General features: G+C 41.1%; 1 pseudogene; it reads right to left on the bottom strand.

Annotated features, from left to right (window-relative positions):
- Positions 1–32,014: 32,014 nt before the first annotated feature.
- LOC100732776 (developmentally-regulated GTP-binding protein 1-like) lies at positions 32,015–33,246 on the bottom strand (annotated as a pseudogene).
- Between the last annotated feature and the right edge of the window lie 38,843 nt (positions 33,247–72,089).

Here is a 72,089-nt window from a genome sequence, read left to right as displayed (position 1 = left end):
GAATTAACAGTAGCTACCACCTTCCAAAGGAGATTCCCAGGGCCAGGGATTTAGTTCAGTGGCATAAGTGCCTGCCTGGCAAGCACAAGGTCATGAGTTTGATCCCCGATATTGAAACAAACAAACAAAAAAAAACTGTACTGTTTGTAAAACAGAAAGAGGAGATTCCACATAGATGCCACACTGCATACCATTATCCTCTGAGTAGATGATCAGACCACTGGCCCTAGACCTACAAAATAAGTAAAACTCCAAACACCAAAAGCATCAAGTTGCATTTCACCTCAATACCCATCATCATAGCCTGTGTTTCTCCAGATCAGCTGGTTACTTATGGGAGTGAAGGGTTGGCTCTTCTTGTTTTGCAGTGCATGTACTGGAAGGAGCTGGGGCTGGCCCGTGCATGGTGCTGATTCACCGGCAGAGTTTGCTTCTTGGTGACTTCTTGTTCTCTTCCCCCATAGTCAGTGAATGGTGCTGATTCATGGGGTCTGGCTGTCCCCACCCGCAGTGGGCTGTATATGGCACTGATTCACAGGGAGGGCTTGCTTCTTGGTAGTTTCTTGTTCTCTTCTCCCACATTCGGTGAGTGGCACTGCCCTATGGGAAAAGGCTGGGGTCTGGCTGTTCCCCTGGTGGTCCAGATAAGGCCCAAATTTGCAGGGAGGCCTTGTTTCTTGGTGATTTCTTAAAACTAAAATTCTTAATAAACAATAAAATCTCTATATTCTAGAGATAAAAATCTTCTTAAGGAAAAACCCCAAAAGTATACATCATCAAAAGAATAAAAATAAATGAAAAGGAAAAAGATTAATTTCACTAAATTCACTAAATAAAATCTGTCAGTGAAGGATTTCTCTTCACTGACAAACACCATAGGCAAAATTAGAGGTAGAAGATGGGGAAAATATTTACAATATATTACTCTGAAAAGGGTCTAATTATTACAAGAAGCTCCTTAAAATTCTACAATAACCACTACAAAACTGGGGAACTCAACATAAAAATATGAGGAAATGATATGAACAGGCAATCACAGAGATAAAACTGATGTAGCTATAGGGTTTAGTGATTACAGAAGTACAAATTAAAATAATAAGAGATTCCTACATTCCTACTAGTAGAAAGTTGAACAATAGAAATATTAACTCAATGTTAGAATTTAGAGACTTCTGTTTGCTGGTGGTGGAGTCTGCAATGATGCACACTTTGGAGGAAGAAATCTAGCAATAGTTAAACTAAGAAAATGTATAACAGATTCAGAAATAGCACTCTTGTGTACATAGTTAAAGAAAATGTCACATAGGCCTATATAGGGGCATGTGTGAGACTATTCATATCATCTCCTTTGAAGGAGAAGGGATGGAAGCAACCTAGGTGGTCTTCGGTAGAGAATGCAGTGCTTTGCAGCAAACAAAGCAATGGGCTGTTGGTGCATCATCTAAGTAGTGCATGTTCACAGAACAAAATGGATAGGTCTTTTAAAACAAGTGCCCAGTGAAAAGCACAAAAAACAAGCTCTGTAACAAAATGTCATGTGTGTAAATTGAAAATACCTTGATAAATTAATACACATAAGAACATGTAGACATTCAGACATATGGAGAAAAGGTAAATTGTTGAGGAAACAAAGAATTAAAAAAAACAAAGAGGATTCATGAATGGGCAATTAATGACAATGTTCATGAACTGAGGAGTTTGATAAACTCAACTCTCTGTACCTGAGGCCTAGAAAAGGAAAAGAAAGAGGGAGGGAAGAGGAGAGAGAGAGAGAGAGAGAGAGAGAGAGAGAGAGAGAGAGAGAGAGAGAGAGGAAACAAAAGAAAGAGAGAAGGAGAGAAGGAGAGAGAAAAAAGAAAGAAAGAAAAAGAAAGAAGAAAGAAATGACAATAATTTATGACAAGAATATATATCAAAATCATTTGAAAGAGTACCATTGGAAAGAGGAGGGATGGAACTGTAGGTTTGCAATAAGAAAGAAAAAATGGTAAAATTAAATGGCAAAAATCATGCAGAAAGCAATGGCATGTTCCTCTATGTTGCTGAATTGAATATGATGACAAACCCTACACTAGAAGTTTGAAAAAACTATAGAAATACTAGAAAAAATTGCCCAAAGTATAAGACTCTAACGTCTTTCAAACCAGGGCTAAGTTAACTCAAAATGAGTGTCAATTAACACAATAATAAATAATAACTTGTACCTCACAGTTTTAAGAATTATTTTTAGTTCTAGACTCTCCCAGAGGAAAAAAAATAGGTAAGCTGTAGAAGAATAAAAACTGTATTAATAGGAGACTTATTATGAGTACTACTTAATTCAAGAAACAATGGATAAATAACTCTGAGTTTTTTAAGTTAATGATATTATTTAAAGTTAAAAATAAATCATGGCTAGGGATGCACGTCAGTGGTAGAATGTTTGTCTAACATACATGAAGCCTCAGGTTCAAATCACCACCAGCAAACTTATAATAACAATAAACAAGATAAAAGTTTCCAACCTAAATTCTACATCCATCCAAACACTCAGTCAGATACGAAAGCAAGTTATAGACATTTTCAGACATTCAATAATGCAAAGTTTTTCTTCTACAAATCTCTAAATAATAGCTGAAGAATGGAATCCAGGTCATAGGAAAATTTCATCCAAAAAGATTTGCTAGTTCTAGATAAATATAGAATATCTTTATAAACTGACAATAAAAATTTACAGGCAATCAAAGATAAAAAGGGAGCTAAATATCAATACAACCAAGAGCATAAGATAAAAACCATTACAAAGACAATGAGAAAATACTGTAATGAAAACTTAGATGGCAGGAATGAGTTGATATATTTCAGAAGTTAAAATTTAATAAATAAAAATGTCTTTTAAAAGTCAACAAGTCTCTGATTAGGTTAAAAAATAGAAAGCTAGCTAAAAATTGAGAAAATAATAACCTCTCCTACCCTCCCAATAGCCTTCCCCTAAAGAAAGAACGTTTCAAGCACAATAAGCATACTCAGCTCCATAGAATTAGAACATTGTCAGTATCATTTTTCTGGTGTTTTTTTTCTCTTTAAAATAAAAAGAAATAAAAAATAAAATAAATGCAAATTAAATCAATAAACATTTTTTAGTTTTCACTTACCATATCTGCAAATGTTAGAAAGTGGTAAAGAAGAGAAAGGTGGTCTCTCAGATGAGATGTGACCAAAAGACAAGATGAATATTTAACTTTTACACTGTACTTTGGTCAAAGATATATTGCAATTAAACTCTCCCAACATATTTCCCCTGATGCAAGCACACTTATCCCACCTTTCTTGCCACTTTCTGAAGCAGTTCTGCAAGTCGTCTTCTGTGAGTGTCTTTAGTTACGCTGCTATGGCCTCAATGTCCTGAACTGACTCAAAATATTTACCTTTCATAGTCACTTTGTCTCTGGGGAAGAGACAGACGTCGCACAGTGTCAGATCCAGCAGATGGAGATGCACTGTCATGCGTTTATGAGCCGGTCTTCCACCGGCTGGCACTGGCAGCAGCATTAACCACATTTTTTAATAACACCTCATGAAGACACTGTCATATGAGACATTCATTTTATGTTGCTAGGAGTGGCATGTAAATGACACATGAGAATAGACAGCCACTGGCAGAATCCAGTAAGGCTGCAAATATCCATGTTCAACAATTTAAGTTTCCACATAGTGATATATGCCCGAGAGAAACTTCTAACTATTATCAGGAATATGGGATGGTACAGCGAATCTGAGAAACATCTGGTAAAACTCAGACTTGTACAGTGATGTACTTTGCAGCATTGCTTGTAATGGTGGGAAATGAGATAGTAGATAAAACACACATCAATAAATAAATACAAACTGGGCACAGTGGCATATGCCTGTAATCCCAGCATTATGGGAGCTAAAGCAGAATGATCCAAAGTTCAAGCCTAACCCGGGAACTTAGCAAGACCCTGTCTCAGGATAAAAATGGCCTGTGGATATAACTCAGTGTGAAGGTGCTGGTTTAAATCTGCAGTACAAGAAAGCGAGAAAGCAAAAAAGAAAGAAAGAAAGAAAGAAAGAAAGAAAGAAAGAAAGAAAGAAAGAGAAGGAAGGAAGGAAGGAAGGAAGGAAGGAAGGAAGGAAGAAAGAAAGAAAGAAAGAAAGAAAGAAAGAAAGAAAGAAAGAAAAAGAGGGGGAGGGAAGGAAGAAAGAAACACCTTTTTACATTCATTGTAAAATAAAAGTTCCTAATAATACACCTTGAGTGCTGATGAAGGATGAGGGAATTAAGTGTTCATTAGCTGTATATACAGTTGCTGGAGAAAAATTGTTTTTGTTTTTTGTTTTTTGTTTTGGTACCATGGATTGAACTCACGACCTAGAATTTGCCAAGCAGGCACTTACACTGCTGAGCTAAACCTCCAGTCCTGCTAGAGAAAAATTGAAAGTATAAAAAATGATATTCACATTCTTTCAAATGTACATAAATAATTATGATATACACTGATTAAAATCTACATAGCAAACGTCACTCAAATAGCAAAATTTAAGACAATTAAGATTTAAAAGTATGAGATATTTCTAAAATAACACATTAAAACTGACAAGTTTAGACTTTTTTACTGATAAATGGACACCTAGAAAATGTAAAATAATTAATCTTTATATACTTACAGAGCTTAGAAGTACATAAAGCAAAAACAGAAACTAAAAGAAATAGATAACTCCATGATCAAAATGGAAGCCAAAATAGCAACTCAAGTAAAAACATAAAAGTAGGGGTATAGATAATTAACAATTATTCACTAATAGCTATAAATGGAATTTAATACTCAAAACCTAATGCTATCTTCCCCAAACATAATTCAAACAATTTGGGAGAACTGATTATACTACAGAAAAATTTTTTCAAAATTCCAAACATTAAAAATAATATAGATCTCATTCACAGGTTTACTAGTGACTAGAAAGGGAAAGTAAAGAAAATAGAAGGTGGACAAGAAGGGAGGAGGAAGAGTTGTGACATCCTGTAACACGGCACTTGCAGATTCCCAGGAGAAGGGCTGATTCTGTGCACAAAGCCATTCTTCCCTCTACAAGTCCTAGATGAACATCTACTTGGTGCACAACTATGGATGTGACAGTTCCTTCTCTCAGGGAGTGCATGATTCTGGAATAGAAGAAGCCAATGCCCATGGGTGTAGGGTACCAAGAAACTAGCCCTCATCCACGGGGCTGAACACAGAGAGACAACCTAGAGACTGTTTTCATCCCCAGATGCAGCACCAAAATAAATACCAGGTGTTTGCCTGAACACTGTCTCCGTGGTTCTTACTGAAAATCCAAATGCTTCTGGAAGGAAGGCAGAACAGTTCTAAAACTCACGATGAAAGCAAGGTTTTCTAATGGAATCAGACTAAAGGTGGGGCCAGGGGTGGCTAAAAGAGGCAAAGCAACAGGACCAGGCTGGAGGAAGAAGAGAAAGATGTGGACCGAGTTCAGTAAGGAGTGGGCAGAGTACTGCAAACCAAAGTCCAAGATGCCATATTTAGCCTGGGTTGATATTGTTTAGAAAGCAAGTTTAGGATAATTCTGGGGGAGAAATCTTAATGTGTCTCTCTTCCATCAGTAATTGTTCCTTTCTTGTAGCACAATAGGGTGGGGAAAAGAGAGAGAGAGAAAAAGAGAGAAGAGAAAGGAAGGAATTGACATTCCAATGTGTATTTTCACATAAGGATTTGTATTGGGCCCCATTCCCACTCCCACATCTTCCTATTAGGGAGAATTTTCTGTGAGAATGTATCTGCAATTAGCAACAAGTTTTGGATCCATTCTGAATTTTCTTAGTGTTTGAAATATGTTCTTGGTACTTTTTGACTAGTTCAATACTCTCCAGCACTTCACTGTGTTTTAAGACTTTGAGGCACATGGAATAGGAAGAACAAGGCTTGATGGCCCTGGGAAGGATACTGGGAAATGTCCTGCATCAAAGAAAGTAGCCTTCCCTCATTTTCATTAGCATCTACTCCATGTTGGAGTATGCAGAGCCCACAGCTTGGTATCTGGCTGCTCACATGGATTTGGTACCAAGAAGAGGCTCATAAGTGTTTGCTGATAAATAAGTGGAGGAAGAAAGAGAGCACAGATGACAGAAATAATATGCCATGGCTTAAGTACTTGATTGCAATCTATACTTCCTCAGTTCCCATGAAGTCTGTGACATTAACATTAGACAAGTTCCCTCTTACTTGAGCCCTGCAAAGGCTCCTGCAAGGGACCAAAGGGTCAAGCTCATCTTGTATGAGAGCTGACACGATGGTCATAGGGCCAGGGTAACTACGGGAGGACTTTTCTTGTGAACACATTCAGGCTCTAGGTTGGTACAGAATTCTCTTGGACACTGAAGTCTCAAAAGAAAGCAATGCGTGAAAGAAAGGGAGAGTTGAACTGAGTTGTGGGTCTTTAAATGTTTCTCCATGCTCACATTTTTTTGATAAGGAATCACATGCTTTGATAAGGAACAGCCCCAGGAGGCACCAGGGCAATGAATTCATCTTGCTCTCCAGCTGCCTTTACAGAAGAACTGCTATTTTCTTCTAGCAAAGCAATGTTACATACATTCAGCTAAGTTTTTTTTCCTAATGGAACTAAAAGCCTTATCATAGACAAGATCCACCCATTTAATTTAAGAGATGGTCAGAAGGTAGAGGATTGCTTAAATGGCAATAAAGTTATTGGAGAAACTGATTAAAGTCACACACATGTGCAGTTACAGACCAAAGTTTATATTAAAAAAAAAAAAACCCTCCTTGGAATAAAACCAAATGATCGCCTGGATCCTAACGTGAAGTGATATTGTTCCAATTTTTCCTTTATCAGACAAAAGTAGAGGTCTTTCCATGTAGCCTTTTGACATAGAGCTAATTTAAAGAAGATTTGGGGATATGATGCAGGATCAGATGCCTTCGCAAATTCCTTGCTGTTTTCATTTGAAATCTCTCATTTATGCTCAGATTTCCAATTGGAAATTTAATGACTTTTTCTTTAAGGGAAGTTGGCAAGCTGGGTTGCTTTAACTATAAATTTCCCAAAGGTAAAAGATCAGACATCATTATAAAAATAGAAAATATTCCCATTGTCCTTGTGAGATGTTTCTCCTACAAGACGTGAGGATGTTTCTGAACAGCAGATGGCTTTTGGTAAAACAAAGTTGAAAAATATGTGAAACTCTTGACATTGGAACTACTTCCTGAGCTGTGTCAAGTTTTGTGGCTGCCCAGAGTAACTGAGACCATTCTATTTGTGGCAACGAGCTCGCTGGAAAGTGCCTCAGCAACAGAAACACTCCTCATCTGCTGCCGGGCGATCCTCACTTCAACTTTGGAAAAATTCTCCATCCTCTGGGCCTCAGAATTCCTGACTGCCAAACAAGGAGGTTGGTGACCTTCAGGGGCTCTTCACACAGGATATTCTCTAATTTAAGGCTCGTTAACATATAAGATGGCTTTTACATTCACTGTTAAGGAACATTTTTTTTTTCCGACTAGCAAAATATCAGATTGCTGAGTAATTCCTCAAATCAGACATGGATCATCCAGTGCAATCAAGTAACCCATTTCTACAAGCAGCCCAAACTGACCTAAAATGATCTGCCTCTGTCCCACCCAGCCTTCCAGGAGCCCGATTCAAAGAACCAATTATATCAGAGAATAAAGAGACGCCCTCCAAAACAAAAACAAGTTCAGAACTGCTTTCTCATACTACTAGGTACACAGCCATATCTTTGCTGAAAAAAGCAACTTGAGTTGTGCCCCACCCGCCTTTTTCAAACTGAGGGAAGATCTGAGCAGTTTAACAGCTCTTGGAAGCCTTTAGGGCCTAGAACCAGACTATCTGTGCCTGTGTATCCAGATCCTACATACTGCCAGAAAAATGCACAGCAATTGTACTGAATATATAGGCTAATTACGATGGCCAGTCTACGGCCCACAGAGCAGAGGCTTGGAGCGAGGAGACCACTTAACAAGGACACTTAGCAAGGAATTTACTGAGGCATAACTTATGTATCATTTTAATTAATTAATTAATTGAGAACGTTCTTAGGGTAGCTTGAAAGGGAAATGCTGAAGGGAATTAGGGAAGCTTTTTCCCCAAGGCTGGTGCCACTTAGGGAGGTGGATGCTGTAAGGACCTCCTCACAGAGCTACGCAGAGGTGTCCATAGGCTTCTTCCTCACAGGCACAGGCCTTCTTTGTCCCAAACCCTGCACTCACTGTGGTCACACAAAGTACCAGTGTGACTGGATGTGACTGTGTGTGCTCCCCATAATTTCCTCAGGGGGTGGTGTGTAGTGGACATACAGGGGGTAGGGAGACAAACAGCTGGGGTTCTATCCTAGGTGCGGCGAGCAATGGCACTGTGGAACCTTATAGCACTGACCGGCCACTCACTCTGATCTAAAAGAAGGAGGAATCCTGCTCCCTCACGGGTGCACACTGAAGCCCCTGTCTATAGTGACTGAGACTTGTACCGTTCATCCACTTCCTGGTTCCACAGGCCTATTTTACACCGGTCTCCGCAGGCCTTGTGGCAGGCTTTGTTTACCCCCTACAAATACAAGGAACATATTTTCTTTGTCAGCCCAAAGAAGCTGAACAAGTCCATGCTAATGACCCCTGACCTGCCCCGGGAATAGAGTCAAGAGTAATCACACACCGAGGCACCGTGCACAGAAGCAATGGAGAGTTAGTGCTGGGCAGAAAAGTCTGGGGCAAATGTTAAGACAGGACAGACAGGACCTTAAATCGGTTTTGCCACTCAGACACCAAGAATCCTTGAGCCCTGACAATCGTGGCCTTGTCAGACCCCACCAGTGACGACTGGGGTTGAGAGAGTCAGGTTAAATTTCCTGACCTCCTTGTCCCAGCCTGACTGGGGTCATTTCTCATTCAAACCACAAGTCCTTGCTAGCCACTGTGTCTGTGCAGGTATGCGTGTGTGCAAACACGCATGTGCAGGCACACACACAATTGTGTATAAACAGACCCAGCAAAACAACAGCTTCTCAGGCCAAAACTGCCTTCAGCTTGTTAACAAAAGGAGGAAACACACCAAAGACAACTGAAATGTGGTCATTATTTGAAACTGGAGATGAAAGACCTGCTTCAAATATTAGAAACACCTTTATGAAATAAGAGCTTAAAAATTCCATTTAGCAAACAAAACAGGAATAGAAAAAGCGATAAAATATAAAAATAGCAAAATGTTGGGCATATATGTTTAGAAGATAACCTTGTATTAGTATCACTCACATGAAGATTTTACTTTTGTTAAATCAATAATCACATGATTTCTTTTCTGTGCCGTACTTTCGCTTTGTAAACCACTTTCTGATCGGGCTGCTGTCCTTCTAAAGGCTCCCAATTGTTAGCTGAACAAAGAAATATGAATATTAAATGGATGCAATATTCTCATAAGCACTCCCACGTAAGGTTTGAACTTGGAAGCCAAAATACTGTCCATTAACTCAGCAAAACTTGGATCCTCATGACCTATTGCAGTCTCACGGCCTTGTGTGGAAACAACACGCTTTCTCAGCAAAACCAGCTTCTTTAGAGCAAGCTTACCTTTTGCCTAGCCTGGGAGAGATATCGGTAACCTACATTCAGCATTTGCTCTGACAAAGATGAAGAACAAGATCCTAATTTGGGGGGCACGCTTGATGTCGAAAAAATATCAGTTAGTGAAGATTATTAGCTATCTCTGAGTTGACAAGAATGCAGGATTAAGTTTCTTTAAGGCAATTACACTTTTGATGACCCCTCTGCATATAAAACATGTTAGCTAATGGGGGTGCAGAGGAGCAGACTTAAGTGTTTGATCAGGAAATCCTGCGTGAGCATATTGGATGGAAATTTGATTAGTAGCCTTAGTGACGGGCGATCAGATCCTTCGGGTCTGCACAATCAGATCTGGCATGACTTGCCTTCTTGTCTCTTTGAAGGAGGCGAACATTTGTGCAGAATCAAGACAGTGCTGGGTCCTTGATTTTTTTTTCTGGGTCCGTTTCTTTAAGTTATTGCAGACTACAGCCTGAGAAGTACCTTTTATTTTCTTTTAACAATATGTTTGCAGTTACCTCAATGTTGAGGAATAAAATAAAATCGGTCTTTCCCTGAAAACTTGAGGGACAGGGATATAGAAAAAGAAAAACAGAGCCAGAAAGGAGCTAGGAGATGACCTTTACAAGACTCATGGCAAAAATTTTGCTAATAATACTGGATGCATCACTGCAGGGGGTTCCAAATGATTCTTCCCAGGACCTCATTTTACAGAGAAGGCAGTTCTTGGTACCTTGAAGTGGCTGAGCAAATGGTTCAGGAGTTGAGCCTGAAAAGCAGGCTCCTGGCCAAGGCTTTTGAGTACCCCATGCTTCTGCCTTCTTCATGTTACAAGTAGGAATACTGAGTCAGAGAGAAGATGCAATTCTCCCAAGGTGAATCAGTTATGCCTACAATCAGAGGCTCCTTCCCTCCTCATCCAAAGTTCTTCTCTTAGGCCTCAAAATTCTACTTTCCTCTATCATACTGGCCAAATCAGCCTGTGCTGGGTGCTTTACATCCATCTTTCCACACAGTTATAAAATAATTTACAGAAATGGAGAGGATTTCTGTTATATGTAGTGATGCTCTAATCACACAGCAAGAAAAAAAAGTGGGGGAGGTGAATGATATCACATCTATTTCATCCTGGAGTCCTTTCTTCTTTTTTTCTAAAAAATAAAATAAAGCTGGGCTAATAAATAAGGATGGATTAATTCCAGCAATATTTTATTTAAAAAAGAATTAAAATATGTTAATGAATTCATATTGTAAAAATGTGTTATTGCATGTGTTTAGCATGAAGATCAGGATTCTATTTCCATAATGTGTATTTAGTTAAACAACAGGTATTTTGCACATGCAAACCAAGGCTCAGCATCAGCAAGCTGTTGTGGCCAGATTCAGGCTTCAAACTCTGCTTTGACGAACAGTCTCACACATGCACAAATGTCTGCACATCTCTCTCTCTCTCTCTCTCTCTTTCTCTCTCTCTATATAATTTCTCTATATCTCATTCTTCTCTATATCTCATTTTTCTCCTTTTCACATAGATTGAAAATTCCCATGTTCCTATTTTCATGTGAACATTAAATCACGGACATGTTTATAAAGGAAATGAAACAAAGCAATTCTGAGATCTCTCACTAGGAAAAGTGATCAATGGAGGTTCTAGCATCAGACTGATCTGAGTCACAGAAAAGTCAATTAATTGTGATGGCCATGATGGATCGATTATCCTGGAAATCCACAATATGACTTCAGTCCTGCAGCCTGACAAGGAGACGTACATCAAATGCACTGGCCCTTTCTGAGGAAGTGATAACAGAGGGAAAGGGATAACAGTTCACCTCGGATGGCATGGCCTCAACAGGCAGAGATGGCATCTGTCCCTTCCTCAGCCATTCTGCCATTTTAAAATGGCTTACTTTTTATAATGGCTTACTTATCATGAGTGAATGCATTTTTCAAATACTGTACAATACGAAAATTAAAACAGCAACTTGTACTTTTTGCCAGGGAAGGGAGGACACATATATACACATGTTAATCTCTGTCCAGATGAACTGTTTGTTTTTTTCAGGTTTAAATGTTTACCCTTTTTTTGAAAAAGTTTAGCCCTTGCAAAAGTAATTCACAAAAGCACAGAAGACAAAAGAATTTCCTAGGTCTATCACCCAGAAAGAACTACCATTAACATTAATAGTACATTTTATTCCAGACATTTTCAATCTAACATACAATTATAATGGTTAAACATAATCAAAATTGCCACACAAATGTTTGAAAAAAAATCACAGATTTTTTTCTGATCATGAAACTAATAGGAACCCTTAGAGAAAGTTTAGGATGAGGAAACAGAATAGTACACAGAAAAATATGAAAATTCCAGCATCCTACCCCTCAGCAAGAAACCCTCTTACTGGGAAGCCCCTGGCTCGGACAGACTCCCTTCTCCAGCGCTGGGTCCTCGGCTCCAAGACCCTGCTGTCCTGTCTCTGTGTCCTGGATGGGAAACAAGGGAGTGTCCTTGCACTAGTGCTGCAACTGTGTCTGGTTAAGGCCAGGCTGTGAGTCCCCCAGGCCCTGGGGCCACACACACTACCCCACAGCCCTTCATCTTCTTGGCTACTTCATGTCAAAATACTCATATTTGTTTTTTACTTATTAGCTAATACCTTTCGCCAGCCACCCCCCACAGCAGCCTGTTTTAAATATTATGGTCCTAATTACACCAGATGATTATTGAATGACCAAACAGGGAGGGCAGACCCTGATCACACTCAGGAGGCCCAGCCTCTCTCTTACCAAACAAACTCTTTTTTTTTTTTTTTTAACACCATCCAATGATGTCACCCGTTTGCGGTTTCTCTGGGACTTTATTAAAATGTTTGTGACGGAGCCAATGTAAACCATCCTAAATCCAACACAGAGCTGAAAGGACTGATTTTAGGGAATGCAAAGATATGGATCATTGGGCCTGTCGAAGCCCCATCTTGAGCCAATTATTGGTGTCATCTTGAGCCAATTTAATCAATCCAAGAGGGATTGGGGGGTGAAAGGAGGCGCAGTCAGGGGTTGCGAGCGTTGGTCAAACATGCTGGCTCAAATGCTTGTGTCATGAAAGATACGGAGCCCCGCTCTGGGTTTCAGTTGCTGCTCTCACATGCACTTTTGTCCTGGGTTATCCTATCCCGTTCTGCTTTCAGTTGCATTATTGGGTTTATTTGAAATTACTAAGCAGTGCTGGTCTCAGTTTGAAAGTTCAAACCCTAGAAATTCTTGAAGGTCACTTCTCACTTGAGACATAGTGTCAGGGAAGCAGACCTCACAGACATCCTGACATGTGGTCCAGTTAGGGGACCTAGGGAAACAGTCCTTCCAACTATCTCATCACTGACTGCTTGGACCAGGAAAGGAGCAGACTGAGCAAGATGCTTAGAGACAGAACCCAGCAACTAACAGCATCCTGGAGTATTTATTTATCATTGAGCATTTCTTTATCTTTTTAAACTGGCTCTCCAGCATTATAAATCATAAAGAGGATGTTTTTCTCACTTAAAAAAAAAACTAGAAGGCAAAGACATAGAGTCACCATCCCCGGAAATGTCTGCTGATGTCAAAAGCCAAAGTAGCCTCAGCTACAGCTTTTACAGTTTGTGCCTCAAACAGGTGACATAAAGGCAGACAAGACATAAGCAGAAGGTTATATATTTCCTTCACAAACCTGTATTAAAAGATTAAGATATGTGGCACAAAAATACTCTTATTTGTCAATATATTTATGTATACTTATCCATGTTCAAAGAAAAAAAAAGATACAAGGGGTGAAACCAGAGTTGGGGTACAGATCAGCAGTCCCATCTTTCTTGCCTGCCCTACCCAAGTTTCAAAAAACTCTTATCCCTCTGCTCTCGGGCAGAGGATAACCTTTTACATTTTCTTGTGCTGCAGAAAGGATCTACGCTGGTTTCTGAGTACTTTGTGTGTTCTGATGAATAAAATCCATCAGTATCCTCAGCTCTTCTCCAGGACCAGTTATTTGTCTTGGATGCAGTGCTGTGTAAGCCTGGCACAGTTTAGAGGACTAAGACAGCAGAGAGCCGGTTTACTGTGCCTCTCTGTGTGAGCAAAGACCACAGAGCGAAACGTGGGCAGAAAGCACAAGTGTTTTCACACCCACAGAATGAAAGAGAAAAGTCGTCTTGAGTATTGCAATATGTAGTCATTGTCAGTTCACAAAGGAAGTGTCTAAAACCTTAACTAGGAACCAAAAACTGGAATGGTCCTAAATTTATTCACTATAAAGAACCCTGCCTCCCCACCATGGAATTATTTTCAGAAAGCGATGAAGATTGAATTCATCCCTTCCTATAATATGCAATCCGAAAGCTGTTTTGATTGAAACTGACTTTCTTTCTATTTTAACTTATTCCCAGAGACTGATTGCTAAACTTGTAATTTCTGTGAGCTTATTGTACTGCAGGGGCAATTCAGGAGCTTCATTACTCTGAAATGTATTCAAAACAAATCCAGAATTAACTTTAATCACTGTGACCTCTGAGGAAGACCAGGAAAGGCAGCTCTGGGATGGGGTGGCTTGGTCTCCAAGTCAGTATCTCTTGAGAATGTGTTAGTCTGTTTAGAAAGCAGGATAATCCTAACTTTCAATTACAGGAGGAAAGGGATTTTAAATTAAAGACTCAAGGTAGGTCCCCCAAGTGCGAAGATCAAATGCTGTAGTGCTTTCAACAAGCAAACGCTACTGCCTGTCTCAAGGCAGAGGCCAGCAGGAATGCAGGATTTATAAACAACGCTCTGCTATTTATTGGAACTGCCCACCCAAATCCAAATCTTCCTCTCTTCGATAGTGGACTATTTACTGCAGTTTAAACCAGGGTTCTGCAGCCCTGCTGGGGTCTGCAATTTATTACTTGCTGCAAGAGCTCAGACCCAGAGTTTAAAAGTCCCTAGTTGAAAGTTTATACCAGTCAGGACAGAAAATTATTCTCTCTGCCTAGGTTGAAGCACATTACTTCTTTATTGAATTAATTATGATAAGGATCATAACTTTAAACGAGGGGTGAGGTGCTGGCTTTCCGCTGGGATTGCTTGGAGCAATTTTCATCCAAGCATTTTTGTGGAGTTATTGAGTCTGGCAGGTCTGAACTTTGGAGAGGAGTAACTTTCTCCAGAACTTGAAAGGGGTTGGACATTGATCCAGGCAAAGCTGTACCAGATTCCATGTCTCGAGACAGGGAAATTTGCACTGCATGCTGAACAAATAACTGTGGGGCCGGATGAAAGACAGCTTAGCAGCTCCTCATGTGGCCTCGAGCTTGGCCTTACTTTGGCAAGCCTGGTTGAGAAGGGCAAGGGACAAACAGGGAAAGAAAGGTCCCCGGCAAGCCCATCCTCCCCTTCTTCCTAACCTTTCAGCCTAGCCTGGGCTTCAGGATTGCATGAGTGGCATACTAGATCTGATGTGCCGCGCATGACAGGACACTGCAAGGGATGCTGGCTTCAAGATCACAAAAGTGATCACTTAAAAGCACTATGACTCAAAATGTCCCTTCCCACCTCTGTGTCCTGCCTAGTGACTCTGGATTAATTTAAAAAGTGTGTATGTATATACAATATTGATAGATAGATAGATAGATAGAAAGCATATATTTTACATTGAAATATTTCACGTGCACATATCTAAACCTGGCATTTGGTTAGGTCTTAATTAAAGATTGTCATGATTATTATCATTATCAGGGAAGTGAAAAAGTTGAGCTAAATCAATGTCTCCTATCTTTCTGAGCTAAAATTTCCCCCAGCTCTGCCCCATATCCCAGGTGACCATGCAGCAAGGGTGCCTGTGGTCCCAGTCCTCCATGCAGGACCAAGCTTAAGAGTGCTCCCCACCAATACCTGGGGCCTGGAGTCTTGTTGCCTAGGCACCCAAGTGCTGCAGCTCTCATGGATGTCTCTCCCATAAACCCCAAGCTAGACCCCGGTGGCCTGCCCCTGTCAAGGAGGAAGAGGCATTTCCTAGCACACCTTCCTGCTAGATCAGGGTGACTTTATAATTTATCATCCAAACAAGAACACTGATAAAATAGTGAAGGGGGCACTGCTAGTAATTATTCTGAGACAACAAGCACAACTTGTTGTCTGCCAGCACCTGACAGGTATGGTTACCATTCTCAGATCACTGTAAGTCTCAGATGTACGAGAACATTTCATTAACACGAGCTACACCAACCACGTTCGCCTCTTAAAACAAGCCGTCCCTGATGGCTCCTGCTTCCCCCAGATAGTGTGGTCTGGAAGGACCCTGAACACCCGCACCAGCTTCTAACCACACAAATATTACAGTGTTTTCTGCTTTTCTTCACTGTTCCTCCTGGGTAGGAGATTGTGAAGAAGGGGCTGATAGACCCCCATGTCTAAATCATCTCTGAGGACTTAAAAGAAAAGGGACCTAGGGTGGCCCCAAAACCCAGGCTTTTCATGTCCCACAGTGCAGGGCAGTGGCTCCCAGATGACAACCATCTACAATCCAGTGCAGTTTTGCAGTTCTCCCCACAACGCTAGCAGCTACCACTTGCATGTGATTGCAGGGCACCTCATCCTGGCTCGGGATTTCACATGCTTTACTGCATTTGAACCTCTCCAGGATCCTATAGGAAAGTGGAGAAGTCCACTCTGCACTGCAGTGACCCAGTTAGACTGTGAACCCTAACAGACAGGCACTTAGAAACAAAGACTTATGTATAAGGTGAGGATGGGCTGAAGCCTCCCTTCTCAGTATGGCCCTTGGCAAGTTTTCCATGCATCCAATTGGCCGAGCAGCCTGCCATGGGTCAGGCTACCCACAGGTCTTGCCCTGGGGCCCTGGCTCTAGTCCTAGCCCCCTCAGAAGGTCAGCTCAGCTGAGAGATGCCTCCCTCCCAGGGGCATATCTGACCCTGATACGACGTGTACCTCCTTGGAGAGGGTTTACTATGATCCTGCCACCTCCAGGTCTCCATTCTGGAAATATGCCCACAGCCAATCCACCAGCATAACCTTCTGGAAGCTAGGTCTCCTTGGAAGTTGGCCAGTTAGCAATCAAATGCCCAATAGTCAGGAGGCCTGGAGCTCCCTCCGTCAGGTACCAAAGCCACTGAACACCCACCCCAGGGCATTGGCAGACAGGACACCCACAACTGAGACAATGGCCTTCCCTCCTGTGCCTTCCTCTCACCTGTGTGCTCTCCACCCTCCCCTGCCACCCCACATGGAGCCCACAGACTTGCACTGTTGAAACTCCTCTAAAGGGGTGGCCTTCATCTGTCAAGGAAAAGGCACCACAGCTGGGAACTGGGCTCAGTGGTCTGGCCCAAGCCCTGAGCCTCCCTAAGTCAAGCCTCTGTGCCAGAAGGGTCCTTTCCTCTCCGTGGGGCCAGCAGGGGGGTAGTGGAGCAAGTATCAGGTTTCTCAGCTTCCTGCAGGGCAAGGCAAACAACAAGATTGTTAGAGCTCAGTGGGACTTAGGCTGAAAACCTGTATAGGACCCAGGAGCATTTTGAGAGTTGCATGGAATGGGACAGGGCTGGGAGCCTGACAAGTTCTGGGCAGGGTGGCCTGCCCGTCTTTCAGTGTGTGCTCTCATTCAAGGGACCATGATTTTTCAAGAAAACAGTATCCATTTTTCATACTAAAATGTGAATAACTAAACGTTTCTCATGCTCTGTATTTCATAAAACTGTTTCAATGAAAACATGTAAATAACATTTTTAATGCAACCTTTCAGTCACCACCTCCCTCAGTGTTCAAATGCATACACACACATTCTCTCTCACACACTCTCACGTGTGCGTGTGTACATGCAAATGATTCCCTATCTAAATCAAACTATTTCGTATTTCTTTGATGGCTGAGACTCTCACTTCCTGCCAGGTATTTATACTACCTACTATTCATTAAAGCATCCTCCCCACTTTGTTTCCTTAATTATTTAAATGCATCCTTCATCTTCAGCCTGTTTGTCACCACCTCCAGGAAGCCTTCCCCATCTGCATGGGCCTAGGCTGCATTAGGAGCTGCCCACTGTTCCAGAAGAGCCCTCACAACCCACCCCATCGTTGCTTTCTAGTCTAACTCTCCTACCAGGCAGGGCCTGGGTCTCATTTTCCATTTTATCCTGATGCCCAGCACAAGCCTAGGCTCCGACGAGGTTCATGAGAAGTGCCAGTACACAGGTGTGCCCCTGACAGATGCATCCACAGAGACATGAGCTCCTCCTCCTCCTTGACAAAATTCCTAGGAACCATTTTGCCCAGGGATAAAAAAGGTTGGGGGACCAAATCAAGAGTTTGAAACATTGCAAAAAGCTCTGTACTTCTCAGTGTGCTATGGGAGTCTCCGAAGATACATGACCCCCATATGCTAAACTAGTCAGCTGGTATGCCATGCCAAGTGTGGTGTCTGTGACCTCCCAGACCTGCAGCAGTGCCCACACTGCCCGCTCTCACTTACTAGGTCTCCCAGAGCTCTGCAGATGGCTTTGTAGATCACACAGGTCATCATTCAAGGTTTTCATGACAGCTAATGCTTCTAGCCTACGTTTTCCTGTCTCATGAACCTAACACAACAGCACATTCCTTTCTGCCCACCCCCTCCCCAGGTCAAGGGCCTATCCAGAACCAGAGCCTGCATCGCACAGCAGGAGCTGCTCAGAACACATCGCCCCCTGCCACACACAGGTGTGTCCACCTGCCACATGGCCGCACACCCAGGCAGGAGAGGTCAGAGTGTGGGGACCAAGAGCATTGGCTCTGGAAATGCTGAAGGTTCAAGTTCTGAGTTCAGCACTTTTACCAGATGGGAGACCATGGGCAAGATACTTAACTAGTCTGAGCCTCCATTTCTTCATCTGCAAAATGGGAAAAACAATTCTTTTAACTTTGCAGGGTTGGCTAAAGATTAAATCTACCTAAGCATCCTAACGACCTCCAGGCACTCTAAGTACTCTAAGTCAGCAATTGTGATCCTGTGCCACACGTGGAAATCTACACTGCTGTCCTGTGCCTTCCCATTAAGTCACCCTCAGTCACAAACTAGGAAGTTCCTTTCTTTGACTTTCGTAATCCTCAGTGCCCTGTGTCTAAGGGTTATTTTAGGACTCATATTTATTCACTCAACAAACATTTAAAGAGCACTTACAACCTGCGAGGCCCTGGGGGACCAAGATAGAACAAGACCTAGCCTCGTCTTGAGGACACACAGGCCGTTTGAGGTAATCGAAGGTAATGGTAAATCAGATGGAGGGTGGGTAATCTAGGTTCAGGAAATCTGGGGAGGTGTCCAGTGGGAGAGGACACTTAAGTGCTAAAGGTTACATCACTTGAGGGGATGAGAGGGGTGGGCTGCACTGGCTCACACTAACGCATGATGACAAGCACCACAGCCAGCCAGCCTACTTCTTGGGCATTGTCTTGGTGCCAAGGCCAGTGCCCAGCATTCTGGCCACACTATCTCAGGGAAGATTCATCCCGGCTGTGTGTAAATGGACAGCCTTGAGTTTAGATCACAACCATACCCTAGTGCCTGCAGTGTTGCCTCAGGTGCTGCTCTATAAATGCTTGTGAAATGAGCAGAGATCAAATACTGCTATGAGGCTGCTTCTAAAAACATCTCCAACCTGCACACTAAACTATACCCTTATCGTCCCCCTTGTTTTATTCTGAGACAAGGTCTCGCTAAGCCTCTAAGTTGGCCAGCCTGAGCTTGACCTTGGAATTGTTCTGTCTCAGCCTCCCAGAGTCATGGGACCACAACTATGCACCACCCAAACCAGCAATGAGGCCCATCTTACAGAGGAGGAAACTGAGGTGCAGAGAAATTAAGTGACTTGCTAAAGGGTACTCAATGGGTACTGGTCAGATGGAGCTGGGATTGAAGGAGCTGTCTGGTCTCAGCTGGTCTCACCACTATTCACTTCTTCATGTATTGGTCAGGTCAAACTCACCACTCAGGTTGAAGGAGAGAGACCAGCCTGCAGGAATTTTGGCAGTCAAACCAGCCACTGCTTCACCTACGTGGAAGGACCAGGTCAGGAGCACCAGGCCTACCTCCCTTGAAGTAGGCTCTGTGAAGAGACTGACCAGCAGGGTGCCACTGCTTAGTCCATCAGCCCAAGGCTGCTGGCTCAGTGGCCGGTGTTTATATTTCTCCTTCAGTCTGGAGGCTGCAGACTGAAATTATCTCCACTGTGTCGTGTCAGCCTGTCCTGAGCTTCACTCTAGCCCCAGCGCCTCCCAGCAAGCCCAAGGCAGTCACAGCTGGAGCCTGATAAGGACTTCTAAGTCCTGTGGGACTGGCCTCTCCCTTCCGTAGCCTGGGCCATAGAAGAGCCTGTTCAGCAGGCAGTGCTTCCCGAAAAAGATAGAGGAGAAGAAGTTAAAGGGACCCCCTACCCCAGCCCAGCCCAATGAGAGCCATAGTGGTACCAACCGCAAAACCCTGAAGGAGTAGAATCTACTGCTAATCCCAGGTCTTGTGGCATCTCAGGTCACGTGAGGACAGGTGATTTCCAGGAGACAGAAGACATGCAAGGCCTCCCGCATCTTTCGTGGCCACCCTCACATCTTTGTAATGAGATTCTGTGCAATGCTGAGCTGGTTCCCTCCCCTCTGTGGGCCACAGCGACTTCGTCTATCCAGTGAGGGACTAGGGTAGATGATCTTGGATGGTATGTAGGAATTTACTTCATGCCAAATTCTGCTAAGCTCCCTCAGGGCAGGAGCCACACATCATTTTTATCTGTGTCCCCAGCAGCCAGCACAATATCTGGCATTCAGTATGCTCAAGAAGTTTGTTGACTGGATGAATGAGGAAGATCTATCTTCTTCTCTTGCCTGTAGTGAATTCGCATTCCAAGCCCAGGATACTTGTGGCCCTGCCACACCCAGAACCCAGCTCAGTGTTCCCCTTAGCCAGGTCTAACTCCAACCTATATCATAGCCTATAAATCAATCTTTCTCTGTCATAAGAGGTCTCAATGAAAATCACGTAATACGCTGTAGGAGCTCAACAAATGCTAGCAGTTACTATTATTATGTTTTCAGGTAAGCTCCTTTTTTATAAGGTCTCAGTGATGAGTAGAAAATAAACAGGTATCTTTCCTTGATCAGTCCTGAGGACAATCCCAAGAATAAGCCTCTAATGTAATGCCCCCAGTAGTGGTATACTGGGTGCTGGCATAAGAAGAAGATAGGGCAGGCTTCGCAGAAAAATATCAGAACCCAGAGGACAAGGATCATGTCTCAGAGCCTGAGGAGGCACACAGACAGGAAAGGAGCTTGTTAAACGGGCAGACCAAATCGACGTGTGTAATAAGGGGTTATGTCCTCTCCGGCACCTTGGGAAAGGATACGGGCTCCTTGGTATCCAGTGCTAAATATGGAGACATAGAGCCCTGAAATAGACAGGCATTGCAATTTCTCGCACTTGGTAAATTTCTTATACTTGGTACCATATCCTAGGCAAGCCACAGGATATGGTTTAGGGCTAGGATATGGTACCAAGGGTAAGAAATCTGCAAAGCTAAACTATCAGCAGTACAAAGCAATTAAAGACACAGAGAGTAGAGTGCTAGGCCATGGCATACTTAGTTAGCCTTGAATTCTACTTCAAAATCCTGATAAAGACTTCTGCTCCTTAGGATATTATGGATTTCGTATTCTTTTTTTTTTTTTTAAAACTAATGAGTGCTGAATGAAATACATCAAACATGTTTTGAAGTGCAGAGCTGGACGTGGAATAAATAAAATAAGGAATCTCTAAACATTAGAGGTGAGGAGTCAGGAATCCAGCCTGGAGGATGAGTGTTAAACCAGGGTAGCTCCCAGGCATTGCTGACACCAGGACATTAGACTCTCAGGCTCCTCGGCAACAGAAAACACGAGGTCATTGGGTAGGCATCTGATCTCCATCCTGTCCCATGGCTGACACTGAATCACAGGTCCTTGAAGGGCTACACCCTTAGCAAAAGGATAGGCTAGGAAAAGTCTTCCCACAACAAAGAGAAATGTGGTAACATCTTACACACCTGTGCAAGTGGCAAAAAGGAAAAAAAATACAACAAAGACTCCACTCAAAATTCATAGCCAAAGTCTTGTACTCTGCAGATCTGGCTTTCAGATTTATAATTTGAATCCTGCTCAGTCCAGGATCAAGAATCCCCACATCGAGAAATTAAAGAATTTCCAGGCAGGTGGTCTCCGTAACACTGGGGGAAAATAAAAGCAAATGCTCTCTAGAAGATCACACATACCATCAACTCAGGTCCCTTATGTTCCCTATAGGTTTACAGCAATCAAATAGACTTCATGATAATAATAATAAGGCACAGTAGAAACAATGACTAGAAATCATCACAAGTAGCTAATAGTAGAATTGCATCCAGAAAGATCAAGATCATGGGATGATTGGATATAATATATAATATATGAAATAAATTTTAAATATTTAATGAAGCCAAACAGGAAACTGAAAACTCAAGTAAGGCACAAAGGTTATTAAAAATGATCAGGCCCTCTTGGGAAAATAAATAAAATCTCTTAAGATAAAAATTTAAATCACCACAGTTTAACTTTTAATTAAATTGGTTAAGTAGTTGAACAGAGAATTTGTGAGTTGGATGCCAGATCCATAGAAAGTACTTACTGTGCAGCATGAAGATGGAGAGGTGAAAAATGAAGGAGATATTAAGCTCCTTGGAGGATGGAATGAGAAGATCTAATAATCCTAGTTGGTGTCCCTGAAAAAGGACTTTAGGGCAGCAATGTTTGAAGAAACAATGACTAACAATTTTTCAAAAATGACAAAACACATGAATAATTCAATTCAGGATCAGAGGAAATCCACACAAGATAAGTAAAAAATAAATTTACATGTAGACACATCATAACAAAACTGTGGAATACAAAAACAATTCAAAAATACTGCAGGAAAAAGACTGCTGGTATCAGAACAACAAGCCAGCCTCTTCACACACAATGTGGCAGCCAGAAGGCGGTAACATGGACAGCATCCTCCGGGAAAATAATAGAGTTCTGAACTCAGATTAAACCAACTCTCTGTCGAGAATGAAAACAAGAGGTATTTCAGAAAAAGAGTTGAGGTGATCACACATACCTCTGCCAAAGGACCAAGAAGAGGATAGATGATTCCAAAAAGATCTCACATATAAAAGCTAATTGAGAACAAAGAAAACATGCAAAGTTAAGCAAATGTCATTTCTCTTAAATGATAACAATAATGGCTCATATTGGGACAAAAAATAATTTGGAACTAAATTATCAGACAATGAAAATAACTGAGGCACAGAAGATGGGGATAGGATGATTAATCTTAAGCATTAAAGGCATATATTAAAACTTTAAGAGTAATCAGCAAAATGAGAATGTAAACTGTCTAAATTAATAGAGGAATACCATGGAAGTCTAAAGTTGGGCAAGGCAGGGAGAGTCTCTAACTTGAGGATTTCAGGATCTGGTAAAAGAGGTAAGTGAATAAGTACAGAATTCTACTGACCACATTTTAAATATTCAAGAAGATCAAGCTTTGAGAAGAATTTTGGTGAGTGGGTTGTGATAGTCAACAAGAGTGCAGCTGGTGCAATTGCTAAAGAGGATGACTAGCCTTTGGCTTCCTGTTTTGTTTACTTTTCTCACTGCTGAGACAAAATGCTTAACAACTAAAGTTAGAGGAGGGAAGATTTATTTTGCTCACAGTTTGTAGAGGTTTCAGGCCATAGCTGATTGGATCCAATGCAGGGTGGCACACAGAGGGGTGTCACAGAGTAGAAAGAGTTCATGGCAAGCAGAAGGCAACAAGCAGTAGGTGAGAAGTAGCAAAGCAGATTCTTTCTGTCCCTTATATTCTACCTAGGATACCTTCCACTAGGGTGAGTAGCATTCACAACCAGAACCATGCTAAACCCATCAGTGGACTAATTTAGTAATCAGACAGCCTTAATCTCAGCATCAAACATCTAGATCCAGCCACCGCTGAAGAAAGCCCCACTTCTGACCACATGAGACTTTGAGGGGACATCTAGACATAACCCATAACATTGGTCTTTTTCTCACTATGGGGTCCTTGGAGTCACTGACCCACATAAAGACCTGTGCAAAGGGCATATAGACACAGGCAGACATGCTACAACAGCAGCACTGGATGAATATCACAGACTCAAAAATATTCTAAATGTTCATTAATAGAGAAATGGCTAGTGTGAATATTTCTATGAAGTATGAAGGAAAACAGTAGATCTACTATGTTTTAATATCTAGTAACTCACCATACACACACAGATGCTTTCATGCATGCATGCACACACACATACCTATCCATAGAGTGATTTTCCAAGTCTAGGACAGAACAGGACAGGACAGGACAGGACAGGACAGGACAGGACAGGATGGGACAGGACAGGACGGGACAAGACAGGGCTCTGGCACCTCAAAAGTAGGCAATGAATGTGAAATTCAGCTCAACTGAACTGAGCAAATTACTCTAGAGAGGTATCAGGAGGATTAGAAAGATCCCAAATTTGTAAATCAGTAGATGCTTCTAGCAAAAAATGTAAAAGAAGAGATCCAACAACAAATATTTTAAAAAATAAACAAACATTGTGATGTAGTCCTACAGTCCCAGCACTCAGGACACTGAGGCAGGAGGACTGCCAAGTTCTTTGTCAACCTGAGCTACAAAGCAAATTCAAGGCCAACCCATAGTGCATGTTGAGACTCTGTCTCAAAAAATCCAAAACTGAAATAAAACAATAAAACAAAAATCCCCAAAGAAAAGAAAGTCCCCAGCTGACACTTTGGAAATGTTTCATCCACATACAAAGAAGCAGAGATGAAGGAGAAACCCACAAATCCTCCCCAGAAACATCTGGTGTAGAGGAGCATACCTCCTCCCAAGCCTGCATGCCAGGAGCTCTAAGAGTTGAGGGTAGACCAGAGTCAGTATGAGGGAGGAAACGGAAGGCAGGAAAAGACCCAGGCAATGAGTCCCAAACCTTGCCTTCTTCCCACACTATCAGCTCTCAACTTCCTGTTTGACTAAGCTTGTCAAGTATGCTTTTGAAAGCTCCTATCTTTGAAAAGAAGTTATGCAAGCTGCGGGTCTGGAGCTCACAGGAGGCCAGAGTGACCACCCAGCCCACATCTCCACCTCTGCCCTGAATCCCGGGAAGGGAATGTCCATAAGTACCTTGGGCTCGGGCTCATTTCCTGCCCAGCATCTCTCTCACATGTAGGCTGCAAGGTAAGGCACACATATATGTGCATGTGTGCGTGCCTCTGTCTCTCCAGCTGACCACTGCTTGGCTGTACATGAAACTGTCTCCCAATATATGCTGAGCATATTTTTGGACATGGGGGATGAATTTACTTCTTAACTATTGCTCCCACATCTCCATCCCCTGCGGCAGGGTATGAGTACCTCCCTCCACACAGCAGCTGTTTCTTACTTCTGAGCCTTTACTCAATATAGTTCCTCCTGTTTGGGACTCCTCTCCTCTCTGACCTGGATGCTAGTTACTTGTTTTTTAGATTTGACTCAGAGTTCACAGCCTCCATGAAGTCTTCCTTGACATCCTGTCTTAGTCACTTTCTCATTCTTGGAACAAAATATCTAACACCCACAACTGAAAGGAGGTCAGGTTTCAGCCCATGGGCTAAGTTAGATGCAGCGTGACAGAGGGGCAGGGCAGAGGAAAAGGTGCTCAACCACAGCTTCCAGGAAACAGAGAAACTAGGGAGGAGCTGGGAACAAGAACCCACCTTTCCTGGTCACCCCTCCAGAGACCTGCCTCCAGTCAGGACCTACTTCCTAACAGCACCTCCATCTTCCAGTCTCATCCAAGGATGAATTCACTGTGAAGTACAGCATCCCCATGATCCAATCACCTTCTACACATGAGACTTTTAGGGAGCATTTTATATGCCCCTGCATCCCAGGTTGAGCTAGCATTCTTACCAGAATTCCTGTCACGCTCTGAGTTTATATCTGTTGTGAAATGTACAGCAATAGTAAAACCAACACCCAAAGAGTATTTGTTATTTCTAGGAGTGGTACCTAACAGTACCACAACTTAGCATTTTTAATCTTTGTAGTTTCTTTATTTTATTAATTTTATTTTAAAGAGAATAAAACCAAACAAAATGAAACAGAATAAAGTCAATCAAAACAAAACAATGAAAGCAATACAGGACTTCAAAACAAGATAATAGGAAGTTAATAATGTCTACCATCTTCTCTTTTTAGACCTTTCCTTCCCTTTCACCTTCACAGTTTCTGTTGTACATTTTGGATTACAGTAACTCCTTCAGGTTTTTTATTCCAGGGATACAACAAATGCTCACACACATAAATCCAGACCATTTCACTCATGAGCACGATCTCCAGTTGCATCCATTTAACTACAAAGGCCTCAAGGTTATCCTTCTATAGAGATGATACCTTTCCATTGTATAAAGATACTGCCTAATCAAGATCCCAGAAATTCAGTACAAGGACAGAATATTAAAAGCTGTTAGAGAAAAGAAACATTGGAAAACCAATCAGAATCACAGCAGACTTGCCAACACAAACCATCAAGTATAGAAGAGTTTGGAGTGAAGTGTTTCAAATCCTGAAAGAAAACAGCTTCCAACCCAGGTTGTGGTACCCTGCAAAACTGTCATTTAAAATTGATGGAAAAATAAGATACTTCCATGATAAAGAACTGAAGGAATTCATGACCACCAAACCAACCCTACAGAGAGTGTTGAGGGATATTCAAGAGAGAGATAAAGATAACCACAGTTCCAGGGACAACAGCAGAGAGGGATCATCAAACAGGACAGGCAATAGATTGAAGGGTAACAGTGGAGCACCAACAGCAGGAGGATAGCATGGCAGAGATGCCCCAATGCATGCTGGTTATAACCATTAATGTAGATGGCCTCAATTCACCAATAAAAAGAAACTCAGGGAGAGTGGATCAAGAAACAAGATCCATCAATATACTGTATGCAAGAAACTCAAAAGGAAATTCATAGACTGAAAATCAAAAGAAAGAAAATAATTGCTCCAGGGGACAGGAGACCAGAAAACAGCAAAGGTAACTTTCCCATCAATCACAGAATGGATAAGAAAGACATGGTATTTTCATACAATGGAAAGCTACCCAGCTATAAAGTAGGTTCAAGGCTTTGAACTTGAAGGTAATTCAGAGTCATCTTACACAAACACGTGAGCATTGTGTGCGGAGACTAAAGCTCTCTTAGAAAAGCTATAGTTTTTTCAACTTGAAGAACCAGAAAATAAAGCTCAGGGAAACTGCAGGTGCTAGAAAGTAAAGGGATTACTTTAGAAAGTACTCGGTCAAAGATGAGGAGCTCTGAGTCCTGTATACGTATTCTATCAAACCTCTGGCTGACTGATGAACTATATATTCACACAGCAGGATCAGAACTATCTAGCTAGTGATGAAAGAACTCAGCAGAGGTTTGCATTGGTGCTCAAAACACAGCAAGAGTTTATCAGCTAAAATAAAAACAATCAGCACTCTCCATAAAAATCTGAGCTTCCACAATATGATACTTACAATGTACCAATTATGGAATGAATGAAGAACAGAAAAATGCTAACAGTTCCCAAAAGAAAAGATAACCAAGGGAGACACAGATGTTGGAAATATCAGGTGAGGATTTCACCGTAGTTATTATTACTGTGGACAAGAATGTGAGGGAAATTTGATTGTAATGAATGATATGGGAAGAGGTATTCATGCTAGGAACAAGTTGACCCGAAGAAGTTGAGAGTACCAGTGACAAGGTGGGTTAAAGAAAGTGGGGAAAAAAGGGAGAAAAAGGAGGAAAAAGGAATGGAGAAGAAAGAGAAAGGGCTAAGAGAGAAGAATTGTAGAGGGACATAAAGCCCGAAGTTCTGGGCTCCAATGGATGAAGAACTGTGTACTGGGAAGAGACAGCTAACTCTGCCTCCTGGGCCTTGTGGCCTGAAAGCCACCACTCCTCAAGGTGTCTGTCTTAATTCTGTCACACTGAACCATCTTCAGGGGAACTACTCACCCTTTGACCCTCCAGCCCCAGTTCCAGCTCTAATACTGCTATATCCAGGCAGGGAGAGGACAGCAAAACAAAACTCAAGCTCCCCCAGGACTTAAAGCACTTACAGGACAGGACTCACTCTGTACAGCAAGGTGCCTTTCCCACATAGCTCGTGGCTGCCATCCACGTGGCAGTCTCAGTCTATGCCAGAGTAGCCCATGGCTCCTGGGAGGACTCTGTCTAGACAGCTAGCCCACCAGTCTACACTGCCCAGCTTCACCTTTATGTTGAAGTGTGACAGAGCTGAGCGAGTGTTGAGAATGCTCTTAGGATGCTGGAGGAACTCTGATTATATGCTGAAAAATGAACAAATCTAAGATTCAGCTTCTCTAAGTGCAGCACCAAAGCAATTGCACTTTGTTCACTGGAAGCAGCAAAGAGGACATTGATAAATATCAGCACCTGAGTTCCTCTGTTCCCATCCCCAGATATTTTTAAAGCTGATTTATGCCCCTTGTAAGGGTTCTGCGGGATTGATAGCACATTCTTCTACATGTTTTACCCATTTTACATAGCAGGTAAAAACTAACCCCTTCAGAGATTGATTTAAGCTTACTGTACAATAAATACCAGATGTATGTGTACAACCAAGATGTCCTACTCCCTACCTACAACTGTATCCCACAAGTCAGTAAGGCAGCCTATCTCTAGCAAATAGGTGTTCTTGGAGGGCAGGACTCTGTCCTTTCACTTCCATGTCTCCAGCAGTCAACAGGATGAGATAAAAGCTTAAATAAGCCTTGAGGAGAGGGGACTGTAGTTCAAGGCAGACATTCTTCAGCAGTCTGCCCTTCTTTCCCAACAAAACTATGAGTGCAGGCAGCTGCTTGGGAAAGTAGTTATCCTAGCACTGAAGACCACCAGCATAAACACAACCCATGTCATCTGTAAGCAAAGGAAATTATTGTAACCTTTCTTTAAAAACTTCAAAAATATGCAAACAGAGCAACAGTTCAGAACCTGGAGAACTGGAATGCATTTAGGGTCTCCAAGGTTGTCCAGCAAGAACCTCCACTTCCACAGACCCCACCTCATTGCTAGGCTTTGATGAGCTAACTGAGGCAGGAGAGAAAGAATAACTGGCTGGTGATTGCAGACTATCCAGTGTCAGTTTATTGTTCTGGGATAAAGCTGTCAGGAACAGATCTCCACGGAGTAGCTGGGGCCTCTGGTTCTTATTTTCCCCTTTGTAGGTAGGAGGATGCCGTGGTGGCTCAGAGTTGTTATCTTCAATCAACTGGACATTCAAAATAAGATGTCGTCAGTCCAAGATCTCCACATTTCCAACCCTCAGATATTCAGACAAGAGGAGCAGGAGTCACTCAATGCTATTTTCCACTATTTTTCTTCAAAACAAGCTATTTTAGTATTTTTAATTTAACTTAATTGTGGTTTGAGCACTCTACATAAACTCTATCCTCTAACAAAATTTTATATGTACAATATAGAACTGTAGACTTAGGTACAATGTTGTACATCAGGTCTCCAGAGTTTATTCACCTTGCTTTCCTGAGACTTCGTACCCATCAATTAATAACCCTCTATTTTCCTTACCCCCCTTACCCTTATCACAAATCTACTTCTTATGATTCTAATCTGTATGGTTTTGATTACTGTAATTTTTTACACTTAGAATTATCCAAATATATTTTACACTATGGTTTCTATGTGTCCCCAAAATTTCATGTATTGTAAACTCAACCCCCAAAGTAACCTGTTAATGGTATTTGGAGGTGTGGTCCTTGGGAAACAAGGAAGTCAAAATGTAGGGTCTCTGGGAGGCAATTAGAAGAGGATTAAAGACCCCACAAGAAGATTGCTCTGCCTTATCAAGGGATCCCTTCTGTTAATTTAAGGTGCAGGAAGGAGGAAGATCCTCACAGGATACCAGGGTCACGATTTGGACTTCATGAGTCACTCCAGAGTCACGAACTAAATGAACCTCTATTCTGGTCAGTTTAACTCCCTAGTTTATGATAGCTAACTGTCTCAATGATGTAGCTTCTTAAAAAAGGACTAAGACATCATAAAAATACAAATATATGGTATGTGTCTTTTCCTAGATGTCTTATTTCATTTAGCTTGATGTACTCAAGTTTCATTCATGTTATAGCATGCATCAGAATTTGCTTCATTTTTAAGACTGGTTAATATACCCTTTATACATTATATGTTATTATTTATTTACATAATATACCACATTGCCGTATTTCTTTATTCATCTATTGGTGGACATCTAGATTTTTCTACCTCTTGGCTTCTGTGAATAGTGCTATAATCCACATGGGAGTGTCCTGAATTCAATAGGTTTGGACAGCTTAGAAGTAGGACTGCTGTACCACAAGTAATTCTAACTTTAATTTTTTGAGACCCCCTTATGCTGCTGCAATTTTCTACAATAATGGCCAAGACCAAGAATTTTCCTTATTTTCTTCTATGAAATTTATAGTTCCAGATCTCATTTTTAATTCTTTCATCCATTTTCAGTTGATTTGCATTTACGGTGTAAAAGTCCAATTTCACTCTTTTGCATGTGGATTTCCAGGTTCCCCATATCATTTGTTGAAGAGACTGTCCTTCCTTCACTGTATATTCCTGGAATTCTTACCTAAAATCAGTTGATTATCCTCTACTCCTACCAGGTCCTTGCCCTTGGTTTGCTCTCCTTCTGCCCAACCACCCCCACTGCACACATAGCACAGCCTTCTCTGCAGCCCCTCATATAAATCCTTCATATGGGCCTCATGGCTCCTTGCCTTAGCAGGACCATTGGTCTGTATCCCCAACGCTTCTTCTCTTGTTCAGACCCTGCCTTTTCAGACTTCTGTCACAATTCTTACAAGACTGCATCCAAACAATCATTAATTGGTAGCTCTTCTCTTCACCCCAATATGATACAGTTCCCCAAAGATTTCCTTCCCACTAGATTGTCCACTCAGCCCATGTGTCACACAAGAAGCAGTCACAAGAAATGATGCCCATCTCTCTTTCTTCTTCTTCTCTTTCCTTTTTGTTTATGAAAACAAAAAGACAGAAATGTAAGGCTTATTTCAGACACAACTTTCCCAAACTCTACCCTGTTTGCCAGCAGAGGCATTTATTCTTAACTCAGCACAGGTGTTCATGGCAAACACAGGGTGTCATAAAAAAGATAAGATGAAATACGGACTACATCTAAAGACATGCAAGCATTCACACTGGATGTCTCAAGGCCTTTACCCTCTGAGACACTAAACATGCAGAGAACTTTGACCACTACTGTTTACTAAGGTCTTCCTACTTAATGTCCCTTGCCTTCTTTCAAGTCCTATTTTTAAAAAGCCTTGCTTCTCTTTGCTCCCTATAAATAGTCTTTTCACCCTCTGCCTGTACCCAGGCACAAAAAATTCCACGCCGTGTTGCCTTTCCACAAGCCTGGTGATCACAGTTGGTCCCTGCCTCATGCTATTCCTTACAGATGTCAAATGAGCCTATAAGAAAGTACAGGAAAATAAAACACACATGCTATCAATGTAAGCAATACTGGTGTATGGAACATGCAGCGGTCATGTGTAAAAACTGCTGTGGGTGTGACAGTCGAAGCCAACCTTATTTGTGTGGTAGCTTTTTGTTTGTGTTTACACTGTAGTTCATATAGGTTTTGATTTTTGATGTTATCTTTCAGGCTTTGTAAGCAAGTAAATAGGTAGTGTGGAAATGATGCCTATTTTAAGCATGCATTACATATTTGACATTTCATTTTATTGACATCTTATTTCCCTAGTAAGTGTACACTGTATGATATAGTAGGAAGCTCCTGACAAAAAGGAAGAGACAAAGGGTGACAAGAATGCCACATAGAAAAGGAAAGCTAAGCACTCATGCTGCCAGTGTGAGACACGTGCATGGACCATGCAGTTGTCATGTGTGAAGACTGCCTTGAATATGACAGTTGAAGAAAAGCTTATTTTTATAGTAGAGTCTTACTGGTATTTTCACTATAGAGCTACAGGAATTTACTTCTGATGTTATCTTTTAGGTTTTGTAAGTACACAATTGATGTGAAAATATTGGTGTCTTTTCTAAATGCACAATCCATATTACAAATTTACAAGTCACGTTTTTATCCATTTCACATTCAAAACCAAGCTACAAAATACACTTTCTGCAGCTCTGTACATTGCCCATTCAGCCCATCCTGACAAGGACACATAAACTGTGCATAGAGAACAGGTCTACTGGGAATTTTATGCAGCTCAACATGGAAGGTGACACCATAGTAAGATAAATTAAGTTCCAGTTTGGGTGCGTCCATTTCCCACCACTGTATCCTGACCCAGTGGCTGTCAAAAATGGCAGGAATTGAGTAGGGTGTTTGGTCATGGGGAGAGCACCGTGACTGTCCTGGCAGACGGAGGAAGGGGAAGGTTTCACTTCTTCACAGTTTGAGTGACATCCTCATCCTCCAATGTATGGTCTTTCCCACTTTCTGAGGATTGTGTTTCACAGAGTGACTCCAGACCAGAGCATGTTTAAATTCTTTGATAAGATTTTTGTGAATGGCAGAAATTCTCCACTGCGATCCTGGGGTAAGGCAGCACCACAGGATATGTGTAGTCTGATAACTGCCCTTTGGGTTTGGTGCAGATTCTCACTGCTTTCATATGGTCCCAGATCTCAACAAGTCAAAATTCCAGTAGTGATGGGCAGAGATAGGTACACAGTGTGGCACCTTATCAATGATGTCCAATTTCTCATTGGAAATCTAGTCAATCGTGTTTAATACACAGTACAGGGATATACACTGTTTCCTTCCACTACGTCAATGAGGTCATCAGCTGAGGCATCAGTATGCAAAGTTATTTCAGCATTTTGAATTTTGTACTCAACCAGAATACTCTTGACAGTTTCAGCATGCAGCTTACTCAGAGGGCAAGTAGCTGTGAGATTAATGCCTCCCTGTCTTTCTTCCTAAAGCCAATGTTAAGAGGTTTGCTATTCAAGAAAATGCCGAAGTCTTTCAGCTTGTTTTCAATTATCTTCTTGGGTCCCAAGGGTTTCAAGACATTCAGAATGGTTAGGATCAGATTACAAGTATGGGTCACTGCAATGACTTGACGACCTCTACTTTTCCAATCCTTGGCAACTTCAGTGATACCTGGGAGACCTCGGAGCTGGATCTTGGCACCTCTGCACCTGATGACAGCAGGCATAATCATCAGAGTAGTGAAATCACAGGCTGCTGTCTCAGAACATACTCCTGCCAGGTTACTCAGCAGCGTTGACTTCCCCACAGACGGAAAGCCCACAAAACCAATTCAAGCATCACCTGCCCTGGACATACCAAAACCTTCTTCTGGCCCACCGCTACCTTTTGGTGTAATGAGTTCTCTATGAAGCTTAGCAGGGTGAGCCTTAAGCGGCTCTAAGTGATGTGCTGTGGCCTTGTTCCTCTGAGTCCAAGCCATCTCAGCTTTGATCTCCACAATCTTTATTAAAGTGCTGCTCATGATAGCAAGCCCAGAGGTATGTAGTAGTCTCCACACTAGCTGTCTCCCCTCTAATTTATTTTTTGATATTTTATGTTCCTGTTAAAGGCACATTGTATAATACAATAAGACCCTCCTGACAAAACAACAAGACTGCTTGAGATGTCAATATGTCCTACAAAAAGGCCAGGAAAGAAAAAGATATGTGCTGTCAGTGTTAACAATATATGTGTATGGAGCATGCTGGTGTCATAAATGCCATCTGCTTTAGGGTGATAATCGAAATAAAGGGGTTTTTTAATTTTCATTGAAGTTCAAATGGGAATTTATTTTTTACGTTCTTTTTTAGACTTTGTACACCAAAAACCAATCACTGCTATGTGATCCAGCACTGTCATGGGTTTTGGGTCACATAGCAGTGAACACAGCAGTTGAAAATTTTGATGCTTTTTTATAAACATTCAAATATTAAAAACTCAAAAAAATCAATAAAATCAGTTAATTGTATATAGATGGTCTTTTCTCTGTGTTCTCCATTCTGCTCCACTAGTCTATATGCCTATCTGTTTTGACTATTGTATTTTTGTAATGTATTTTGAAAATACCCTAACCTAATAAAGGTTGTATATAAAAGCCCATGCTAATATTATACTCAATAGTGAAAGCTTCCTCATTTTTCCTCTAAGATTATGAACAAGACAAAGATCCTGGGCTGGGGATTTAGCTCAGCAGCTCAAACCTCTTGCCTGGTAAACATGAGGTCGTGAGTTCAATCTGTGGTGCTCAAAAAACAAAAACAAAAACAAAAAAAAACAAGGATCCTTTTCCTAACACTTCTATTTAATATTGTGCTGGAAGCCCTAGGAGGAATGGTACATAAAAACAAGATATAAAAGGCATCAAATCAGAAAGAACCAAAGAAATGCAACTCTCCATATTTGCATATGATATTACATTATATGTGATATATATCATTTGCAAATATATATGATATATATCATCTGAATATTATATACATATCATAATCACTATCAGAAAAATGTTGAGTGAACTTGGTAGAGTTGCAAGATAAAGTATCAACATATAAAAGCCAGCTTTGTTTCTGTATACTAATAATGAAATATCTGAAAAGGAAATTATAAAAACAATACCAATTATAATAGTACTGTAAATTTAACAGAATATTTAACAATAAGGTTTACTAAGGAGTTAAAAGACTTTTATCATGAAAAGCACAAAACACTGTTGAAAGAAAGTAGAAAATATACAAATAAATAGAACAATATTTCATGGTGATGAGTTGGGAGAATTAATATTGCTAAGATGTCAGCACTGTTCCCAGGTGATCTACAGATTAAATACAATCCTTGTTAAAATTTCAATAATATTTTTGCATAGAGAAATTTATAGAAAATCTCAAGAGATTCCCTAGAAAAGTCAAAACAATTTTTAAAAATAACAAAACTGGAAGCATCACACTATTTGATTTCAAAATATATTATGAGGCTGGGGATTTAGCTCAGTTGCATAAGCGCCTGCCTGGCAAGCGTGAGGTCGTGAGTTCAATCTCCAATACCAAAATATATTATGAAGCTATAGTAACCAAAGCAAAGTGGTGCTGGCATAAAGACAGGTTGCATTCCAGATCAATGGAATGGAATAGAAAGCCCAGAAATAAATTTTGGCATATGTCAAGTTGGTTCAACAAAAGTTACAAGATCATTCAATGGGGAAAGGACAGTATTTTCAACAAATGGGAAGACTCTAAAGCCCAAATTTTGAAATCTCTAGAGCAATTATTGTGGTGAACTTTGCTCTTATTCATAAAAATATATTTTACTGAGATGAAACTCACTTTATTGAGGATTGCATACAACAGAGTGCACAAACATTAAATGCACAATTCTGTGAATTTTTATTTTTGTACACATATTGCAATCCTATAGAGGTAAAGATATGAGCCGTTATCTACATCCCAGGAAGTTTTCTCACACCTTGTTCTGGTCAGTACTCCATCTCACTAAAGCTAAATATATTTTTATTTCTATCATCATAGCCTGTTTTCTGTTATCCTGGTTTTTACCTTTTATAAAAATCAAATCACATGTGTTCTCGTCCATCTGACTTTTTTGGTTCAAGATAACGTATATGACACTTGCTGAAGTTATTACGTGTATCATAGTAGTACTTTATTGTACAAATGCAATGATTTGTCTATTTTCATACAGGTGTATATTTAGATTGCTTGGAGCTTTGAACTAATGAATATAATTGTTATGGATATTCATATACTTATCTTTATCATGACATGAATATTTCTCAGTTTACCTATGTGTATAGCTCAGAGTAAAACTATTGTCTATAAAGTAGCCTATGTTTAGCTGCTGTGGATAATGCCAAATATTTTTCAAAATTATTGAAACTATTACCATTATTATCAAGCAGTGTAGGAGAGTTTCAGTCACTCTACAACCCTGCTAACAATAAATTATTGAGTTGTTGGTACTGTTTGCTTGTCTATCTATTTATTATCCATAGGTAATCTGAATTACCTATGGGTAATTTGAATTTTAACTGAATTTTCCCTCATGAGTAATGGTGCTTAGATTTTTTTGTACAGTATGGTCATTTGGAATATTCTGGGGATGGAAATATATGTCCAAATGTTGCTCATTTTTAAAACTGAATTTTCTTGTTGATTCAGATATATATATACTCTTTGCATATTCTAAAGAAAAGTCCTTTGTTAGAGGTATTGTGGATATCTTTCACTAATTTGTGGCTTGTCATTTGCATCTTAATTGATTTTTTTAAAGATATGCTGATTTGTGCTTTTTGTATTCTGTTTAAAAATTTTTTTCCTATCCCAGGATCATCAAAATATTCTGTTTTCCTAGGGCCAAGGATATAGCTCAGTAGCATGGTGCCTGCCTGGCAAGCATGAGGTCATGAGTTTGATTCCTGGTACCAAAAAACCAAAAAGAATTCTTTTTCTTTTAGAAGATTTTTTGGTAGTGCTGTGATTGAGCCTAGGGCCTAGTGCATTCCAAGCAGGAGATTTATTATATAACATGATGTTCTATGCTCCATTTTGAGTAAATTTTTACAGTGTGAAGTAGGGATCAAGAATTCTTTTTTCATGTGCAAATAGACAACTGTTTCAGCATCATGTTTTGCAAATGTCTTTCCGCCCATATTTTTTGCAAACCAAGGGACAACATAACAGGTCTTTCTATTCTGTTTTATTTTTGATCCTTAATGCTAATCATATACTCTTTATTACTCATTACTGCATATTTATAGTACTCATTACTGCATATTTATAGTAAGTTTTGAAACCTGATAGTGAAAATTCCCTAAATTTTTTCTTATTCTTCAAGATTATTTGGCCACTCTTGGTCTTTTGCTTTGCCCTATAAAATTTAAGATCAATTTGTCAACATTCAACACCCCCTCAAATATCTCCTGAGCTAAGATGAATCTATAGACCAGTTTAGAAAAGAATGATGTCTTAACTTTGAATTTTCCATTCCGTATGTGTGACGCAAGTCTCCATTTATTTAGATCTTTTTTAATTTCTCTCAGCTATGTTTTTATGGTTTTTAGCCTTGTGTATCTTTCATTAGGTTCACTCTAGTTAATCATTTTTGATTCAATTTTACAGTTACTAGTTTATAAATTCTATTTCCCAGTTGTTTGATACCATTTGTAGAAATAGAAAAAAGTTTTATATATTCTGTTTGTACCTAGAAATCTTGCTAAATATATTTAGGAATTATAGAGCTTTTGAATTCTACACGTAGAGGATCATTTTATCTGCCAATGAAAACATGATTACTTCCTGTTTTCCTGTGTCTATTGCACTGGATAGACCCTTCAGAACACTGTTGAAAGAAGTAGTAATAATGCTTGCTTCCAGTCTCAGGAATAAAGTGTCCACTATTTCACTGTTGACTATGATATTCAGTCCTTTCCATGGAAGCTTCTGATGCAAACTGTAGTGGTTTTCTGTAAATACTCCTTATCAGATTGAGGAAATTCCTTCCTACCCATAGTTTGCTGAGTGTTTCAAACTAAATTTTATCAACTGCTTTTTTCACATGAGCTACTGAGCAAAACTAGCAACAAAATACATACCATGATACAGTTTTTCAATGCTAAGAACTTTCATCATTGCCTTTTTGGACCATCTGCATGGAAATTTAAAAAATTAAATTATGGAATTGGTGAAAATTCAGTAGGAAGTCCATTACTAGGAGGTCTTTGTGTACCAGAGTTTGGAGTGAGTTTTCTTTTTTTAAATCTAGTTTTTTCAAAAATTATCTTAGTGTAAGTATTTGTGTGTCCATTTTGCCTAATATTGGTGTTCTCCAGGAATTAACATATACCACTGTGTGTAGAGACCTTTGCCCCTGGGGGAAAGGCTGCTAGTTTTTCTAGGGGCCCAGATCTCTTCCCTATCACTAGCTTTCCCAGAGTCAGGTGACAGGACTGTGCCTGGAGTAGAGTCTGGACAGGACCACCCACTTCCGCTCTCACTCATCCTAACAGGTCCATCAGACTTTCAGATACCACTTCAGCATGCAAATTGGAGTCTGTAAACTCTGTCCACTTCTCTCTCATCTCCCCTAACCCAGATCAGAAAGCAGGACACAGCATCACTTTTGTGTGATAGGATGAGAGTAGAGTGGAGTGGAGAGTATTGCTAACTGATCTGGAGGTCAAGGAAAGCCCACCACATAGAGTGCCTCTCGTGATCCAAGACCAGGAATCTAATCTCTGTCTCCCTTGGGACCATCCCATACCTTAGAGAAGTTAAAGTAACCTAGTTGACATGCTTAATAATTATCTATAAAGCTAATAATTATCTTAAAACTTTCAGATGCTGCAGTCTGGACATAAATTGTCACAGGACAAACCAAAAAGGGTCAATGGAACTTGAAGAACAAGGCCTCCCACCCATATAGAGCTGAGCTCTCTTCTAGGCTTTGCTAGCTAAAGAAAACCACCAGTTGCTTAGTGAGGAGAATCCAGTATTGACATAAACTCATTTTGAGCTATTGGAATTATCCTCATATTCCATTATGGTATGTTCAGTAACTTCCGACTACCCATTTGTGATCTCTCTAAGGTCTTCACTTAAAGAGTGTCTCCTTCCAAACCGTGATAAATCAGATACCTGGACCAAGTGGGCCCTACCTATTACAGAAAAGATTCTGGTATTCACACCGAGCTAAAGCAGACAAGCCATAGGCACTTGTTTGGAATTCTTAGGTGTGTCCTACATTTCTGCATTCATATTTTGGGCTGGAAATTCTCTTCCCTTTTCACACATTGGGCCAAGTCTTCAATTATTTCCTGCATATCCTCAGCAACAGTGCCTTATACGCTCACCATGGCATTGGAAAGTATCCCATCCTTCAGATGTCCCTGTCTCCTTCTCTGGTAGGCCCAGCAGAATGCCAATTCACTTCTTGAATTTGGAGAAATGCTTTTATCATATACCACTCAATGTTCTGTTACTAACTTTAATTTGTTTCCTCTTTTATTTCCAGAACTCGTTTCTTGAGATCAGAGACCAAGATTAACTTCTGCTTCTTGAACATGTCTGGGACCATCATGAGCAGATGAAGAAACCAAATTCTACCTTCTAGATCATTTCTGTCCCACCCCCTCCCACCAAGCTTGGGATATCCTGTAGGTAAGCATCTTGGATACTTACCATCAATGTGTAGCAAAGTCATTTGACTCTTGGCTCTATCACTTAAGCAGTCAAAAGGTGTTAGACTGCCTGCCCTAGAAAAACACTAAACTTGAAGAATGATAGTTTGGTTAGGACTTTGCCTAGGAGTAAAACTCTGAAGAGCTGAGATAGAGGTTTCAGGAAATCCCACAGGAGCAAAGGTTGCAGACATCGCATTTGGCATGCAGCATGCTAGAAAAATCCAGTCAGCAAGACAGCTGCCTGCTTACTCACCAACCACTTTCTCCTAAATCCAGAACATGTTTAATCCAGGAGCTTTGGCACAAGACTGCTCCCATCCTTGGTGGCATGGGTCTATGGATATTAGAAACGTGCTGATAAGAATCACCATGCAAACAAGCTTCACTAGAAGTACACATGCAGAAACACTGCTTCTTTTATCATCTTCTCTACTTTTGTTGGAAACATACACCCACAGATAATGATGTGGGGATTAGTGGGGCGTCAGACTGCTCTATGTTTTTAGGCCTCCTGTCAGCTCCTATCAGCTACAGCTAGGGTTGTGGAAGAAGCCAGGACACACCTTAGTGCCTTTGGCCGAGGCCCATAGGCAGAGTCTGGGAGTGTGAGAAGAAAGATCCCATTCCCTGGTCCTCCAGTTTCCCAGTATCCAAGCCCCAGCTATGGCCCATATTACAATAGCAGTGAGCACCTCCAAGGTTTGCTCTCCCACACTAGCCAATGGTGTCATTGTATATACAAACCCCTCCCGCTCTGGGATCGGCCATTCTCTTTTCTACTCCCTGTCCTCTCACTTGCCTCCTTATAGGTTTGTCTGATAAAATACAGTATTAGCACAGGTTCCTCAGCTCAAAGGTGCAGAAGTATAAACTTTCACTGAAAGGTACCTTGTTCATTTAGAGACTCAAGGAAATGTTTACTCAGTCACTCAGGCCTTCAGAAGCTGCTGCAGCCATGATCCAAGGAGTTCAGCTACTGCTCAAGTTGGCTGCTGACCTTGGCATCATCTATGTGATGTTGGTTTTGCAGGCATACAGAATGTAAGAGTTACGGGATTACAGGGCCTTTCACCAAGGCAAAAATGTGTGACAGGATCACAGTCCTTACAAGGAACCTGTGAGAAGGCAGGATGTGAAGCTGTGAGAGTGAACCCCAAGGTTCAGTGAAAACCCCAGGAGCTGGAGATGCCAGGAACACGGAATGTACACTGAGGAAAGCTACCGGCGGTGAATGAAACCACCATCAGGAATATGCCATGTGGGTTCCCACCAGTAATACCACAGGGACAGGGCCACCTATAGAGCCACTTTGGAGCTCATATCTCACCACCACCTGCCCTCGCTGTTAGACATGGATCTATTGGATTTAACATTTGCCCTTCGGGATTTCTTGCTTTGGTTCTATTCCTTTCTATTCCCTTTTATTTTTATTTTCCCCTTTTAGAACAAGAGATGATTGCCCTGTTTCATTGTGTATTGGAAGTAGTTGACTTTCTTTTTCTATTTTTGTAGCAGCTCATAGCTAAGAGTTGGCCTTAAATGTCAGAGCAGATTTTGGACCTGGATTTTTCACAATACTGGAACTGTTAAGACTTTGATGATTCTTCAAATGGACTAAGTGCATTTTGCTAATGAGATTTTCTACTTACACTGTTACTATAAACAACATTACCATGAATACCTCTAAAGATCAATTTTTATATATTTCTCCAATTACTTACTTTGGCTCTAGTCCCAGAAAAGAATTATAAGGCCAAATGGCAGGTGGTTTTAGGAATTTTAATTTACTTGGTTGTCTTGTTTTCTTTTTTCCTCAACGCATCTTCCAAATGGCCATCTAGGCATTTTGTGCCACATTTCTATCAATTACAAGTAAATTGGAAGCTAAGTATGTTTCCTGAAAGCTAAATATACCCCTGCCCATTAATGGTGACCATTTCCAGAACTGCCCTGTAAGGAAGCTTATTTGTGATTTGAATTTTACCAAAACTCAAGAAGGGAAAGTGACTGACCATAGAAGGGTCTGCTGCTACCCCTGCTTCTGTGGCTTCCACTGGTGCCACCCATTCCTTTAAGGCTACCCACTCCGACCCAGTCTCTTGACTTCTATATTGCTGAAGTTTCAGATGGACACCTTCTTTAATATAAGGGACTTTCCCTTATATTAGGTTGTTTGGCAGCATTCCAGCCTCTACCCACCAGACGCTGATCAACAGCTGCCAATTATGACAATCAAAAGCATCTCTAAACTTTATCAAATGTCTGTGAGAGAGAAAGGACAAAATCAGTTAAGAGCCACTGGACAGGGGCAGGGGATTTAGCTCAGCACTATAAATGCCTGCCTGGCAAGTGTGAGGCTGTGAGTTTGAATCCCCATACCAAAAAAAAAAAAAAAAAAAGGAGGCTGGGGATTTAGCTCAGCAGCATAAGCACCTGCCTTGCAAGCAGGCAGTCGTGAGTTTGATTCCCGGTACCGATAAAAAGAAAAGGAAAAAAAAAAAAAACACACACACACATTATTAAAAAAAAATTATTAAAAAAATGGGGGCTGGGGATTTAGCTCAGCGGCATAAGTGCCTGCCTTGCAAGTGTGCGGTCATGAGTTCAATCCCTGGTACCGATTAAAAAAAAAAAAAAAAGAGCTACTGGTCAGGCCAGGCACAATGGTGCATGCCTGTAATCCCAGGATGAGGCAGGAAGATAACTTTGAGTTTAAGGCCAGTATGGGTTACCTAGGGAGACCCTGTCTCACCATCTGCCCTCCCCCAAAAAAACTCTACTGCTCTAACCTATAATCTTCTTAAGGAATATCTCAATTTAAAAAAGAGAGACGACCTTGGTTTAGTTGTGAATTGGATGTGTCTCTGAGCAAAGGTAGAAAAGGCAATAAGTAACAACATGGTTGTCAGGCAGGCTATCATAGAAGAAAGATAAAGCAGCAAATGATGCCTACAAAAAGTGTCCCTGTAGGAGAACCAGTCAGCAGCCCCGAGATCCGGCCACAGCCATGATGGAACTCAGGCGGCTGCACAAAGAAGCAATTCACCTGCCCTCTTGGTAAGCGCTTCTGTCCGGCATGAGCCAAGAGGAGACTCAGTCAGCATCTCTGTGAGCCTACCCCCCACCATTAGCAACTGGGGACAAAGGTCTGAGCATCTCTTAGGAGGATGACAGTATGCAATATAGCAAATATGGGGATTTCCTTCTATCTTCTCTTAAAGGTCAATATTGTTCTCACTGTTTTGGTTTGTTCTGATTAATTGTTTTTGCTCTATTTGATATTCTCTTTCAATTGGTTTTACAATCCTAATAAATATAATTTTATAAATTATAATTTCTGTTTTTTATTTGATTTTGCTATATCTGATTGAATGGACAACTATTATGAAGATAATGAGATACACTATGGTACCTATTACTGTTAGCCCTGTATCCTGCTGTGACGTTCTCTAACAATTTCACCACATTGTCTCAATTGGCTTTGTTCTGTCTTGTTCTGTTGTATTTCTAATACCTTCAAAATAAAAAAATAAAAATAAATTTTTTTAAAGTGTGCCTATGATTAAGATCTGCCCTGGGCAGTGAGCACCCCAGTAATGTTAGCATAGGGAGTTCTGGGGGCTTCACAGACATTAGCAAACCCCACAATGACTGATGTGGGTCCTGCTGGCTTGTGAAGTGTTGTTTTGCATCTTTTAACATCCATAACATGCCATTAACAATTTTTGTGTTTGAAAGTGTACCACACTGAAAACCACAATTTCAGCTTGACCTCTGCAAACAGTCCTCTGTAATGAAGTGATGCTTATTTTGTTTTGCTTTGCTTTTGCTTGTTTATTTTTTTAATTTGGAAAGCAAACAAACTCATAAAATTCCAGCTCCAAAGCAGGTACTGAGTTTGGCATTTAGACTAGGTTAAAAACATATTGGACAAGATCTTTGCCATTCCAGAGCCACAGTCAGGTAAGAAGTCAGACTATTAAAGAATAGACTACAAGACTAAAATGGATTAGCTGGGCTTAGGTTTGTTCCTCTTTCAAGTGACAAGAGCAGTTCTCATCATCCAATCTCCAGGGTTGCAGGGTGATCATGAACAATGTTTATGGGATACTGTGCTCTGAAGAAAATTCCTATAAATCCAGACATAAGGTAAGCAGTGGGAAAGAGACAGCAACTGAACTCTAGCACAAAGAAAAGGTGAAGACCATTCTTTCCATGAAACAAAATAAGGCCAAACTGTGATCTATCATTTGGCTCTGTTATCTAAGATGTGACCATTAATGTCTGAACATTAAGGTCTCTCTGAAAACCCAACACCTAGCGGAGAGATTGGACTGAAAGTAATTTGGAGAGCAGAAAGTCCATGTTTTCTTCTTTCTCCCCCATGCTGGGCCCTTAACCTGGTGTTCCTTCCTGCACTAGGAAGAGATATACATTGCCAGGCAGGAAACAGAAGCTGCTGAACAACAGCTTTCTGTTTTTATGACCTGATAAGTAAATTACATCTTACAGATTCAGCCTTATATGGTAGAAACTCTACACATTTATTCTGCCATCATGTAAAGATGTAAACAAGAATGGTCTCTGCACCCAAAAGCCTGGATGCCTAAGCTCCTTTTCCTTGGACTACCCCTGTGGAGTGACACTATAAACTATTTGGGCCACAGTGACACTCCACCATGTCTGTATAGCAGTCAGCATGGAGGAAAGGAAGAAAGAAAGCATGCCCAGGTCATTTAAAGGCAGGAGTCAAAACTCCTGGATTCCACTGGCTGCAAAACTAATTGTATATATCTCCTCTCAACTCATACCTGTAGCTTTAAATCATCCATAACGAGAGTATTTACACCATGAAAATCAGCAAACATTATAATCAGCATTTCATTTTCCCTGCTCTTAAATAACTGCCAATACATCTTTTATATATCTGCTCATAATTCACTGATGAGGACGTGGTAGCAAAGGCATCACCCAACTGTAAGTGAAGCTAAGAAATATAGTCCCCAGCTATATAGCCGAATGCCTCACTAAGCTTATTGCTGTGGGATAGGTTTTGGAGACAGTCCCAACAGCCTCACCCCACAGCACAATCTGGCCCACAGGATGCTCTCACAAATCCTAAAAGTGCAAAGCATATTACCTGCTTGCTGTTTCAGGTCACATAATCCTGTGGGCACTTGGAGTGAGCCACAAAGCCCTTCCACAAACCTGAAGTAATGGTAAACACGTCCAAACTACTCCACTCCCGGGGCTTTCTCCAAAATGCTCCCAATCAAAATCTTTCTTATCCAACTCCCCGAAGAAGATGGGTTTTGAAAGTCCCTGACTTCCTTTGCTATTTGATCTCCATCATATACCCCCAGATCAACTGAAACCTCCTATCTTCATATTATTCTTTTACTGTTAGCAACTAGCTGAGACTCAACTACTGTGGATAACTGCACGTACAACATCCAGACCCCAGATGCAACTGGTAATACTGAACGGTAACCTTGATAACCAACTGGTACAGGAAGACGAATCAAATTGGCAGTCATTGTGGTTCTCGAGTCTTCATCTAAGAGTATCTGAGGGGCCTATTGCGAGAACCCCATAGCCATCCCGACTCACTTGAGCAGCCCTGCCGTTAGATCAGGCAGAAGAGTGCCTGCTCTGGACCGCATATTAAATGGCTCTGCTCTGGTCCTTCATTGCTGCAGTCCTGTTCCCAGGTGAGGAGTTCACAGGCCAACAGGACATGGCCAACCATACCTGACCCTTATAGAACATGTTTTGGTATTCAAGGCTAAAATTCCTGAACCTCTTTTCCTGAATGAGCTTCTTCCCTGGTTCTAATGGATCACTGGTGGATGCACCTCTAGGCCTGAGAGACAGCTAAGGGTGACTGGGGAGAGGAAACTAGAGAACAGTTAGGAACTAGTGTCCATATACCTGCATACAAGACTCCTCATAGAACAATGTGGGAAGAGGATGGGGGGGGGCAATAAGTTGAGGGCCAGCTTACCCTGTGTGGCCACATAGCAAGGCAGAGTTGCGAGGAATCTGAGAATTCTCAGTTTAAACTGTCTTCTAGGTCATTACAAAGGTACATCTGTTAAGCTAGGAGTAAAGAAGTAGCTTTGTTAGCTTGATTTCTAACAAACATGTACACAGATGACTTAAAGACCTCCATTTGTACCCTTGCTCTGGGCTCCCAAATGTTAGCATCAGCCCACCCCAAAGAGTGCCTTTCTTTTGGTCCACTTTATTTCAATCACAGAATGGCATTTACAGAATACCTCTGTCTCTAAGTAACTTGGCAGATGGAATTTCGAAGGCAAAATCCAGCACATGGTTGTACCAAAAGTGATCTCCTTTCACATTTGCAATGGTACTTGCAAAGCATGTAACAGGTGCATCCTTGGGGTTTGGGTGGCTATAGCTTGACAGAGATGTTAATAAAGCCAGGATGGTTTGGAAGAAAGGACATGCAGAGACTGGACTGGGTGGGACTGAAGATTTACTATTTAACATGTGCTCCTAATTGAAGAAAGTTATTCTCTTTGACATATGACTCACTAGAACATTCTAAATGAAAGCCTTAGATACCATCTATTCCAATGGTTTCCAAGTCCTTTTTATCAACAAAATTAAAGAGATTTATCAAAATGAAAGCATACATGAATCCTGATAATGAGAAGACAAAAGTGACCATATAAGTCATTATTGATTTTTGGAAAATATTTCACTATTTATAGATATCCCTGAAATTCCTCCTTGGAGGTCTGGGCTCCCCAGAGCAGAGATTAAAAATCGTTAACCTAAAATCCAGTCTGGGAAGCAGCATGATATACAGAGCCCCACAGGACTGGATCAGCCAGACCTTAGCCTCCGTCTGTGAGTCAGTGCCATTTGCAGACCAGGGGTAGAGATAACAAAGGACACATCAGTGAACAGACCCAGTCTGGGAACCAGCACCATGTGTGGAGCCTCGCCAGACTGGACTCCACCACAAACTCGCTGTAAGTGACCAGCTTATCCAGAGAAACACAGGCTGTGATGATAGCTATGGAGATGAAATGCAATTGGATGCTTGTGGTGCGTTGGTGTTTCACTAACTTTGCCAGTGTTCTGACCATAGGTTTGGAGGATAGCGATATGCAGTATGGTATCTAGGGGGATCTCCTTCTGAGTATTGCAGCCATTGTTGATTCCCTATGGTCTTGTTTTGAGGTGCTACATCATTTCCATTGTTTTGTTGGGTTGGTTTTTACTCTCTTTTGTTTTGTTTTTTTTATTATATCAAATCAGATGGCAGAAGTAGCTATTTCAAAGATAAGATAAATTATGGTAGCAATTTTGGATTTACTGTTGGCTTGTTTTGAAGTCCTTTATTGTACACTATTGTCTTATTTTTTATTGTTCCTATTCTATTCTGTTCTGTTTGATTTTTATTATGTCTGAAGGTAAGACATCTTGTAATGTATTTGTACTGCTTTTAGGTCTGTATGTCTTACACTGCTTTTTTATTGGTTTTGTTCTGTTTTATCCTCTTTAAAATAAATAAATTAAATTAAATTAAATTAAAATCACTAACCTAGCAGTGTAGGGGGTACCACTGGGGTCTAGCCAGCAATACTCCTTCTCTTTTCTACTAACAGCCCTTCCTCCCACTCAGGGGTCTGGGTGGAACAGGACTTCATGTCTCTCTGCTTCCAGCCAGTAGAGGTCACATGACCTAGACCTGGCTATTCAGTGCATTCCATCCCCAGCCACAGAGAAGGTGACAAAGTAGGGCCCAATCAGAGAATTGTTGGAGTGACAGCCAGAGTATTGTCTCTTTGCTATTAGGTCTTCTCAGAGAGCAGGCAATGAGAGGAGCACTAAGCTGGAGCTCTGTTCACATGTGGGAGGAGGCCGCTGGGTCCATTCTCCATGCAGCCAGAGCCGTCTGGAGCATCTCACTCACATGAAGCAATACAATTTCATTCCTTAGCCAGATTGGTCGGATTACTGAAATATGCCAATAAGAGAGCTCCGATTGATCCAACTCACACATTTTATACATGAAAATACTAAAACAGGAGAGAAGACAAGCACTACTCAAGGCTTCCAGGAGTCTAATCAGGAGTCAGACTAGCATCTAGCTCTCCACAGCAATGATCACTCTTGCATTTTTAACTTTTTCATGTCTTTTTAATTTTGACTGTGGATGAGAATTCTACATAAGCAAGAGACAGTAGTAAGAAGCATCCTGCAGCACAGCCAAATCCAGCCAGCCCACACTCGGGAAGACTAGCTTTCCATAAAGGTGGGGTGATTTGGTGTCATCTGAGAGCCCAAGAAGAGTGCTCTGTCTGAATCAACCTCTTCTACTTGAAATTCTTTGCTGCTTAAAGTTCTCCCCCAAAAATTACATTTTGCCTAAATTAAGCATTTCCTTCTTCATATTTTTCTTTTAAAATTCAGCCTATCTGGGCAAGAGTGACATTTTATACTCCTAATTCCACTATGCAAAGAAGTTGACCAACTCCTTTCTTCCAGAACAGTGATCTCAGGAAAGCTTGAGATATTATATGTAGGAGGAGAGGACAGGCTGCAGGAGGTACTTAAGAAGCTCTGATGAAGAAGGCAAAGACACCAGGAGAGAAGAGAGAAACTCTATGAGTAAGCACCTGATCCTACTGCAACTAATCTCAAAGAAGCAATGAGAGGCAAAGGAAGACAGACATGCCTTCTTTAAACTCTATTCCAGCCAATTCCTGCTTGGATGATTCCAGGCAAGTTATTTAATTTTTCTGAGTCTTCACCTTCTCTATCACTTGTGGCCTTTGTCATTTCACTCATTGCTGAGGCAAATATCCAGCACCTGTAACTTAAAGGAGGAGAGACTTATTTTGGCTCACGTTTCAGTAGTCTCAATCTTTGCATGGTTTTCTGGCTCTGAGGCAGGAGGACATGGCAGAAGGGCAGAGCAGAGGAGAACTTCTCACACCATTACTGACAAGAAGCAGAGAGAATGAAGGGACAAATGGGGAGGGTGTATCTGGTAAGCAGCCATGGCTCAGACAAGCAGCAGTCGCCTCAGGGGAAGAACCACCAATCATCTCCGGAGATCCATGCCATGTTGGAACTTAGAGCACTGGGAAACCAAGCAACCAGCCCACCTCCATGGTAAGCAGCCATGAGCATACTGGCATGGACTGAAAATCAAACATCCCGGCTGCCCCCCACCCCCACCATTCGCAAATGGGAGCCAGAGGTCTGAGCATCTCTTAGGAGATTGACCATATGCAATATAGCAAATAGGGGGGATTTCCTTCTACCATCTTTTTGAAGGCAAATATTGCTATCACTGTTTTGCTTTGTTCTGATTAATTGTATTGCTCTATTCAACATTTTGTTTTAATAAGCTCTATACTGTTCTGTATTTTGTTTGATTTTCCTAACCTGATTGAAAGAACAACTATTGTGAAGATAATGAGATATACTATGGTACCTATTACTGTTATCCTGGTAACCTGCTGTGACGTTCTGTACCAATTTCACTGCACTGTCACAATTGGCTATGTTCTGTCTTATTCTGTTGTATTTCACTACCTTCAAAATAATAAAAGAAAAATGGGGAGTGTGCTCGACCCTTCCAGGCCCACCTCCTTCCATCAGGCTCTGCTTCCAGGATCACATAGAGATATAAACTTATCAGCTGATTAATCCACTGATCAGTATCACACACCTTTGAACCCATCACCTCCCCAAAGCCCCACCTATGAGCACATGAGGCTTTGTAGTGGAAGTAGGGGGAGTCTAGGTATAAACCATTATACTTGTGAACTATAAAGAATCTGCATTTTCATGAGGATGAAATAAACATAGAAATTCCTACTTGGAAGCAAGTGGTTAATAAATGAGTTCCCTTTGCTCAAAAGAAAAAAAAAGCAACCATCTCCACTGTTGCAAGTCATTCCAAGTTCTGAGTCTTCTATTATACAACAGACAGTGAGCTTAGGAGAAAGCATCTGTTTCCTAGCTGGAAAGTACTGTACTAGTGCAAGCAGTTAGGCTCTGCCTAATCAGCTTTGATTACTTCCTGGACCCAAGAGCAGCCAGTACAACCACCAGCTCATAGCTGGGCTGGCAATCACCACTATTTTTTCATCAGTACTGGTGCACACACAACAGGCACCATGTATTTCTTCCAGCCCAGTAAGCAGCAGGCAAGAGTGCCCTGTGCACAAGAATATGTGAGGAACTGGAGTTCAGAACAGTTAAGGAGCAAACATGCTTACTGTTACTCAGAAAATAATAACGATTTGGCTACAGAAGACCAATTTATTCTTACACAGAATCTTTTTTCCTGGCTACCTTGTCTGGGTTGCCATTTCCAATACTTCAAAATATTCAAAATAGAGAATCTGTGAAGGATTTTTTTTTTTTTTGAGATGGACTACGTAAATCAGAAGTAGGGACCAGGTAAGATGATGGGAAAGGAAAAACAAACAAAAATAAAACAGAACAACACTAGCTTCACACTTTTCAGACTCCTTCACATTGCTCAAGAGCCCAGTATTTGAGATAAAAAGTCCCCCATGAACAGCTATTAGGAACCTCCTATGGCTGGATGAGGTAGTACCTGCATGTAATCCCAGCAATATGGAAAGCTGAGACAGGAGGAACACCAGGTTTGAGACAAGCCTGGGCTATTTAGCAATACACTGTCTCAAACTAAAAGCTTTCAAAGGACTGGGGGTATACCTCAGCACAAGGATCATGGGTTCAGTCCACACACACACACACACACACACACACACACACCTCATCTGTCATTCCTTGAGGGAAATTTGCATCAGAAGAAGTGCTAATGCTTGGGGAAAGTATTGCAGATAGTCCACTTGCATCTCTTACTTATTTCTATCTAGAAACCAGGTTGGGCTTTTGGAGGGGTAAGGAAGCCAAATAGGGAGGTGAGACAGGCCTAGCTCTGCAGCTGAGACATGGACTGAACTAGGGGTGCGGACACTACAGCAAGTTCAAAGATATGTCACCGGAATAATGGAATGCACTAGCTGCAGGCCAGGCTGACCTCCTAAGTATGTGTTTGGGAGTTTGCAGCTGGAACCCAGCTACTTGAAGAGAGCCAGGCCCACCCAGATGCAGGAAGGGTAGCAGCCCTTCCCACTCGCAACCCTAGGCCCAGAGTAGAACAGTGTACCCAGCCCTGTCCATAAACCATCTCAGGAAGCGGACACCTGTCCTGGACCGGGGCCTACAGGAGGTTAAAACTGCTCTCAGAAGACACTCCATGGGAAACCCCAAGCAGATAACCACAGATTCTGAGCCAGTCAGGCTGGCCAAGAGCAGGATACGAGAAGGGTACTGGCCTGCTTCACAGATGGAAGGAAGGATAGATGAAATAGCAGAGAGCTGAAACCCAGAGTGCTCTGGAGGGGAAGACCCCGACCTTAACAGAGCCTACTGTGGATCACTGCTCCTAATGCATCTCCCAATCCACCTTCTGTTTCTGCACAACATGACCTCACAAAAAGTTTCCAAGAACTCTGCTGAGTAAAGGGGAACTCTTGTCCTAAGGAGCATTTTTGGATGGGTAGACATTACAGAAAGCTACGTAGGTCTTGGTCCAGCTGACCTCCATATGAAACAGAGATTTATTAGAGGTGACCTCAGGGATAAAGACCAGACTAAAAATGGCTGTGGATGGAATCACCGATGTACAGCACCATGCTGCGCCCCCTGCCTAGCAACACTGATACCAGCTCATCAATCTCCCGTGTTCCCATCTGTCATAAATACCACACAACTATTGTCTACCATAGCCAACTCTGTTAGGGCCAGAAGGATGGATGGGGTACAATCCAAGATGGAGAGTCCAAGCCTGTAGGCCAGCTTCTGTCCCTTCACAGGGGTCTCCTAGGTTTCTGCCAATTACCAACAAGGCCAAGGCTGTAGGGCTCTCTATTACAGGCAGAATAGGGAGCTCACCTGAAGGGCCATCTTGTCTCAGTGTCCCTTCCCCACCTCAAAGACTCGGAAGGCACCTCAGCTAAGTGGCAGAGAGTAGGGCTGTCAGCTCCTGTCCCTAGAGTATAAACACTCTTACTGTCTCTGCCTACTCACAGCTCCTCCTGTTCTTCCTGTAACAGCAACAAACTCAGATTATCCAAAGTCCTATAGCATACATATAAACACACCTTTACACAGTAACAAAGAGCAACAGACATATATGCACTACTATGCAATAGCAAGCAAAACATCAAAACAACACCCAGGATTTGGAGGCAGATTTATTTATGTCAATGGGCACTGATCAGGATCATTCCCAGAATATCAGGCCCCGATCTGTGGTGATCTAGGGCTTATATGAGACAAGCAAGCAGGAAATACAGGAGCAGAATTGTTTGTCAAATGGGGATTGGTTTATACCATGTGCATCATAGTGACCAGCTATGCATCACAGTGACCTATTGTTTCTAAGAGACAGGAGCAATCCAGATCTGGAACAGGAACTATTACCTGCGCAACTAACAAACTGAAGTATACTGGCTGGGGTGGGGGTGGATTTTCTGTTACAACTATAGCCACATATACGCACTCAGGTTCACATAGCTCCATCTCCCTCATGTATACCAATTTCATGCCCAAGCATACTCATTGTAATACCATTCATGCAAACACACCCACACACAAATGTTTTCACACTCACACATAAGATGCTCTTATTCACGTGATTTTTCAAACACTTGCATACAAGCTCACATCTGAACACACTCTCATGAAAATTCACATTGACACATAAACATAGATATCAGTCACTCATGCAATCACACACATGCACACAGGCACATTCTTACCTCATTAGCATGACTAGTAGCCTCAGTAGCTTCACTGGATTCAGAAGCTTCACTGTGGTCAGAAAAGGGCATGGAGGCTAAGCGGTACAATTTCAAAGGGGCCCTCTTTGCACCTTGCCCTAGCTGCCTCCCCAGGACTCCTCCCCTCCCTCAGCAGGACACAATCTAGGTTTCTCTTTGCTACATTGCTCAATAAACCAATGTATGGCTCAATAAACCTTCTCACCTTATGCTATTTCCCATTTTTAAGTGCCTTCCCCAAGTATCCCATCTCTCCAGTCCTCCACAATCTGTAAGTCAAGTCCTTGCCATCAAAGAAACAGCCACAGACACTGAGATACTGGCCCTCCGGGAATACATTTGTACCTTAGGAAGAGTGGTCATCTATACAGGCAGGCCCAAAGCCCAGAATTTCCTAAGTATGAATTAATCTCATTCATGAAATAGCAAAAATATCAAGGCCTAAGAACAGAACTGTGACGTCCTCCTCTTGTGGCCCCAGGACACACACTGAGCCCTCAGTTCATCTCTGCCCAAAGTTGCTCTCCTTTACTTATTCTATTCTCATTTGGGGCTTCCCAGTTAAAAGAAACCCTCTCTAGGTTCAGACATACACTGGTAGAAATCCCATTCCATTTACAATGATGTAGCTTGAGCAACCTTCTTAACATCTCCTGGTCAGTTTCTTCACGTAAAAAAAATTAAAACAGTAGTCCATCTTGCAGATCTGAAGCAAGATTATGGATATAAAATACCTTACACAATGCCTGACACACAATGGGTTTTCAACCCAACATGGTCCCTTCTTCTCTTGCCCCTGTCATCCCATACCCACAATCCAAGGGATTTACTCTTCAGGATGGAGCAGAGTGGAGCAGGTTCAAGAGAATCCCGGGACACCTGGCTCCAAGCCTCTCTATATACACACACAAGGTTGCCTCTAGGTCTGTTCCCCTCATGTGGAGCTCCATAGTTCCCAGACATCTTTTATTAATAAGAAGCAGAAGGATAAGCCTCATGATAATTAATAAATCATCAACAGCATTACTTTTCATCAGATAAGCCCATTAATTGTTCTCATTTCCTTACAAAAAAGCCTGGGCCTGGAGGCCCTTCATAGCAAACTGATCTTATGAAAAATCTAAGCCCATGAAGGTAAGCAGGGCCCTAGTGGGGTGAGCTGCATCCACTTGTAGAGGAGCTCAGAGAGCAGATGTCCAGTCACACCTCTGTCCTTTGAAAGTGCAGGATCCAAGTCTCTACTGAAACCACAACTCATAAGACATGCTTTGCTTGGCAGGGTTCCCCCAAGAGAACTCAGACACTGCTATCCAGGGCTGGTCAAGAGGTTTCCTCCCCTGATATCAGCCCCAATCCACTGTCAGTGTTTTCTGTAGCCACACTAAGGAAAAGGCATATTTGAGTTGAGAGTGGAGAAAGGTCCTAAATGATCAGGAGTGCCCGTCAGGGGTATGGGAGAGAACATGAAGACACAAGGGACATGCCTATCCATTCCTTTGTGCATTCATTCACTCAGCCTGCAAATAATTGGCAAGTACCAAACATATGCAAGGAGCTGGAGAAAACATGTGGGGCAAAAAAGAGGCCAGTTCCTGCTATCATGGAGCTTACTTTTGCCATCTCTAAGGTCCTGTTCCTTTTCAGGGAAGGAAACTATCACAGACAACAGCTCCCTAGGCCATACTGAGAATCAGTGGCACAACTGGCAAGAGCTCCTTCCTTGGCCTTTGCTAGCACCTCCTTCTCTCAAAGGGACAATAAAGTGAGGCATAGGGAAACTGCCTCACCCCCAGAACTGGCTGGCTGATTAGCCTAGAAGGCTGAGTTTTTAAAAAATAATAACACAGAATAATTTGGAAGAAAAAGAAGCCTGCCTTATTAAAGTGCACTGAAAGATTGAAGGTACAATGCCTCTTTCCCAGGAATCCAAGAAGCCTTTTGAAGGAGATGATAAGTTAGGAACAAACAGAAATATCATACAGGGATTTCAGGCACCATTAAAGAGTTTTGACTTGTCCTTTGACTCTTCACTTGTTCTCCCAAAGATATAATCAGGGTGCCATTATTTTAACTTCTCGTATACTTAATTTGAAAGAGAAAGAGCTGCAGAGATTCTTACAGTTTTATTGCACCTATTCAAAACTAAATTCCAGGTACACAAAAGGCCTAAACATTGAAACAAATACAACTATGGAAATACTAGAATAAAACATAAAACAATATTTATATATACTTAGAATGAGGAAAACTTTCCTAAGAAAAGGAAGATGCCCCCCAAAACAAAAAGGTAGAATTATGAACTCAGGTTTCAGGTTCACATAAGTGGCACCCTACTTCTCAGACCTAGGATCTAGGTTCATCCCTGTAGACTTAGGTTCCAGGATTGCTATCACAGACTCAGGTTCTAGACCTGTGTACTGCACTACCGATTCAATCACCATATCATATTATATGAGGATTCCATATTTTTGCTGCTGTGTGCTCACACACCTACCAACTATCCCACCCCAAATCACAAGCTAACTAAGCTAAGATCTTTCATTGCTGAAATGTGTCTGACAGTGGGAAAAGATGCCTACATCTCGACATCCATAAACATCACTGCAAGGCCAACATAGTGTAAAAGGCATTGAAAATGACACCAATAAATACAAACATATCCCTTGTTCATAGGTTGGAAGAATTAATCTTGTAAAAGTCTTGTCATACTAATCCAAAAGAATCTATAGATTCTATAAAATCTTTATTAAAACTCCAACAATAATTTTTACAGAAATAAAAAATACAATCATAAAATTTTTTTGCAACCACAAAACACTCAGAATACCAAAGAAATTCTGAGCAATATGGACAAAGCTGAAGCATCACATTACCTTATTTTAAAATACACTACAAAGCTATAGTAATCAAACCTGTACAGTATTTCATAAAAATAGATATAACAGGCAGCTGAAATGTAATAGAAGACTATTATGACTCACATCTAGATGTCCCACCAAAACTTCATGCAGTCATAGGTGGGTTTTTTCAGAGGTGGATGAATCTAAAGTGCATAATTTACTCATGGTGCAATGCTAGTATTAAGGGTGCTGAGATTAAGGGTAGATGATTGCTAAACCAGTCCACAAGCTGGTTTGATACCTCCCTAATCCTGGTAACCTAGAAACAAAGTAAAAGGGACAGAAAAAAGGTTCTAAGGTCTCTTGCTTGCTTTGCCCCCTTCTGCCCATCATGAACTGTTTGTCCTCTGTGATGCCCTGTCTGCCATGCCACCCTGCCTTGCAGCCAACCAGCTGAAACTTCTATAAACTGTGAGACAGATAAACTTTTCCAACTTAACTTGTGGGTCTTTTGGTATTTTGTCTCATCTGTGAAAAAAACTGCTAACATAAGGGCCAAGAAATAAATCCATAAGGATCAAGAAATAAATCCACACATTTATGGTCAATTTATCTTTGAAAAAATGTCAAGAAAATATAATACAAAAGAGATAGTATCTTCAATACATAATGAGAAAACTAGAAATCCACATGTAGAACAAAATTATATCCTTATATTATACGCAAAAAATTAACTGAAAATGGATTAATGACAACACCAGACCCAAAAATATAATAAGGTCAAACTTCCTGACATTGGTCTTATCAATAATTTTTGGATATGATCCCAAATGCACAAGCAGCAAAAGCAAAAGGACAATGGGGATAGCAAAACACTAAAAAGTTCTGCACTGCAAAAGAAATCAACAGTAGCAAGAACAGATAACCCACAGAATGAGCTATTATTTGCAAACCATACATCTGATAAGGAGCTAGAATCCAAAATATATAAGAAACTTCCTTAACGCAAAACAAAAACAAGAACCCTAGTTTAAAGACACAGACCGAGAAGGCACTGTGAAACCAAGCAATCAGCCCTCCTCTTTGGTAAGCAACCATGGCTCGGGCAAGTGGTGGCCGCCCCAGGAGGAGAACCAGCCAGCATCTCCCAAGATCCACACCATGTTGGAACTTAGGGCACTGGGAAACCAAGCAACCAGCCCACCTCCATGGTAAGCAGCTGTGAGCCTACTGGCATGTGGACTGAGAATCAAACATCCCATTCCTCTCCCGCTCCCACCATTGGCAAATGGGAGCCAGAGGTCTGAGCATCTCTTGGGAGGTTGACCATATGCAGTATAGCAAATAGGGGGGATTTCCTTCTTGCTCTGTTCAATATTCTGCTTTGACAAGCTCTATAATATTGTGTTTGGTTTGATTTTGCTATACCTTATTGAAAGAACAACTATTATGAAGATAACAAGATATACTATGGCACCTATTACTGTTATCCCGGTAACTGTAATCCCGATGTTCTGCACCAATTTCACTGCACTGTCTCAATTGGCTATGTTCTGTCTTATTCGGTTGTATTTCACTATCTTCAAAATAATACAAAAAAGAAGAACAGAACCACATGGAATGAAAACGAAGATGAAAAAGATAAAAGCCAAAATATGGATGATACTGAGAAGAAAGGTCTTTGATCAGAATACCACAAATTAGAAAGGGGTCAGACTAGACACTAGGATGCTTGATTTGAGGCATTATTTTGCGCAAAACTCCTTGAGCACCATCTATGTGCTGGTCAGGCATTCTGAGGAGCTTTTTAAAAAATTCCCAAGTTAGCAAAATGGGGTACTCCCAATTCTGTTAGCAGTTTTCTCTGTGGCTGATAACCTGTAAGTAAGCTCATTCTGTCATTATTAAAACTGAGGAAGACATTGTTTAATAAAAGCCCTACAAAGAAGAAAAAATAATATGCAATATAGCACTGTGAGGAATTTCCTTCTGTCTTGTTTTTGAAATCCAATATTGTTTTGTTTTGTTGGTGCCGTTTTATTATTTTATTTTATTCCCTTTAAAATAAAATTAAAAACAGAGAAAAAAACACAGACTGAGCATCTGAACATACATGTTTCCAAAGAAGACAGGTAAATGGTTAACAGGTATATGAAAAAACACTCATCATCTCTAGTATTCAGGTAAATTTAAATCAAAATCAAAGAGATGTCACCTCATATCTGCTAGAATGGTTATTACTAGAAAGACGAAAGATAACAAATGTTACAAGGATATAGAGAAAAAGGAACCCATATGTATTGTTGGTGGGAATGTCAACTGGCCAATATCATTAAGAAAAACAGTATAAAAATTACAAATAAAATGTTCATAAAATCCAGCATTCTTAACCTGTTTTTATATCCAAAGGAAGTAAACTCAGTGGCTTGAAGAGACAGCTACACTGCTATATGTATGTAGCACTATTCACAATAGCCAAGATACGGAAGAACTCAAGTGTTCACTGATGATCGAATGAAGATCTGATATTATTCAGTCTTTAAGAAGAAAGTTCTGTCATTTATGACCGCATGAATAAACCTGAGGACACTACATTATGTGAAATAAGTCAAGCACAAAAGAAACTTACTACACGATCACATATACAGAGAGAAACTTTAAAAAGTCAATTCTGATGCAGAGAGTAAAATCATGTGGTGAAAAGCTAGGACTGAGGGAGATATTGGGAGCAGGATGAAGATACTTCTAGAGATCTGATATACAGCACTATGTCTATCTTAATAATACCGTAAGAATATAGATCCTAAATGTTCTCGCCACCAGGAAAAAACATAGTAGTCTAAAGTAATACATATATATAATTTTATATGTCTATATAATTTTAGTTGTAATAATTTCACAATGCATACATATATAAAAAGTTGTGTACCTTTAATATGTATATACAAATTTTATTTGTCAATTATACCTCAGTAAAGGTGAGGGGCATGAAATTATGAATAAACATGGGTGATTCTTTATATTTTGCCTTTTCCAAATTTTATGCTACACTATGGTCATGGTTTGAACCTTAAATGTCCAAGAAAGTCTCATGTGCTAAAATAAAGGCTTGGTTTCTGTGACAGTTAATTGATTGTGTTAGGTTGAATAAGAAATGTTCAATTACATTGTATTAGCATAGTTCTGGGTGTGGCTGAAGGGATTTACTGAAGATAAAAGACCAACCCTAGGTGTGAGTGACAGCATCCAACAGCTGTGCTGCCTGAACAGAATAAAAAGGAGGTAAAGAAGGAAGGCGCCTTTTGCTTCTTGGAGATTACTCCAGTTCTCACCTTCACCTCAGATGGTGTCTCCCAGCTCCCAGTGCAGACTCTTTAGCCTCCAGAACAGACCTTCGGTCTCCCATCACAGACCTCCTCACAGACTCACACAGGACACTACAGTGAGCTCCAGGCCTTCAACTGGATTCTTCACATCTCCAGAAGGACAACCCTTTTGTACTTCCATACCTAACTTTGCAGGTGTCCAGTGTAAGCCAATCTTTTTTAATTCTTCTATATTTGTGTACCTTGCATTAAATCAGTTTTTCTAGTAAGCCCTTAAAGACACAGTTACCAAGCCCATAACAGTATTGGAAGATGGTGGGATTTTAGGAGATGGGACCTACTAGAAGACTCGGGCATATCCTTGAAGGGACTATTGGGACCCAGCCTTTCTGTTTGCCTGTTGATTTGCAGTGGAAGACAGCAAAAGCACCACAAGCAAAAGGGGAGGAGTAAGCCTCTTTTCTTCCCTTATATTTATGCAGGCTATCAGCCCTAGGGTGGTTATAGTACTCACATCCCCAATCCCAGCACAACAAACCAATCACAAACTTTAGATTCAGCCACCTCCAAAAAGCCTGCTCTCCAGGATTGTATGAGGCTTTAGGGGGATATCTAGACACAAACAATGACATTTCACCCTTGCCCTTCCCCAAAGACTAATGCACCTCCCTCACTTAATCCATCTCTAAGAGTTGCCAAAGTGTATTTCAGCATTGCCAAAAAGTGCAAATCCCAAGCCTCCTCTGAGATGTAAGGCAAACTTTTAGCTATGAGCCTCTGCACAAATGAAAAGAAAGTTAAACACTTCCAACACTCAAAGGCACAAAGATCAGCATGACCACTCCAAAAGTTATAAATGGGGATACAAAGAATTAGGACCAAAGTCCAAAATCAGCAAAGCAAACATTAAGGCCTTGAGTTCCATGTGCAACATGTGAGGCAATCTGTGGCAAGTTGTGAGCTCCAAGGGGCTTGTGCAACTCCCCGACAACACTTTTGGTGGTAGTAGCTCCCAGAGCTTCTCTCTTTAGCCCATTGTGCTCTATTCTTGCAGTTTTCCTCAGACAACCTACATTCCTCACTTCTCCAAACTGCTGGGGTTTCCACTGCATCTTTGGCTTCACACTCACAGCTTCACAGGCTCTCAAGAACATATTGCTTGGCCTTTCAGGACTTCTGAAATTGAACTGAAATCTGTGTTAAACCCCTACAACTCTCATTCTGCATGTGCCTAAGACTAGCATCATGTGGATGATGCCAAGGTCTGCTGTCAGCAGGAGCAGTAGCCAGACTTGGCTATAGGAGTCAAGTTCCTGGATTGCTGAGCACTCTAAATCCAATTCTGGGAAACAAATTCTCTATGCCACTGTCATTTTGGAACATGGTACTCTGTGACTTTCATCTCAAAACAAAGTCTTTCACCTTTGCAGTTTTGAGGCTGCAAAGAGTAAAGACTTGCTGCTTCTTATGACGCCCACAGACCACATCTTCTATTGTCCTTTTCTTCTCATTGATCAAGAGCTCCTCAGCTCTATATTTGAAGTCTACACCTTTACTGGAACTTCCCTTCTGTCCAAACTCAAAGTGTTCTAAAACATTCTGGTGGGATCCTTACTCTTGATTCTTATCTCATTAACATTTTTAGATCTGGCTAAAAGCCCCAAACAATAGCCATGCCACTACCTCAACATTACTGCCTTGAAATTTCTTCTGCCAGATTTATTAGTTGGCTTGTGGGTTACTGCAGCCAGTGAATGTTCCTAGAATCACCTCACACATGAAGTATACTTTGCCCTAACTGATCTGCTCTTGAGTTTTAAGTGATTAACTTTTAATTGAAATTTAGTATAGAAAACTTAGCAATTTGAATGCTTATCTCTTAGGGTGGGTTTGTTTAAAAATGTAAAGTTTTTTGAAAAGTTGCTTTATTGTGTACAGGCTCAATAGGAAAAAGATGATGGTGTAGGTTTTCAAACTTGAGATTGATGATTTTCATAGAGATAAATATCAATAGAAATTTTAGCAAAGTGAGTAAATTCTTTGACTGGTGGCTTTCAGAATGATTTGTATAGAATTTTTTTCAGTGCTTAACCCTCGCAATAAACCATTGGAAGACAAAACCAAAATGATTTTACTGCCATGATAGCTACCATAAAAATTAGAGTTGAATGACAAAAGTTCATCAGGGAACTAAATATAATTAATACTCTCAATTCATTTGCATGCGTCAGTTCTCTTCGGTGTAGTTGAAGTTTTCAAAATGTTTTTCTCAACAATACCCTTGCCATTAGCCAATGGGACACATAGAAATTGTTTTGTCTTTCCTGATGGCAATAACTTAAACTATTAATTTAAACTTCTGATATCACCCCCATTATCTTAGATGCCTCTTTCTTCCTGATAACCCAGATCTTCTTTCTGCCCAAGACCTATATCAGTCATAATGCCAAGGTAAGCTTATTAGAAGGATCTTCTCAGGGATCATAATCACAGAACTGGTGAGTGGTGCTCATCATTACTGGTATAATCACTGTTTCTGCCACCTGTTCAGAGGATAGAGCTAGGAAATTCTTTTTAAAATGTGATAACATCTAAACTGATACTGATATCTCCAATTCAAATTCAGAACTAGAGAGATTTAGTTAAAATCATTTTTCTTTCTCCCACGTTAAGCTCTTAGCTCCCAAAAGCACCATATAATTACTTACTTGCTTTATTCTCCAAAACACATGCAAAATTTTTGAATTAGCAATATTAATCATGCCAGAAGGCAGAGGATTACAAATTTAAGCTGAGCCTGGGCAACTTAACAAATTAGTGAGACACTGTTTCAAAAAAAATGAGAAGTCTCCAGTTGGACTCATGGGGGAAAAAAAATGAGAAGTGCTGGAGAGGTAGCTCAGTGTCCTGGGCTCAATCCCTAGTACTGGGGAAAATGCAGTTCTAGGACTGGGGATCAGCTCCGTGGCATAACGCCTGTCTGGCAAGCATAAAGTCCTGAGTCTGATTCCTGATACCAAAAAAAAGCAAAAAAGCCATTCTATTAATACCAATAATTACATAATTATTTTAAATAATTTAAAGTTTTTAATTGGGTTTTTTCAATCCTTTTTTCTGTAGTTATTCCCTACCTAGCACAGGCCTGTCCCTCTCCTAAGTCAATGCTTAGGAGGTGAAAGTCACCTGGGGCACACTGGGATGGAAAGGGCCATGGGACATGGATGTGGCACAGAGCCTGCTACCCTCACAAATGGGGGAAAGAGAATCCAGGTGTATGGTACAGCCAGTGAGGAGGGCACCTCACAGCCTCCCTCCCGCTTTTCATCCTACTGCACATCAGGGCTCATGGACGACCTCTTCAGTCCTCCCAAGGCCAGCATCCAACCTTCTATCCAGGAACTCTGTTTTTCTGTCATCTCATGTTCAAATAAACTGGTGATTCCCAATCCCTCTGCCATCTGTGGCCCCATCCATCTGCCAAAGTGAAATTGTCAACAGTAAAATTACATTTTTAAATAGATTCATTCATCCTCTCAACTATTTGTTTCTTTTTGAGTACCTGCCATAAGCCTGATACCTACTGGAAACCTGCAAATAAGAAATGCTTCAAAACTAAGTAAGCTAAACATGTGAACGTGAGACAGTCACTGAAGTTTTCTGTCTTCATGCCACCATAGTCCTTAGTGGACAAGGTGCCAGAATTAATCACTTATTTAAAATGCATAAGCATCTAAGAGGATATGGTGGTCATTCCCCATGAGTACATAGTAGGTACTCAGGAAAAACATGCAGACTGTGATTTAATTCTACAATCACAGAATCAATACTCAGTACTATGCGTTGTTTTGTACCTGGCTAAAATCTATGGATGACACAGATAGAGTTAGATTCTTACTTTCCATACCCTGCGAGGTTAGTGGGGAAGACAGAGCCCCACTCAAGTGTATATAATGGCTGTAAGAATGAGATCCGGCCAATAGTTGAGCCAATTTTGCCGCTGCCCAGGAAAGGGGTTGTGTCCCTGTGCCCACATGATAGGGAGGGATCTGAGGACCAGAACATTTGGACCTAGGATATGAACCCACTTTCTCCATGGAGAAAGGCAGGGACCATGGAACAGTGTGACAGGTACAGGGAGCCATGGGCAGTGGCCGAGGTGTCAGGCACAAATGGATCACAAAGGGCCCAGGCAGGGGCAAGCTGTGGAATATGCACATTGGTCTGAAGCTATTAGGGAATCCTCCATCGTTGGTTGCATTGAACTGTAACATATATGACCCAGCCTCTGGCATAGGACATGTCTTACCACCAAGGTGTGAACATGAACAAATTTCCCTGGCTTAGTTATCTCAGCTGGAAAAAGTATAATGATAGTACTTATCTCAAAGGTTTATTAGAGGGATTAGATGAGTAATTTGTTGTGAAGTGTTTAGAACTGTGTCTCATACAGAGTAAACAGTGAAATGTTAGTATCAGCATTGGCACTGTCATGTCTTTAGGTTACATTTTATACTCTACTGTCAATCTATGAAGGTGAGAAATCAATTTCACTTCCTTATTCCATAATCCCAGTATCTAGAAAAAGGCCTGACAAGTAGTAGGCATCCAACTAACCTCAGCTGAATTAAAACACGTGGCAGGCTAGATGTGCTGTCCACTTATGACAAAAGCTTCTTACGCCCCAGGGAGGCCAAAGGCAGGCAATGACTTGCTGTCCTACCTGGGGCTGGGGATCAGGCCCAGAGGGACTTGCTCAGAATTGCCTGCTCATCTGGCATCCTCAGATTCAGGTACCCTCATGCTCACCAGGGCTGCCTCAGGATACAGTCTTCTTTTGTGTCTTGGAAATATGCCCCTCATCACCTTGATAAGCTATGTTTTTCCAGCACACTTCCTTACTCAAGGGTCTCAAAATGTGTCACTCCCAAAGAATTCTGCTTTCCATCATCTGGTATTCAGACAAGCCAGCAGTTCTCAGTCATCCATTGAGGGATTAACCCATTCCAACCCAAGCTCCTGGTCCTGGCCCAAATGAGTCCTCCAGGTTCAAACCTTGTCACGCCATGTCTGTGCTTAAAACCCAGCCCTGCTCTCACTGGTTCTCAGGTGCAGTGCAAAGTATCAAGCATCGCTGCTCACTAGCCCTAAGCTCAGCCCCAGGCCCCTACACCTAGCCTCATCCTCCAGCTGCACTGTCCCCTGGCCACTTTAACCTATTGCTCTCCAAAGGCCCCAAGTTTTACATATGTATCTCCAATCCCCTTCTACGTGGAAAATCATTCTGAATCTTATGAACTCTGTTTCAGTTATGGTTTGCACCAGGGCATCCCTGTCCAGATACTCTGGTATTTTTATTCTTGATATATCTGTTATATCAATTTATGTTTATATTTTTATCTCTAGGGGCTAGAAATGTCTGGTTTTATGGATTATTTTTTCTTTTTATGCTCAATATCCAGCCCAGAATATGGGACACTGTAGCTTTTAGGTACTGATTGGTTAATTAATACCCAAGTAGAATGAATGAATGAATGAATGAATGAATGAATGAATGAATGAAAAGATCTCTGTTTTTTGGCAGGGCACAGTGATTATTTCTTGTGTGAAGGAGTAAATTAAGTGCCCCTCCACTGGCCACCAATACATACCGAAACAAAAACCTAAATATGGCTTCCGGGAGAACATGGCGGACAGATAACAGCTACTACAGAGGCTCTCTGAAAGACTCGGCTCAGAAGTCAGGAAGGGTGCGGAGTAAGGAGACATAAGCCGGTGGAGATATGCTCTGCTGACTCAGGAACGAACTGGACTGAGAGAAACCAACTTGGAATGCAGTCCTGGTGCTAAAACAGGAACAGAAAAGCCTCAGTGTGGAGGCTGGAGCCCGCACCATTGGAAGCTGCGATTTGGGTTTCCCGTCACGTGGTGGCTGCCTCTACATCAGCTCGGCAAGGAGAGAGACGCACAGAAGCTCTGAGAATGAGGGTCTGTGAACGGAGTCGAAAACAGGACGGGCAGGGAGGCGTGCACTGGCTTGTGGTGAGGTGAGTGAGAGAAACTGACACTCTACCACAGTTTGACTCCAGCGGAGGTCATTCTGGGCCGGGCAATCCTGCGGGAGCAGGGCGTGGTGGCGACTTCAGCCACACATCCCCCTCTCAGGCGGGATTGGTGAGGGGTGCCTAGCCTGCGTGATGCTGCTGGCAGACCCAGTGGGCTGGCCCAACCCAGATCCCAGAGCCTGACGGTGGCCGGGAGAGGCAGGCCCCGCATAGGCTGCCTGGTCTGGAACTTCCTGGTGCACTGCGGTGGGCGGGAATACCTAACCGGCGCAATTCGATCAGGCTGTGGCTGACAGGGAGGGAAACTGAGCCTCCTATGTAAACTTGCATATATAAGGAACAGAGAATATGGGAAGAGGCAGCAACAAGAAAGGCTCCTCGGCCCCCAATTCTGAGAAACAGGTAATAACGGACACCGCACGAATAGACGTAAAGCGTCATATAGAGAGCCTCATAGATCAGTTCAGGAATGAAGTTATCAATGACCTGAAGCTAGAAGTTTGCAGAATAGTTAGAGAAATGCTAAGCACCACCCAAGAAAAAACAGATGGTGGAATGGAAGAACAGAAAAAGAGGGGAGAATTGTTCGATGGAGAAAACAGAGAAAGCATAGAATACGTGAAGCAGGTTCAAAGGGACTACCAAGAAACTAAGAAGTCTATCGAAAACTGGCATAACAGCTTGAACGAAACTAAGGACAGACTATCTGAACTGGAGGGCAGATTTGTAATATGGGAGAATGAAATGAAAAACTTCTTAAAAATAACAAAGAAACAAACAGCAATAATACAAAGACAAGAAGATGATAAGAGGATCCATTACTTAAGGATTAAGAACATAAAAGAAGAAGTAGGGACACAAACAAATGAACTACAAAAGCTACTCACAGAAATAATCCAGGAGAATTTTCCTAATTTAGCAAAAGGTAAAGATACTCAGATGTATGAGGCATACAGGACCCCAGCTACCTACAACCCAAACAGAGCAACACCCAGTCATATAATAATCAAAATTCCAGAAATTCAATACAAGAACAGAATATTAAAAGCTGTCAGAGACAAGAAACAGACCACTTACAAGGGAACACCCATCAAAATTACAGCAGATTTCTCTGCACAAACTATCAAATCACAAGGAGTGTGGGGGGAAATAATTCAAGATTTCAAAGATAATAATCTCCAGCCAAGATTGAGATATCCTGCACAACTGTCCCTGGAAATTGATGGAAAAACAAGGTGCTTCCAGGATAAAGAGGAACTGGGGGAATTTGCAACCACCAATTCAACTCTACAGAGAGTATTGCAGGATATTCTAAAAAAAGAAAAATACAAAGAATCCAGAAATAGTGGCGGGAGGCCACAACGAATGGAGCAGAGAACAAAATGAAGAGGACAAACTGGCTGATACTGACAGAAAAAGAGCTCAACAGAAATGAGGCAGAGAAGATTGGATGATAGGAACAGCTATTTTGGAGAAAATGACACCTTAATAGGTAATACTGATCTAGTATCATCTTGTTTTGAAGTCTCATCAAGCTTTTGTTCTTCTGTCTCCACTGGTCTAAATAGGTTGTATCTTACTGAATTTTATTATGTACGATAGTATAAGCAAAAACCTTTTAAAGACAAGGAGATTATACAGAAACCATTGTTCATTTTCTGTTAGTCGATTCTAAATACCTGTAATGCTGTCATTCTCTTAAATGGTTTTACATTGTTTTGATATATTTAATGCTACAGTATACAAAGTTGTACTCAAGGATTTCAAGGAAAGAGACAATATGGTAACTACTTTTATGTCAGGATTATCTGGTGGTGAAACACTATTCTGCTTAAATAGTTATGTTTTGATCTGCGCTGTTTTGCTGTTATGCCCTCTTTTATCTCAATCTCCACTCCATTATTTACTTTTTTATTTTTATCCTTTTAATTAAGGGAAAAATAAATAACAATAGCAGGATATATTATAGTAACCCACTTTGACTTTCTATTATCTCGATTTAAAGCCCTGTATTACTCTCACCATCTTGTTTTTGACTGATGTTCCCCTATTCTGTTTTGCTGGATAGTATCAGGTTCAAAAGTTTAGGCAACAGCTGTGAAGATAATGAGATTCATTAAGACGCCCATTCTCGTTGACTTTTATCTACTTTTGAAGACCTACAATGTCTCCAATGTTTTGGTTTTGTCGGTTTTGTTCTTTACTGTTTTGTTCAATTTTATTATAGCTGATGATATAGGCAATTCTATTAGAGATAGCGGGAGGCATTATGGTAACCATTGTTGATCACCTTGTATTATGTTTTTACATTATCTATTATGTCCACCCTTTTGATTTGACCGACTCTGTTCTGTTATGTCACATTTGGTTTTACTCTCTTCAAAAAAGTAATAAGAACCATGGGAGCAATGAAACCCAAAATGTGTAATAGTCATTGTACAAAAGAGAGGAAAAGAAAGTGCTCTAAACTATATAACTGCATGTATATTTAAGTGTATAAGATAGAAAATGATATCACAGAGTTTTATTGGATCATTGAACAGAACTGTTTGCAGTATCATTGTTGGAATGTCCACTCTACAAGCTTTAATTTTGTGACTTGAACAATTATTTCTAAGATGACAATATGTAATCCATTAACTAGTGATTTCCTACTGTTTTTTTCTGTAAATCTGTATAACTTGTACCCTTTCTCTGCTTTTTTTTCCTCAAATAAAATTTAAAAAAAAAAACCTAAATATACACAGAGCTCTTCCAATCTCCACCTTCTATTTTTCTTTAGGAGTCACTTATTGAGAACCAATTTATTGAATTCTAATCTAATAGAATTTAATTTTTATATTAGAATAAAAATATTACAACTGGTAATATTTCCAGAAGTTCCTCTTAAAAATACCAGCCAAAAACTGGTGCATGGTCCTATGAAATATAGTGTAAGAAAAGCCTGTGAGTGGCTGTATCCTCTTTCTGAGGAGTCCCAGGTGTCCCCTACCTGTTCCCCCTCCCAGTTTTGTGACTCTGAAGCCCCAGTCCAACCTCCCCTTCTTGGCATTGAGGGGACACCTGTGTCTGTGCTGTAATCCTCAGGTAAGCCACCCATGCATATCCCTACACTACTCCCATGCTGGTCATGACGACATCAATAGCCAGGTGCACCTGTGGGCCAGTGGTCACTGATCCATGGGCGGAGACCAACGGGACTGAGATCTCAGCTTTTGAAGCACTGACAAGTTAGCCCCTCCAAGCCTGACCCCTGACCTACAGGTGGGTAAAACCATTGTCCCTACAAGTCCCAAACAGTGTCTGCCTTGCTGCAGAAACCCATGAAGGAATCCACTTCAGGTCAGTGCAAAGCAAAACAAATAAAAGGGCCAAGGAGTGAGGTTTTATGTGGAAAGCTTTGCTGGGAAGGGAAGCCATTGTTGCAAGAATGCATATAATCCTCACCAGGCAGGCCCCATGGACCAGCAGGGCTTCACCTGCCATACAGTTGTTTATAAACTCATGACCCAGGTTATATCTCCACAGCAAGAGGCTCTGGAGGTCAGGGGCTCTGCAGGCACTGGAAGATGCCTCAGTATCAGAAAGCAGCACCTTTATCTCCTTGAGCTAGTAAAAAAACACCTGTTGTCTCCCTGTTGTACCAAAAGCTGGGGTCAGGTGCAGGCCTGGTGGAGAACAGCTGGCAGAGCCCTACAGGGCCAGCAGCTTCAGACAACTTATCCCACTGCCCAATCACCTGACATTAGCACCAGATGACTCACCTGAAGTCATAACATTGGGGGTAACCATCAGTGTAATACTGACAAAAACTAGAGAATTTATGAATATAGAGGCTTTGGAGCATCTGTGTTATTTAACAGAATAGGGTAGACCCTATATCCCAATTCTAATGCTGACACAGCACAACAAGCTGTGGAAACTAAGAGAAGTGAGTTAACTTCTTAGAGTCTCAGTTAACGCACCTATAAAACAAGCATGTCAAGATCCAATTTCAAAGACTATGGTAGAATCAACCATGTGCAAAACTTCTGGATCCACATTCAGCTCTCACTTCCTACAGTTGATCTGGCACAGCAGATCCAGGAGGGTTCCTAAAATATAAAGAGTTTTAAAACATTTCCTGTTAAATATAACTCATATTCAAAACATACTTATGATATCAGTGTATGGCAGTAGATTACAGGTTGCATGTATCCTATCCAAAATGCTTAGGACTAGAAGTGTTTGGAATTTTGAATGTTTAAAAAATTTTTGAAATATTTACATATAAGTAATGAGATATCTTGGGGGTAGGGCCCAAATCTAAACATGAAATTCATTTATGTTTCATATACAGCGATAGATAGATAGATCAATAGATACATAGATAAATATATAGATAGATAGATAGAAATATATTGAAGGACATTTTCTACAATATTCTTTGCACCTGTGTTTTTTTTTTTTTTTTTTTTTTTTTTTTTTTTTTTTTTTGTCTTTTTCCTTTTTATCGGTACCGGGGATCGAACTCATGACTGCCTGCTTGTAAGGCAGGCGCTTATGCCGCTGAGCTAAATCCCCAGCCCCAGCACCTGTGTTTTGACTGTGATCTGTCCTGTGAGGTCAGGTGTGGAATTTTAAACTTGTGGCCTCATATTGGTTCTCAAAAAGTTTGATTTTAGAGCATTTCATATTTTTTCTCTCTTCTTTAATATTACATATTTTTGACCTACACTATAAAATGTACTATACTGTAAAGCAGATATCTATAGGATTCCCACCTGATGTTCAAAAATTGAACATTGCTCTGACTCCATAAGACACCACAGGTCACTTTCCAACCAGAATACTCCCTTGATCTCTATTGGTATAAATATATGGATTCATACAGACTGTATGACTCCTAAAGTTCACCTATTGTTTTCATGGGTGAATGTATTTAATCAGGACACATAACTTATAGGGTTATTTTATAATATTCCTGCAAGGAGTCAAATGCAAACAAGAGCAGGGAATCTGTCCACACATTAGAGACCCAAAAAAATCCAGCTAAGGGCCTGGATCCCATGGCAATGTCCTTCACAAGTTCAGCTGAAAGCTAGAGTCCCTGGCAATGTTCTCTACAAGTCCACCTGGAGGACATCAGCCCATGGCAATGTCTCATATAAGTCTGTATCAAAGATCTACACTGTAAGCTGCGTGTGGTGGCACACACCTGTAGTCTCAGCACTTGGGAGGCTGAGGCAGGAGGCTCACTGCAAGTTTGAGACCAACCTGGGCTACAAAATGAGCACAAGATCAGCTTGAACTACACAGTGAGACCCTGTCTCAAAAAGACAAATAAAAAGGATCTGCACTGGGAAAGCCCAAAGGTCAGTGGCAGAAGCTAGAAAGTCTCTGCCAGTGGGCTGAAGGATCTGTGTCAGCAGGTTGAGGGATCTGCACTGGAGCCAGGAAGTGACTCTCAAGGTAAGGACCAGAGCTTCCCAAAAGGAACCACAGTCATCCTTAGCAATGGTGAGGTCTTGAGCATCTTTGATAATGAGAACAGCTGAGCTTATAACAGGAAAACCACCATGAGAAGCTTTCTAGGAGAATCAACAGCAAACCATCTTTCCCTCTAGTTCTCTTTTTATACTGTTGGCAACAATCCTCAGATGGGCCTTCCGCACCCAGAACTATGCTGATTCAGTTCATCTGGGAGTTACAAGTTGACCATTAGCTAATCCACCATATCACCTTATAGAATTATTGACCGTGGTTATTGTATGTACCTTAATTAGCTCATTTCCATTGTTATATATCCGTATATGAATATATCATAATTTATTACAGTTTGTTCATAGACTTTCTTTTATATATCATAGAGAACAGTTATTTGGGGGTATGTATCTAGGAAATGAACTGTTGGGTCATAGTCTAGTGGGACCTTCAACCCTAATAGATAATTCATCATTTACCACTGTGTCAGTGTTCTACTAAAGAAACCAATATGACACTAGATATACAAATGTATAAGAATTTGCAAGATTGGCTTACAATGGCCATCCACAGAGCCAAATAAGGAAGAGTGCAGAGGGTCTGTCTGTACACTGGAACCTAAGTACTCAGTCCAAGTTCTGTTGGACACTTCAGTGAAGTGTCCCATTGGGTCATACTGGGAGACCAACAGGTCTGCGATGGAAGCTGGAGCCTACACCAGAAGCCAAAGGATCTGCGCCAGAAACTAAAGAGTTTGCACTGCAATCGAGAAGATGCTGTTCAAAGTGAAGATAAAGGCTGGAGCTCCACAGAAGAAACAGAAGCAGGGTGTAGAATTGCTGAGCCGATTTACTTAAGCTTCTGTTAAATTTCTCAAGTTGACACAATCAACCATCACAACCACTGCAGTTATATCAATGCAGCACTCTCACTAGCAGTGTTTAGAGTTCCCACTGACTGTTTCACATCCTCACCAACATATAATATTGCCAAATTTCTTTAGCGTTAGCCATTCTGGTAGGTAAAATGGTACCTTGGTGTGGTTTAAATTTTCATCGTTTAAGATGTTTATTAGGCATTTGAATGTCCCCATTTGTGAGATGACTGTTTAAGTCCATTGCTGAGATTTCTATTCTATTCTATTCTATTTCTTTTTCTTATTCTTAGGAACGTTCTGATTTTGGATATGAACTTTTTGTCAAGTATCTTCTTCCATTCTGTCCCTTCAATTTTCCTTCTTGTTTTTTTTTTTCATTTTTGTGGGTGGGGTGGGGTGCAGAGTGGGGGCTTCCTTAGATGAACTAAGTGCTAAATTTGAGTATAGATTTCCCCCTCTGCATTTAGGGGATTTTGAGGGACATATAGCAACTTCTGCCCTACAGTCATGAAGATTTGTCCTGGCTTATCTTCCCAAGCCTTCACCGTTTTACATTTCTCATATAGATACAAGCACATCTGGATTTGATTTTTGTGTGTGGTGTAAGGTGAGATGCGTATCCAATTTTCGCAGCACCATTTATTGAGAAGACCCCTCTCCACTCTTTTGCAACGCCACCTTTGTCATCAACCAATGTCTATGTGTGCGTGGTCTGTTTCTGGACTCTCATTTCTATTTCATTGCCACATTTCTCTATCCTTATGCCACTAGCACATGGTCTTAATAGCTGTATGTCTATAAAAAGTCTTGAATATACATTATTTACTTTTTTCTTTCTTCAAAATTTTCTTCACTGCTCGTCCTTTTGCACTTCCATGTAAATTTTAAAGTCATCATATAAAAACACAAAAAAGCAAACAAGAAGAGACTTAACTGGACAGAACATTTAGAGAACTGATATGTTTACAGTATTAACTCTCCAATCTATGAAAATGGTCCATCACTATATTTAATTAGAAATTCTTTCTTTCTTTCAATAATATTTAATAGTTTTTGTCATAGAGGTTATAGTCCTATACATTTTATTAAATTTACTTCTTAGTATCTGATAGTTCTTGATATATTTTAAGTGGCATCTTGCTATCTTTTATTTGTTGTTATAGAGAAACATGATTATATTGTACATAACTGTACTACTCTGTTTTCCATAACTGTAACAAAATACCTGAGATAATCGACTAAAGATTCATTTAGACTCATTGTTTCAGAGGTTTCAGTTTATAGTCACGTGGCCCTATTGCTTTGGGCCTGTGGTAGCACAGCACACCATGGTAGGAGTGCCTAGTAAGGGACACCTGTTAACTTTACGGTGGACAGAAAGCAAAGAGAGAAAGCAGGGAGACTGGGGTCCGAATTATGGTATTAAATCTCCTTCAAGGCCATGCCCCACTCTGAGCTGACTTCCTTTCAATAGGCCCCCCTCTCCAAGGCTCCACCACCTCCCCATAGCACTACAGGCTGGTGACCAAGCCTTTCATACATGGGCCTTTGGAAGACACTTCCAAGCCATAACAATTTTCTTTGTGCCCAGCTAAACTCTAATATTTCATTTGGAGATTACTTTGTATATTCTACATATATAATCTTATCTTTCATAAATATTAAGATTTTTATTTACTTCATAAATTCTACTTATTTTCTTA

Source organism: Cavia porcellus, unplaced genomic scaffold (assembly GCF_034190915.1).
Source record: "Cavia porcellus strain 051 isolate PalLab524CR breed Dunkin Hartley unplaced genomic scaffold, mCavPor4.1 scaffold_5, whole genome shotgun sequence".
Lineage (NCBI taxonomy): Eukaryota > Metazoa > Chordata > Mammalia > Rodentia > Caviidae > Cavia > Cavia porcellus.
Note: the sequence above shows the minus strand (reverse complement) of the source record. Positions and strands in the feature narration are given on the sequence as shown.